Raw genomic sequence first — 72,089 nt, forward strand, 5'->3', positions numbered from 1 at the left:
ACCTCTAAGATGATCACTGCATTGCTAAAGAAGCTGAGGGTAAGAGTGATGGACTGGCCAAGCATGTCTCCAGACCTAAAACCTATTGAGCAACTGTGGGGCATCCTCAAACGAAAGGGGGAGGAGTGCAAGGTCTCTAACATCCACCAGCTCTGTGATGTCATCATGGAGGAATGGAAAAGGACCCTAGTGGTAAGCTGTGAAGCTCTGGTGAACTCCATGCCCAAGGGGCTTAAGGCAGTGCTGGAAAATAATGGTGTACACTTTGGGCCCAATTTGGACATTTTCACTTTGGGGTGTACTCACTTTTGTTACCAGCAGTTTAGACATTAATGGCGGTGTGTTGAGTTTTTTGAGGGGACAGCAAATTTACACTGTTATACAAGCTGTACAATCACTAGCTTACATTGCATTAAAGTTTAATTTCTTCAGTTTTGTCACATAAAAAGATATAATAAAATATTTACAGAAATGTGAGGGGTGTACTCACTTTTGTGAGATACTGTATGCATGCACTCGAATATACACAAACATTAAGCACAACATACTATCAGATGAATACATACATAATTAGTCTGGCAATGGGCAACCAGCTTCTCTCCACCTCTCTCGATCCCCTGACAGTCAGTGCAGCTGCTTCCTCTTCTCGCCCACACACATTCACAGCTCCTCTCCACTTTATCGGTCTGCCAGAGTGAGCAGTCATGAGAGGGCTCCAGTAGCCGGAACTAAAACCACAGCATCGGAAAATGCGGCCAGAAGAATCTGCATCCCTCCACAGAAAGAGACCAGTCCCTTATAACTAGTGCTGTTTGCATCCAGGCAATTACAAATATGTGAAGACAGGTTAAATTCTGAGACATGTTATGGATGCTAGATTCTTATTATGCTTTTAAGGGGGTGCTGGAAGACTTTTTGGGGGTGCTTCAGCATACCCAAGTATCTACCTAGCACCGCAACTGCCATCAGACCAGTCCTTAGCAACACAAACCATTTGTTTTTAACCTGCTGGGGACAGAATAGTACCTCATAAATTAAATCTCTGTACCCATTTCTCAGTTTAAATGCATGTTCAAAAAACTTCTGAATTCTATACTAAAAAGCTTAGTACCCTTCTGTGAGAGATGCAGACCATAACTTTTAAACAGCTCAATATCAGACCACCTACTAGCATCATGACTAACATAACCAAAACCTTCAGGTTTGCAACAAACTTTTAACCGAGATTTGAACACTGCTATATAAAGGATTTTTCCTTTGTGCATTATGGACAAGTAAGACCTCTGAAAACATCCTAACTGTTAAAGATTCTGGCTGAAAATCTGAAATGCACATCTTTCTGGGACAAATCGTTGGTGTCAAAGGTCCACAACACCATTGAGATTGCACTCCTTACTAGCCTTCTTGACAGTTTTTAAAATGTAACTGTTATCTTTTTCGGACAGTAGCCCCAGGTGAACACATAACTTCCTTTTGGTGCTTCCTCATGATTTCGTAAAGAAACGCCTCTTACAATTTAATCACCAACAAGAAGATGATTTCTCCTTTTAAGAGCCTTATCCACAACGTTTGCCTGGTTTGCAACATCAGATACAAAAGTTACTTTGGACTAATCTCTTTCTTTCTCTGAGACCTTACTATACAGAGAAGGGTTGCTATTCTCACAAACCGATATGTTTGCAACATTTGTATTATCTTCTAGCTCAGATAGAACACGTAGCGTAGCGCTAGTTATGTAGCGTCACTCCAAAAGCTTAATGTTTATGGTCCACAATCCTCACTATTCCAGACCCAATAGTTGTCTATACTGCTCTTCTTCTGACAGTCTTTGAGGAAGAGGTGGATTTTTGCAAGGCTGCCCAACAGAAAAAATTGGCTTGGAGAGCCTCCATGATTTCAGACTGGAGGGCACAAACATGGAATTCAAAGAAGAATTTCTCCACGTAGACTAGAAATCTGAACTAAACCAGACATGTTCAAAATATTTACATCAAATCAAAACACAAGTACTGGTCAAAGATAAGTGGCTAACTCCAAACTGCTGTTGTTTTTAAACTACTGCTGTTCAATTTTGTCCGCTGCACTTCTGTCATGATGCATTCCCAAAGAGCAAACACATGTTCACAGTGCAATACACTTTTCATCTCAAAATCATTATAATACTTGCTGTATGATGAGTGACTGCAAGAAAATGGCTTTCTAAGTTCTTCCTCCTTGGTCACCGCTCTGCCTTCCTGCCTGTATGTCCAGAAAAACACTTATGATAGTTATCCCTCTGTTCTCTCCTATTGTAAGCAAGTTTCCATTGTTAGGCTGGTAGACCATTGCACTACAGTGGACCCTTAATGACTTAAAGTAGTGGTCCCCCTGCTTACTGTGTGCAGGAGATTACGGCAAGTTAATATAAACAGAGATTCAGGCTTATTTCAGTTAAAACCTAATCAAATCATTTATTTTGTTGGGGTTTAGCTTTTAAATGAAAAGGAGGGATATGTAAAGGCAATGGCGCTACTCTGTGAGAGTGTGATTCCACAAGGTGAACTCACCCCCTGGGTGAAGGGGATAGGTAACTGTAAGTGACATAAACCTATAGCTTTATTGCACTGGTTATGTCTGTAGTCTGTCGTAAGACAATTGATTTTGGTGTTCAAATGTAGAGTTTACCCTTTCTGTTGGGTTGTCCTAAAGGAAATACCAACAGTAAGATCTCTACTTCAAAGGTCCTAGAGTTGCCACCACCAACATAGGGTCTCACAAATCCTGCCTAAAGCCCAACTCTGGACAAGTAAAAGCTCATCTCAAAATGAAGAAAAAGTGAATTCCCAAATAGGTAGTGCATTAAATATTAAAATACTTAAAAAACAAATATAATTCTACCACATGCAACTAATATGTCTGGCTAAAATTCATATGAAGATCCAGTCCAAAAAAATCAGTGTTTTAAAATGTCCATAAGTGTTCCAAAATGTGCTGTTTTCCTCTGAAAGCACCGCGTGCAAATGTGTATTACCACTCCCATGGGTCACCAAAAAATGCTTGCCCCTCATTTTAACAATCGTCAAAAAGCACTTGAGGGTATAATCACCTCTGAAGACGTCGCAGGAAGTGATGAAACGCGTAAGGCTGGACTGCACGGCGTGACGCCCGCTACGCAGGTGGAACACAAACCGGAACTCTCCGCTCGCCACTCTGCATATAGCGGTATTTGTCCCTGAGACTGTCACGGTTATTTTAAATCTTATTGTTGCATCTAACCCAAGGATGGGAAATAAACTTTTTTAAAGCAATATTACACTATCTGGAGCATTTTCTTCTTACACCCCGAGCCCTGAATCATTGAGATGGGGAAAGAGGAGGAGACACCCATACCATCCCCACTGAGGGACCACAGGGGAATCCACCTTGGCCTGGGAGCCAATAAGCACAAGTGGCCTTAGCCCTGTAAGGTACATAAGACCCACAGAGTCTGGTAAGTTACCACCTTTACCTTTTCCTGGGAAGGAATGAGAGCCACTTAAAGTCACAAATCATATGTGATAGGAACCCACATTAAACACCTGCACCTAAGTGCGCCGGAAAAGTGCACATAAGGATAACTCCACTTGAACTTTGTTGTCACTTCAGTCACCTATTTTTGGACTTGATCTAACCCTTTTTGGGACACTTGCACTATAATATTGATTTTATTTTGAATTTTTTGAATTTATTTATTTATTTTTGTAGCATTTTATCTCTCTTAATTATTGCACTGGATATGTTTGTATCAAGTGACGTTTACACTGTTTGGAATTGAATCATTGATACTTCACAAAGTACACAACTGTTTGGTATTTATAATTGATATTATTTATTGCACTAAGCACATATATCACCTATTTTATGGAAACATTAATTAGTACCATTTGAGTATAGAACACTACTTAGCAAGCGCTATAGGTAGCCCCCCATAGGCTACTTTTTGATATTTCTTACACCCTTGTACTATAGCAGCTGCTCCTATTTGCACTTATACTATCACCCATTACGTGGCACGGGGGATATACCATTAGTATATTTCTTGTAATAACAACTAATACCAAGTTCTTTGTAAATCAATTATGAATATAGACCCCTACTACAATACACTGGACACTTTAATCCCTCAAAGTACACAGCAATTACGTTGCATAACCTGTCCTTCTCCCACAGTTGCCACTCCCTCCACTGCATTTGCCAGCAATTCTTGTCAAAATGACAGCTGAAACTTGCTGTGTATTACAGCAGCAATAGATCCCCTGCTGTAAAATGGAGCTACGTATTGTTTGTAAAAAAAACTGTTTAGAAGCATGATTTAAAGATAGAATGTAATATTGTTTTGTTGTATTTACCCTTTTATTTCATTTGTAGATCAAAGGGGAAACCTTAGATCTGCATATGATATCAGTCAAAACAACCTTACAAGTAAAAAATAAATAAAATGTGTTCCCGTTTACCCTTAGTTAACCCTAATCAGGTCTAATTAAATCTAAAGTCTAATTAGCCTTTATTTACCCAATTGCTAAATAAACAGGATCATAGCAGAAATGTAAAAATTACTCTTGTCCTTGAGGGATATATACTGTAGATGTGAAAGCTGAAATAGGTATTACTAAATACTATGCAGATCTGAAAAATAACATATCTAAACCCATAGTTCTGGTCAGTCAATAGCATAGGGCAGCACATAGGTAATTTTCTCCAAAAGGTCGAACAAAAAAAATGACTCAATTCCACCATCCATACATTCGAGGATACATACATGTATTCTGACAGCAGTAAGACCTCTGGCTATAGCTGGCAGAGCTGAATAAGCAGAAATTTTTTCCAACAGGGAGGTTGTCAATCGGTCGATTGACTTCTGTACAGTCCCCCTGCCCATATATGAATCAACATTCAGCCGGTCCCTGCTGAACCTGCCGAATTTTGATCCATGTATGGCTGGCTTAAGAAGTTCTCCAACCACACATTGTGCACATCTGAATACTTAAGGTCTTAAAAGGGTATATTTTTAAAGTAGAGAATGTGTCTTTCACAAAAATTCTGGTGGAGAACTGTCCAGCGATTGATTTTCTACTAGCAAATGTTTGTTAAAGTCACATTCACTGCTTTATAAAGACCCCAAGTGTATTTGTAGTCAAAATTTAAGATCCTATATTAATCTCCTCATTGTATTTTGCTTATTTCTAAACCAAAGAATAAGTAAAGCCCTCTGGATAATGCAGATAATTCATTTATTAACAATTTATTAATAATAATAAAAAGAATGAATTGCACTCCCCAAAGCTGTCACCACAGAATTAGATTCACAGCAAGGATTAAGGTTTGCAGACTTGACTCTCCCTGTGTAAAAGCCAGCATCCAGGGAAGAGGAAAAGTGCTAACAGCCTAAATGAATACAGGCTAACGATGAACATTGCAGGGATGGAACACCTGAATCAGGTGTAAAGCATCCTGCATGCAACAGCCTCAACTCACAGATACCATCACTAACATTTTTCAAGGCTCTGCCTCTTCTTAGAAACCAGGAAAGACGTATTCACCATGCCTTGTAAATATGAACAGGCTTTGTTGCATTTTCACAGAGCCTACTCTTCCAACTACAGAGGTACTAATGTTTTTAGGGGCACAATCCATACAGGAATCACTGCTTGCAATATACCTTGGGATATGTAGTCCTTATAAATCAAAAATTAACCACAGAAATTTACAGAGGAGAAGCTGCAAAGCATGCAGGGAAGTTATGTAACAAGATGGCCAGCAGAGAGGCAGCAATCACAACATCAATGGAGATTTTTCAAGTAAACTTATATTGGAGTATAAAAAAGAACTTTTGTATTGATGTTGCAATGCTGATGTTATGAAATTAAAGTGTATGCTATGACTATAGATCAGCGATTTGCAAACTCCGGCCCTCCAGATATTGCAGAACTACAAGTCCCATGAGGCCTAGCGAGACTCTGACAGCCACAAGCATGACACACAGAGGCAGAGGCATGATGGGACTTGTAGTTTTGCAACAGCTGGATGGCCACAGTTTGCATATCCCTGCTATAGATGTCCTTTAAAGGATAAGTCCAGTCAAAAACGAATTAACGCTAACCCTGCTCTTTGCCACATTCTAAGACTATTCCATCCCTGTAAAAAATCACTGTACTTACCTCTTCTACACCCGATCTGGTCTCCAGCGATGGAAGCTCTGTGCAGGAGAGGACCGACAACGGTTTTGAAATGAATAGGAAGTGACGTCAGCCATAGACTTATTATAGGGCTTCAGTTGTCGAGTGCCTCTCCTGCACCCGCCTCAACACTGAAGCCTCCGCTGACAGCTCAGCGTGGCACTAGACCAGATTGGGTGTAGAAAAGATAGGTACAGTAATTTTTGCTTTACAGGGTTAGATAGAATAGTCTTACAATGTGGCAAGGAGCAGGTTTAGCGTTAGTTTTTGACTGGACTTATCCTTTAAGGTCTTAAGATACAGTGCCTTGAAAAAGTATTTATACCCCTTGAAATTTTCCACATTTTGTTATGTTACAACTAAAAACGTAAATGTATTTTATTGGCATTTTATGTGATAGACCAACATAAAATGGCACATAATTGTGAAGTGGAAGGAAAATGATAAATGGTTTTCAATTTTTTTTACAAATATCTGAAAAGTGTGGCATACATTTGTATTCAGCCACCTTTACTCTGATACCCCTAACTAAAATCTAGTGGAACCGATTGCCTTCAGAAGTCACCTAACTATTAAATAGAGTCCACCTGTGTGTAATTTAATTCTAGTTTAAACAGAGCTAATCTGTGAAGCCCTCAGAGGTTTGTTAGTTAACCTTAGTGAGCAAACAGCACCATGAAGGCCAAGGAACACACCAAACAGGTCAGGAATGAAGTTGTGGAGCAGTGTTAATTTCGTCGACTAAAACCGACTAAAACGTTTTCGTCGACTAACACAATTCAGATGACTAAAATACGACTAAAACTAAAATGGCATTTTAGTCTTAAGACTAAAATACGACTAAAACTAAAATGGCATTTTAGTCAAAAGACTATAACTAAAACTAAATTGAAATTTGCTGCCAAAAATTTAACACTGGTGCATGCTCAAAGCATAAATAATAACATATTAGATTTTTCACTCCAGGACCAGCAGTAGTATATAATGTTTGGAAATTGTAGAGAAATACTTAAATAATGCATTACAAATTACAATTGAACTACACCCATTTGATTATAGATGACTAAAATGAGTTTTAGTCGACTAAAATGTAGGGCGTTTTAGTCGACTAAAATATACTGGAGTTTTAGTCGACTAAATACGACTAAAACTAAAACACTTGCAGGAGACTAAAATAGGACTAAAACTAAAATGCCATTTTAGTCCTAAGACTAAGACTAAAACGAAATTGAAATTTGCTGCCAAAATTAACACTGTTGTGGAGAAATTTTAAAGCAGGGTCAGGTTATAGAAAATATCCCAAACTTTGAATGTCCTATGGAGCACTGTTCAATCCATCATCAGAAAATGGAAAGAGTATGGCACAACTGCAGACCTACCAAGACATCGGCATTCACCTTAACTGACAAGGGGAGCATTAATCAGAGAGGTAGCCAAGAGGCCCATGGTAATTCTGGAGGAGCTGCAGAGATCCACAGCTCAGGTTGGAGAATCTGTCCACAGGATAACTATTAGTTGTGCACTCCACAAATCTGGCCTTTATGGAAGAGTGGCAAGAAGAAAGCCATTGTTTAAAGAAAGCCAAAAGAAGTCCCGTTTGTAGTTTGCAAGAAGCCATGTGGGAGATACAGCAAGCATGTGGAAGAAGGTGCTCTGGTTAGATGGGACGAAAATTTAACTTTTTGGCCTAAAAGCAAAACGCTATATGTGGCGGAAAACTAACACTGCACTTCACCCTGAACACACCATCCCCACCATAAAACATAGTGGTGGCAGTATCGCGTTATGGGGATGCTTTTCTTCAGCAGGGACAGGGAAGCTGGTCAGAGTTTTTGGGAAGATGGATGGTGCCAAATACAGGGCAATCTTAGAAGAAAACATGTTAGAGTATGCAAAAGACTTGAGACTGGGGCAGAGTTTCACCTTCCAGCAGGACAACAACCCTAAACATATAGACAGAGCTAAAATGGAATGGTTTAGATTGAAGCATATTCATGTGTTAGAATGGCCTAGTCAAAGTCCAGACCTAATCCAATTGAGAATCTGTGGCAAAACTTGAAAATTGCTGTTCACAGATGCTCTTCATCCAATCTGAAGGAGCTTGAGCTGTTTTGCAAAGAAGAATGGGCAAAAATATCAATCTAGATGCACAAATCTGGTAGAGACATACCCAAAAAGACTTGCAGTGGTAATTGCAGCAAATGGTGGTTCTAAAAAGTATTGACTCAGTGGGGCTGAATACAAATGCACGCCATACTTTTCAGATATTTATTTGTAAAAATGTTTGAAAAACATTTATTATTTTCCTTCCACTTCAGAATTATGTGCCACTTTGTGATGGTCTATCACATAAAATCCCAATAAAATACATTTACATTTTTGGTTGTAACATGACAAAATGTGGAAAATTTCAAGAGGTATAAATACTTCTTCATGGCACTGTACCTGTGCTAAAGTTATACTTCTGCTTTATTACTAGTGAATTATAACATTGGAATGTTTTTTCTATGTAGATTTTTGCCACTTCCACATTTATAAATCTCAATCAACGTTCCTGATACTGAGAATACACTATATCCAACCTATGGAAATCTATCGATGCTCCCAATTTATTTGATGTTAGATTAAGACTAAATACTCAAGCAAGAATTACTCCACTAAAATTATTAAAAAAATGGCAAGTTTGGATTTCACACCCTAGGGCCTCTAAATATTTTAAAGAATGCTATGATATTATATTATGGTTTGAGAAATTAGTGCAGCATGTCTTATAAAGATCCTTCTATAATGCTTAATAATGTTATTATTATTACTTTCATTATTATTTACTCCTTGCTTACAACTTGAGTCTATTACGGGATAGGCAAGGTTTCGTTTTCCAAAGTTATGATAACCTCTGACCAGTCTGATTCCTTTGGTTTTTTTTCTCTTCTCTTTTAAATTTAATTGTCTCTGTTGTATCTCTTGCTTTAGCACTCTGTTTGTTCTCACTGTACAATTGATACCTATACTAATATTGTTTAGACATTTGTTCCATCAACAATAGTGTACAATCTTTTGTTACTTTAATAAATAAATAAAAAAAATATTATTGTTGAAAAAAAAACTGTCTAAATAAACAATTTTTGTTAATTTCCTATTATTTTGGATTCACATAGAAATAGCGTAAAGTTCAATATTTTTCCTTTGGGTTTATTAGTGTATGTAAAGACAAACATTTTACTTCAGTTACAGCTAGAGCAGGGAAGGGTTGGATCCTCTATTAGGTTTTTTTTTCACTGTCTGTGTTCCTGCTGGGGACATTGACCCCTCTGTTTGTCCTTGTAACCTTTGTCACTAAGACAGACAGTGATGAATATGATGAATGAATTCCCTGCTTATCAAGATGACTGAAGATGCCAAACCTGGAAGAAGACTGTTGGCAAAGTGGTGACGCAGAAGCTTACAGGCTTTGTGTTGAGCCAGAAATGTTGAATGGTTGTAGTCTAACATATTGATATTTGTGAAATAATTTTGTGTTTAAGGTATAAGCAAGGCTCAGCTGATGTTTTATTTTTCTTAGGAGGTTTTTTTTGTAAGGGATATTTACAAAATCTGTAATACTAATAAAGGTTCAGAAATGATATTTATATGCAGTTTAGGCTCATTAAAGGTTTGTAAGATAATTTAGGGCCAAACTGTTTCCCCATTATTATTAAAATACTTACATATCAACATATCAGTTACTGTATATAACAACATACTATTTATATATTCAGCAGGGTTTCCTGATTAATTGGCTAAATTTCATTATGTTAACATAACCATTACAAAGGAGGTCACACGCATACAGAAGCCTTGTGGTTGCAAACCTTATTTAAAATTCCTTTTATTGCAATGGCAACCCAAATGTATAAAGAACAAAATTTATGGATTAAATGTACAAACACTTCTTTGTCAGAAAGAGAAGAACATTTGGCTTGTATAACCGAAAACACAATGTCCTATAAAGACTCAAGAGCCCTTAAACTGTCCCTTTAGGTTTACTTTGAATTAAACAAAAATTAGTGTATCGGATTTTTGGAGTGTAAAAGCAAAAAAATTACAATTCAGCTTAACAGAGCAAAGATAATTTTTACACCAGAATTGTTTAACTCTTCCACAGTTATATTCCAGTATTTTTAAGATTTCATTTTTATTTTATGATTGCCAGTTTCCATTTTCAGTTGTTTTAAAAACATGATTCTCTTCTTTATAAATGTTGTTTGCCCTTCGTAAAATGTCCCCATACAACCTTAATGTTGCTTATTTCCTTAATTCTCTGAATTCATATTTATTTTATTAAATACACGTCTTTTCTCCTCTAAAACTTTCTCCTTTGGAATAAATGAGGGCAAATCTGAATCATGGCCTTTATTGGTATGCAGAATTAAACACAAAGGGTTTTTCGAAGAAGATTAATGGCTGCTAATTGCTGCTCCAAACACAACAACAAAACAAATTACAGACTTGTACGATTTAAATATACATTAGACATTTCTAGGATGCGGTTTACATTTAGCTAGCATTTAAGCTCAAGATTTATTAGAAAACTCAAGAGAGAGTGAAACTTAAAATTATTTTGTAAACGATGGCAGCCAAAAAATGACTGTAGAACTACATTTTTCAGTGATATTTTTCCAATATACAGTAGGTTTGCAGTTACCATGGACTATATACTGACAAAATCATGTAAGCCTATTCATAGGGTGACGAGAAGAGTAATTTTGGATAAATTGATTTCCCATGTTGCTTTGCAAGCCCTGTGACACTCCCAAGTCACCAGTTCTAGCCGCAGCTAAATTAGGGGGATAACAGGAGTGTGTATAGGGTACCACAGTGAATTTAAGAAGCATCACTCTTCCTGCTGATTGCACAGATTTAGCGCTAAGTCATTGGGGGCATGTCCGACAATTCAGTGGTTTTGTGTGCAGCCTCTCACCATGTCTGCAGATTTAATGCTGCAGCTGGAGCTGAATGTAATGACAAAAAGCAGTTCTGCATGCTAAACAGTAATCACTTTAAGTCAAATGTATTTTTAGCTTTTTTTTTATGCACAATTTGAATCAATGCCACTAAGAATTAAGACATTTCTGAAGGAAAAGGGGGTCAAACCTGGTACTAGCAAGGTGTACCTAATAAAGTAGCTGGTGAGTTTATATTTAAATTTGCACTAACGCTAAATGTGGGTGAAAATCCAATGTCAAAAGATTTGCACCAAGTACCGGCCTTGTCTACATTTTTCTGTGACATCCTCTGCCTGCTGCCACAGATCTGGGTTTTTTTTGTGTCCATTTGTATTTTATCATTTTGTTTTAGGCTCCCATCACACTTATAGATTATGTTTTTTATAACGAGCGGCATTTGCAATGCATTCAATCCAAATGGCACTCCAATGCCCAAATGCAATATAAAGTAATGCACCTGCCTTGAACCAAAATGCACAGATGTTGTTGCGCTCACTGGAATCGCGGTGTCTACTATGGTGATTTCCAGCTTCTTAAGAGATCCCACAGGAACGGTATAAAAATAATACACACACATAAGTACACAGGCTATAGTTGATTTCAGGAGGCAGTGATTCCAAAAATGAAATAACACCCCTGTATATGTTTTTACAGTGTTCTTTTTTGACTTCTCAACAGCATCATTTATAGCCTGCAGACGTGCATATTGAGGTCATAGATATTTCTAAACTGTTAAAAATAAATTTATTTCCCAATTTATAAATTTATAAATAATACAGATCATGCCAAAATGTTTTCTTTTTTTCATATTTGTGATCCTTCTTTCTCTCTCTGTGCCTTACCTATTTGTCTCTCGCTCTCTTTCTCTCTCTCCCCTGTCATCCTCATTCCACCTGGCAACCCACTGCAACCTTGCTAACACCCCACCCCCTGCCAACCTCATCCTCATCTTCATCACACCTGGCAACCCACTGCAATCTTGCTAACAACCCTCCCCCTGCCATCCTCAGCTTCCTCCCACCTGGCACCCCACTGCAACCTTCTTAAAACATGACCCCCTGTCACCCTTATCCTCATCACACCTGGCAACCCACTGATCCACTGATACCTTGCTAACACAACACCCCCTTGGCATCCTCATCGTTATCACACCTGTCACCCCACTGCAACCTTGCTAACACCCCACCCCCTGTCATCCTCATGTTAATCACACCTGGCACCCCACTGCAACCTTGCCAACATTCCATCCCCTGTCATTCTCATCCTCATGTTCATCACACCCGGCACCCACTTCAACCTTGCTAACATCCCACCCCCTGTCATCCTCATCACGACTGGCTCTCCACTGCAACCTTGCAAACACTCCTTGTCATCCTCATCACACCTGGCACCCCACTGCAACCTTGCTAACACTCCACCCACTGTCATCCTCATGTTCATCACACCTGGCACCCGACTGCAACCTCGCTAACAACCTCCCCCTTGTTATACTTAAGTTCATCACACCTAGCACCTCACTGCAACCTTGCTAACACCATCCCCTGTCATCCTTAGCAAGGTTGCAGTGGGGTGCCAGGTGTGATAACACCCCACCCCCTGTCATCCCTATTCCCCCTATAACCCACTGCCAGCTTCCAAACACCTACATTAAGAAAGCAGCTTATTCCAATGTTGAGAGGACAAGATTATCTTCCCCACAAATGTGTTGTGACGGGTAACGTGGTCTGTGAACGGGGGCATATTGAAATATAGAACACTATGTTAACAATAAAGATGCCAGCCCAGGTGAATGATTATGTGTTACTAAACCCACAACAGTAAAATCAGTCTGTATATGCAGTAAAGCATGCTTGTTATACCCCCTAGTGTGGTTTCTAAGGGGTTAATCCTCTGCATTGTGTAAAAAGGCTGTTCGTTCCTGTCTTCTCTGATCATCTCCTCCTTCCAAAGACTCAAAAAAAAAAATAGCCTAATATTTACAGAGTCTATAGAATCAGGCTGCTCAGTTTGGTGTATATTGCTAGAGAGTTTTTTTCTTGGGAGGGTACATGTGATCAGCACAGGCCAATCAGCATTGTCCAGACAGAGGATTAAGGGTTTTTAACCCTGGTAGGACAATCGTGGGAGAAATAAAAACTCCTCCTACAAGCTATCAGCACTCACTGATACAAGTCACAAGATTGCTCTAAATGTATTATACAGCTGATGAAAAAGGGTATTTATCAGTTTATATTTACTAAAATGATTGCATTTACACGTTCTGTGTACTGTGGGAGAGCAGATATAGTGAATGCAGGATCTGGGTTTAGTAACACTTTAAGAAATTTAAAGCTGCGCAGTTATTCTTCATAATAGGGTTGAGGGGCTGGGCAAATAAATGACATTCCAATAAATATCCTATTTCTATTAAAGTGTTACTAATCCCAGGACCCTGCATTCACTATATCTGGTCTCCCACAGTACACAGGACATGGAAATCCAATTAATTTAGTAACTATAAACTGCTAAATATCTTTTATCATCAGTAGTATATAGCAGTCTTGTGGCTTCTATTAATGTCCGGCCAAGAATTGGTTAAAGCTTGTAGGAGGTGTTTTTATTCTCTTCTGACTGTCCTCTGAGGCTGCATGACTCCTGACCCTCTGCTTGGACAGTGCTGATGGGCACCCCCCCCCCCCCCAAAAAAAAAAGAAAAAAGCTCCCCAGGCTCTGTCCTATCAGGAGATGGATTGGAGACGGTGGAAGAAGGGGAGGATCAGAAAAGAGAGGATTAAACAGCCTTTTGATAGAACGCACAGGATTAACACCTTAGGTTTAACAGTGAGTGTAACAAGCATGCTTTACTGCATCTACAGAATTAATTTACTGTTGTGGGTTTAGTAATACTTTAAGTTATAAAAGAAATGTAAAAAAAAAAAAAACATCATAAAACAACATTCTTGGTTCTTAGTCAGCGGAACTATTGCATTTAACACTTGTGAATACATGCATATTAGAAGCAGAGGAATTGTAGGCTAGCTTTAATTAAATTTTATTCAGTTTGAGTGAATGTCAGTGTAAAACTTTGCACTATAAAAGTTTTGCTGTCACAGTGACCACTAATAAGTGTCTAAAATTGTCTTGGCCATTTCCTTCAATACAGCTCTACTGAAATTTTCTGTTCTTTATAGAGAAATCAGATTTTGGCAGCTGAATTTAATTAAGTCAGTTATCTGATTAATTTAGACTTCACATAGCAAAAGTTGAGACAAAAACTTTGAATTATGTCAGCAACAGGATGGCCTTGTCAAAGGAGCTGTAAATGCTTTTCTCACCTTTGCGCTATACCTAATTCAAGGCTTCTACTTCCATTCACATTAAAACATCAATTTCAGCAGCTGTTGAAGGCAGAAAATGTTTGCTAAAAAGAAAGCAGCACGTTCCTACAAATACACATATTAGGTTCCCTGCCTGTTTTAAATGACACATTTTCTACAAGTGTCAAAAATGAGGAAACAATGAGAAATCAGAATGCATTTTGTACCAATGTCCTGTGTCAATGTTGAGAAAATGGCAAGATAATTATATGTAACTAGACATTAAGCTAGTTAAATTAACGGGCGCTTGAACATATGGCTGACTGAGCGGCTCTCGCTTATCTCTTTTTTTTTCTAACAACGCGAGAGCCGCATGACATAGCCAGCTCTGCACATAGCGTCCCTGTTGCCCTAGCAACAGAGACACGCGCAGAGCTGACCGAGCGGCTCTCGCGTGCGAGCGCGTACCCGCCACGTGCCCGCGCACACCCGCCGCTTCAAGAGTTTTGGCCGGCCGCCCGACTGGGGTGTATGTAGAATATCTATTCTATATTAATAATATGCAAGTGTCTCTGCATCCGTCCCTGTGTCTGTGGGATTGCGCTACTGCGCATATGCCCCACGGACAGCCGTTGGGACTGGGGGAGGGCACCATGTCAGGGGCCCCAGAAGTAAGTCACACTGACCTGTGTAGGATGGGGAGCTCCTCGGTGTCGGAGGCCGGGTCCCGGGTGTTGGGGGTTACCCCGATAATGGTGCTCTTCAGGGAAGTTCCTCTGAGCAGGCGGCTCCGGACCAGATCCATATTCCCCGGAGAGTCTACACTCACCCGCATGCTGAACCCGGGCAGGAGCACCCCGTCATGGGTCAGGAGAAGAGGCAGGCGCCGGGGGATCTAGATAGAGCCGCTAGAGGCCATGACCGGCCACACACACAATCCGCACACCGACCGACCAAACTCACTGACAGCTCCGAGTCCGGGCAAAAGAGCAGCAAGACTACAACTACGGAGAGCGGCCGGAGACAAATCATCTCCGCCTGAGGAAACCACCTCCATCTTGTGATATCCTACATACACCCCAATATAATCACCTCATCATATACTATACACCCCAGTATCATCACCTCATCAGATATCCTGATAATACTGGGGTGTATAGTATATGATGAGGTGATTATATTGGGGTGTATAGTATGTAGGGTATCACAATATATGATGAGGTGATTTCTGTCCTCAGCCCTGTGAGGTGAATTCCCAGTTGAAATACTCACAGTTGGCCAGTAGATGGCGGTGGTTTCCTCAGGCGGAGATGATTTGTCTCCGTAGTTGTAGTCTTGCTGCTCTTTGCCTGGACTCTGAGCTGTCAGTGAGTTCGGTCGGTCGGTTTGCGGATTGTGTGTGTGGCCAGTCATGGCCTCTAGCGGCTCTATCCAGATCCCCCCGCGCCTGCCTCTTCTCCTGACCCATAACGGGGTGCTCCTGCCCAGCTCCAGCATGCGGGTGAGTGTAGACTCTCCGGCAGGGCCGGAGAGCGACTCATTTTCAGCCCTGGAGTTTCATGCCTTAGACCGGCCCACTTTAGTTCACAACTGACTATATTAAAATAATGCAATTAAACCTCAGAATATAAGTTTGCAATGGCTGCGGGCATGGTACAGGAGAATGTGGGGCTGCGCGCATGGTACAGGGGAATGCGGGGCTGCGCGCATGGTACAGGGGAATGCGGGGCTGCGCGCATGGTACAGGGGGAATGCGGGGCTGCAAGCATGGTACAGGGGAATGCGGGGCTGCTGGCATGGTACAGGGGAATGCGGGGCTGCGGACATGATACAGGGGAATGCGGGGCTGCGGACATGGTACAGGGGAATGCGTGGCTGCGGACATGGTACAGGGGATTGCGGGGCTGTGGGCATGGTACAGGGGAATGCGGGGCTGTGGGCATACTACAGGAGATGCAGTGCTGCGGGCATGGTACAGGAGTACCATGCCTGCAGCACTGCATCTCTTGTAGTATGCCTGCAGCCCCGCATAATGGCAGGCAGTGCGGAACTCACTTACCTGTTCCTGATATGTGCTGGGGAGGATGAGGGAGCTCCTCGGTGTCGGAGGTAGGTTCCCGGGTGTTGGGGGTCACCCCGATAATGGTGCGGTGTGAGGGCCGTTGTACTGCCGATAGTTTCAGTAGCCACCGTTCTGAATTCATATGTGCTGGGAGGCGGAGTTCCGATTAGTTGCCTTAGATTTAAAAATGGCGCCAACACATCATTGTGTATGCGCCACCGCTCGGGAAAGCTCGGCTTTTACCGAGCAGCGGCGCATGCGCAGTGACATGTTGGCGCCGGGTGGCGCCATTTTTAAATCTAAGGCAACTGATCGGAACTCCGCCTCCTACCTCGCAAGCACATACGAATTCAGAACGGTGGCTACTGAAACTATCGGCAGTACAACGGCCCTCACACCGCACCATTATCGGGGGTGACCCCCAACACCCGGCCTCCGACACCGAGGAGCTCCCCCAGCCTACACAGGTCAGTGCCCACCCCCAACCCGCCCCCAGTCCCAACGGCTGTCCTGTGGCACATGCACAGTAGCGCATTTCCACGGACACAGGGAATCTGGAATGTGGACGCAGGGACACATGGGTTTTATTAATATAGATTTATCATCTACTGACGCCTTACTGCAATAATCCACATGCAGTGTCCATAAATGAGTTAAAAAAAGAAAATTTTTGTGCATGGTTTAGCTACAGCATTAGTAATTTAATTACTAATGGCGACTCCTAATTCACTGTAATCTGCATGGTTGCATAGTTACATAGTTGGTAATGCTGAATAAACACTGGTCCACTTATTTCAGCCTGAGAATGTGTATGTGTGTGTGACTACTGTTTTCCATATCCCTGTACACTGTTCAATAAGAAAGTTAAGAAAATGTTTTTGAACTTATCTACACTCACCGCTGACCCCACCAACAGGGGAAGGGAGTTCAAGTTCCTCACCGCTCAAAAAAAGTAAAGAACGCTTTACACAGTTTAAGATCCCACTATTTCACATCAAAGTTCATTGTGTGGCTGCATACCTTTCTTAAGTCGAAATTCGGCCGGGAATTTTCGTCCGACGACCGATCTGCCAATTTTCGGCTTGTTAGTATGGTGCTCTCGACAACGACTCCGACTTTTCGGCCAAAAAAATCCTGGTGTGCAGGCTATAAAATCTTTGTCCTCCATCAAAACACATCCGATTTTCGTGCAGTCAGTACAGATTTTGATGGGGAAAAATCTTATGAGCAAGACTAGGCATGCTCAGAGATGAAAAAACACAAAGCAATCCAACACATGACATCACTTCTGAAGTAGAATTCTGTCGTGCGGAGAAATTTGTGTGCAGTCTAGAGCACATTCCAAACAACAGACACCACTCTGGACAAAAGAATATTGGATGCCTAAAATAATAATAAATAGAACAATGGTACCAACTTCCAGAAAAGTGTCAATATGAGAATGGGGTGAAAGGGTAAGTGGGACCTCAAACTCCCCAATTTTGGAGGTACTCACTGGGAAGAGGGGAATGGGAAAGGAGAGTTGGCTGGATTTTTGGGTACCAATAACTTTATAATTAATATATCTTGGATAGCATTGTTAAAAGATGTAACTTTATTAAATATAAAAGAAATGACAAATACTTAATTTTTTTTTTTTTTTTTTTTCCAAAACAAATACTTAATTTACAGCAATATGACATAAATAACATACAACTGACACAATGGGTGTCAGCTAAAAATAGCTTGGGATGTGAAAAGTAGACAGAATGTCTCCACAGTTTTCTCTACATGTTTCGTGGGCTAGGCCGCTTCTTCAGGAGAATATGATATATAAGTTTCTACTAGAGTCTAGCGGGTAAGACGAGAAATAAATCAGAAACAAGAACATATATGACCAAGGCATGGGAGGTCTTTGTACTGTGTATTAGGAGAGGTATCAGCCTTACCTGTGGTCACTATAAAGCATGAAAACACCAGAAGGAAGAGCAGAATCACCAATACTCTCACCGGCGGGTATGGGAGACCTTGGTTACAATGTATAATGATGCGTGGGTTAGGAATATAAATATATCAAGTGGATATGTCGATATATATATATATATATACATATATACAGTATATAAAGAATAAACCCCAGAAAAGGGAAAGGAACGAGAAAAGAAGGAGGGGAATAGGAGGGGGGGAGGGGAAAGAAGGGGAGAGGGAGGAAGAGAAAGAGAAGTGGGGGGAGGGGGGGGAAGACAAAGCAAGGGGGGATGTGGGAAGGAGGGAAGAAAGAGGGGGGAGGTATCATGCAAGAAGGAGAAACAAGGGGAGGTAGAAAAGAAATATATATATATATATATATATATATATCTTGCAACATCACATACCAAGTAGAAGTTCAGGTAGGAAATCATATAGATGCAACAAAATCCACACAGAGAGGGCCAGAGGGTGCCGATTTTGGGAGCCTATATATAAATGGCTATTTTGTCATTTGTATTTTTCTATATGCATGCTATATATTAGTATATCATGGGCTTTCAAATACACGCTGTATGTTGATAATATTTGTTTCTTTATTCCTGTGGTTATTTAGGCATGATCATCTGAGGGTACAGACGGGTATTTGTCCCTTGTGCTGACGGATCACTTCCGTCAATCACCGCCGGATATCCGGCGGAGTGCGCCGGCGCCGTCATTGGCGCATGCGCACTAACAGCGGGACTAGGCGTGCAACGTTATACGCTGCAGCTGTGGCTGCTGACGTTTGCTACGCTTGGAGACACATAAATAGCCGGCGCTGCCAATATGGCGGCGTCGGCTATCTATGCTCCACACAGAGAGGATGCCTGTGAGGTGACCTATGAGGTAATTATTTTGACTTGGGTTCAGCAACACTCTTTATCCCTAACAGGGATCTCTAGACTTTAACTGGACTTATCCATCCATATCTTTCTTGTCTTTCAGGACCTTACCTATGTATTATATAGGAGCTTCCTCCCTGGAAACCTAGTCATTCCTTATTGTGGGATCTGTTTTACCTGCTTCCATCAGAGGCTTTTGAACAGTAATAATAGAAGTCATCTTAACTTAAGGGACTTAGACAGATGGTTTGTCTGATCTGATAGTCCCCAAACTACGTCTTTTTCCTTAAAATAGCCATTTATATATAGCCTCCACAATTGGGGAGTTTGAGGTCCCACTTACCCTTTCACTCTGGAAAAAAGATGAACGACCGGTCGGTGGAAATTCGTTGCATATGTACGAGGCTTTAGAGACCTAAGATTAAAAAGTTTCCTCCCAATGCTAGATTTACCATTCAAAGGTTTGTATATTGCTACCATATCCTTTCTTAAGGGCCACTTTTATATCAGACAGTGCTGTGCAATCTCTCAAATTTATCTGCTGTGTAATTTCTAAAATTAAAAAAAAAAAAAAAAATAAGCATTAAAAAAAAATACTACGGGAGTGAAGCTAGCCCCCGAGGATGGATGCGGCTGATTAGAGCTCCATAAAGGCCGACATCTCCGGGACTCACTGAAGCAACTAGAGATCTTTCTACTGCCAGCCCAAGCTCCTGTTCGCACAGCTGACTCTGAGGAGCGACATGGGGAATCAGAAGGTCTCCTCCGGGCCGCAGAATCTGACCGAATTCTTCCCGGCGACCGGGAGAGGCAAGCAGCAAAATGGTGCCGGAGGCTGCCACCCCCCCCCCACGTGTGAGAATGGGGAGAGAGGGGAGACAGGGAGCCGCTGGGGGGACCCACAGAAGGTCACAGCCCACTACCTATTAAAGGTCTCCAGGCTCCAGCCCGCAGAACTATAAAATAAAACCGTCTACTATAAAGCAGACAGCAGGTGAGCATGGGGCTGGTGTTAATGGATGGATGGATGATATGGAGGACCGCAGGGACATAGTGGAGAATTTGAAAGATTATCCCACACAGGGCCAGCCAATTAGCGATACAATCATGAAAGACATGCTGCTATCCTTAAAGGGCTCCTTACACATAGAAATTATTACATTTATGGCCCGCATCAATGCAGATGTCGCTGACCTAAGGGACCGGGTAGACCACGTAGAACACAAGATGGGTGAATTTGCAGGAGCGCACCATGAGCTAGTGGCCCATAATGAGCGGGAGGAGGATATCGAAGCACTTAAAGCTAAAATAGCAGATCTTGAAGATCTTTCGCATAGAAATAATGTGGTTTAGAGGGGTGTCTGAAACAGTCTTCTCATGCGATCTTCATTGCTACATACAGCAAAGGATATCCGCTCTTTTGCTGGAGACTCCAGAGCAAGAAGTGGTGGTTAACAGGGTCCATAGACTCCCTAAACCCATTCATTTGCCAGATCATGTCCCCCGCGATGTTATTGCCAGGATTCACTTTTACCATGTGAAGGATGACCTGATGCAATTCACAAGACGCAATTCCCCTTTACCGGACCTGTACACTCATCTCCAGTTATAATCAGACTTGTCGCAACATACTATCCAAGCAAGGAAAAAACTTAAGGAAAAAAGATTGGGACTTTAGATGAGGTGCGTGTGAACAACTGGCACTAAGTAAACCATACTCACCAACCAGTCTGCTAACAAACCAAATCAACCAGGCTAATAATATAGGTTAAAAACAGGGGTTTGGTTAACACACATTTGCAAACTCAGGGATGGAGATGCAGAGTTTTACCAGGCTTGTGTCTCAAAGTTCCAAAACTGCCCATACTTAACATACAATCAGGGATGGAGGTGCGTGCTTCTCAGTCGTCATTCTTGGTTTCAACCCTGTGGCTATCACATAGCCATTGGATTGTATTTAATATACATTGAAGGCCAGTCATAGATAGGGGCAAGTTGGGGGAGGCTTGGGCTACCTCCATGCCCACCTGTCCCTCATCTATCCTTTAGCTAGCATGTGCTCCCACTGTGGAGACACTTATAAATTAGTAGTGTTAGGACTGCAAGTAATACAGGGTGCCGTGAAGGGGCCTTGCAGCTTACACATGCGTTTGCAAATGTGTGTTAACCAAACTCCTGTTTTTAACCTAAATTGTTAGACAGGTTGATTTGGTTTGTTAGCAGACTGGTTGGTGAGTATGGTTTACTTAGGGCAGGTTGTTTACACGCAGCTCATATAAAGTCCCAATCTTTTTTCCTTAATTCCCATCACAGGGATGGAGGCGCAGAGTTTTACCAGACTTGACTCCATAATGAAAATGCTACGCAATCACCATATCGTATATCGATGGGGTTTCCTAGCAAAATTTACCATCACAAAAGATAAAAAAAAATTCACAGTGTCCTCTGTGGAGGTCGGCATCAAATTAGCGAGAAAATGGGGCATCCTACCCCCCTCCGACGATTACCCAGCTTCCAAGAACTCCCTGAGTCAAATAGACCCGGATTGGCAATCCACCCTGGGTTGAACCGCAGATTTGTCGTCTCTCATGTCCTGTTTAACCTCTTGCCGACCGTTCACATGGAGCGTACTGTGGCAAAGTGGCTCGTTATTGTCCAGCGACGTAGACCTACAATGCTGGACCCCCCCGTGGGCGGCGCGCGCGCGCTGCCAGAGGCTCACTCCCACTGTATTCAGACACAGCGGGAGTCGGGCCAGGGGAGGAGAGGCGGTGATCACCGCCGCTCTTCCCCGATCGTCGGGGATCGAGTGAGTAAACAAAGCGGGCGGATCTCTTATGTGACAGACAGTCACAGATTACAGGATTCAGCATAGCTGAACCTGCGATCTGTGCCTGTGTCACACAGTCCCCTCCCCCCACACACATCAATAAGCACCAGGCATACATTAACCCCTTGATCACCAATAAAGTTAACCCCTTCCCTGCCAGTGTCATTATTACAGTAACAGTGAATATTTAACGCACTGATTACTGTAGTAATGTCACTGGTACCCCCAAAAGTGTCAGTTAGGGGTCCGATCTCTCCGCCGCAATGTCGCAGTCCCGCAAAAGAAATCACAGATCGCCGCCATTGCTAGTTAAAAAAACCCAATAAAAATGACATAAATTTCCCGTAGTTAGTAGCTGCGATAACTTTTGCGCAAACCAATCAAAATACGCTTATTGCGATTTTTTTTTACCAAACATATGTAGCAGAAAACAAATTAGCCTAAAATGTTAAAAAAATTTGATTTTTAAATTTTTTTGGGGGGGGGGGATTTCATATAAAAAAATGTGAAAATTTTTATTTTTTCAAAATTGTCGCTATTTTTTTGTTTATAGCGCAAAAAGTAGAAATCGCACAGGTGATCAAATACCACCAAAAGAAAGCTCTATTTGTGGGGAAAAAAAGGACATAAATCTAATTTGGGTACAGTGTTGCAAATTTTTATTAATATCGCAAAAAATGAAAAGCGCAGAGGGTACAGCGTTGCATATTTTTATTAATATCGCAAAAAATGAAAAGTGCAAAGGTGATCAAATACCACCAAAAGAAAGCTCTGTTTGTGGGAAAGAAAGGACGTAAATTTCGTTTAGGTACGGTGTTGCATGACCGCGCAATTGTCAGTTAAATTCGCACAGTGCCAAGTTGCAAAAAGTGACCTGGACGTAAAGCAGGAAAGTCCTCCGGTCCTAAAGTGGTTAATTATACCCTCAGGTAGACAAGATTTCCTCCCGGAGGATGTTGGCATCCTTTACTTCACCTTTGCTTATGACTGGTGTGATTCTTCTTGTGACGGTACTCACTCTCACTATGAGTGAAAGACAGATAAGTAATGGTTTGGATTGCTTCAATATTTGTCAGCAAAATCTTCATATAGAATTATGAAGATTTAATACCATCTTACACAGTGTATTTCATGCTTGGCTGTGAGAGAGACACAAAGACTGTCATTCGCATACTTCCCTATTGTTTGTGTATTGGAATGGAATGTGTATTGTGTTAAAGTTTACCTGTCTGTTCCAATGTTAAATGTTAATGACCTCACATTGTTCTGTCCAGATGGCTAGATAATTAGTTTAGTTCCTGTATACACTTTCATCTGTATATGCTACTGTAATCAGCCAGAGGGGAGGGAATGTGTACACTGTATGAGAGTGTAAAACTCTGTTCCTATTGGATTGTGAATGTTACGTCCAGTCTTCAACAAGGTCCACCTGCGTGGTAACCTTGTGGGTGAAAACTGTATATAAGTCTGTTTCTTGGTTAATAAAGTTGTTCTAGAGTTACTTCACCCTCAATCTAGAGTCCAGTCTCTTATTGGGGGAATCTGCTACAAGGGATTGCTATGGTCTTCCATACTCCCTTGAATAATCACTAAGCTCTTGTAAGAGCTTGTTCTGCTGCACTCTCTGGGGAAAGAGAGGTTCAACCACGAGAACCTGGAGCCTTGTCATAAGTCCAGGGTGGGTAGAAGACGGCGAGACCCTAACCAAGCTGCGGCAGTTCATGGGGTCTGAAGTGGTTACGGTGTTTGGTGGAGTGCTTGGAGCCCTCGGGAAGCACTAGATGCATCTGTCAATGGAGGTACCCAGTCAGGGGTGTCCTGTTCCATTACATTGGTGGCAAGTGGTGGGATGGCGTCCTAGTGTGAGGAGAAGCAGCTCGGAGACACTGGTAACGTTATGGAGCGAGCTAACACCCGTGCAGCTTCCCCATATGAGGAGGAGTTTCTCTGGAGGTTGCAGCAACACTTGGTCCCACAGGATGGGCCTGTATCAGAGGAAGCCATACTGGACTTGAGAGATTTTAATCGAAAGAAAATGTGTTATAAGGCCTTAGAGAATGTGCAGTGGAGACGGAGAGAGAACCTTCCCATCGAAGAACAGCGGTTCCAGGTATACTGTGCCCTGCAGGAGAGGGACTTTGGATGTCCAGCAGAGTTTCGGCACTGGGAAATCCAGGACACCAGGGAAGCCCTACTGGATCTCCCCAGAGTGGATGACCTGGGGTCAGACCTGATTCATCTTTCCAGAATGGAGTGGGAACTGGAGCAGGACTACCAACGCCTGTTCTGCTCCATTCCACCCCAATCTACTCTGCAAGCAGAGCTGGAGTCCTGGGTGGCAGATCCAGACCCACAACCCTTCAGTTGGAGAGACAATACAGACTGGTGGTACTGTGAAGACCCACTGATGGCAGGTGGAGATGGGACCGAGGTCTCTCTACTGGCCCTACAGGGAGGCTGGGCAGCCAGCCCAGGTCCCCAGCTACAGCAGGAGTTACTGGGAATAGAGACGATCGGTTCTACTCTCCAGCAGCAGACAGGGTTACGGGGAAACCAAAGGTGACGTCCTTCCTTCCTAGCAGCAGTGTACCTTCCAGGGAGAGGAGACAACTAATCCTTCTCCCCAACCACAGGGAGACAACAGCGCTGACCCCAATGGTGCAGATGGGACCACGGTCTCTGCACCAGACCTACAGGGATGCTGGACGGCTGGCCAGATCCCCAACCTACCACGCAGGAATACCAGGAGGAGGAGGTAAGCGATCCCTCCTCTCTACAGTAGACCCCCAACCAGGTCCTGGGGGTAGTATTTGCCAACCCCCACCCGCAAAAGCTACAGTCTTCACTTGTACCCCCCAGGGATGCTGGACAGTAGGGCCAGATCCCCAACAGCCTGATGAAGTGAGCCCCACCACCCTGTCTTCTCTCCAGTGGCTGAGAGGACTCCCAGGAGAAGGGCCAGTCCACACTGTTTTCCCGACAGTTTGTTTGGGGTACTGGGTGAGTGCACACATTGGGAGGGCCCGTGGAACACAGCCTACCTTAGAGAGGTTGGAAAGTTCCTCTCTCAGCCTGCTAGGCTACTCTTATGTCTAAGTCACCCTGTGTCTTTTAGGGACACAGGGTGCCCAAGAAGCCCTGTCTGGCCTGCCCAAACCAGACTTTCACAGACTGATCGGCTAGGAGAGCTCCATGTGCCTTGCCAAGGCAAACTTACAAACTATGTGGAACTTTGTCAAGGAAGCTGCCATGAGGAAATGACTCTTTGGGACTTTCTACCTGACTAACTCAGGCACAGACCAGTTGAGGGGGCTGGTACCAGGTTCGTCTACCTTTGGGGGGAAGATATGTGATGGTACTCACTGTCACTATGAGTGAAAGACAGATAAGTAATGGTTTGGATTGCTTCAATATTTGTCAGCAAAATCTTCATATAGAAATATGAAGATTTAATACCACCTTACACAGTGTATTCCATGCTTGGCTGTGAGAGAGACACAAAGACTGTTATTCGCAGACTTCCCTATTGTTTGTGTATTGGAATGGAATGTGTATTGTGTTAAAGTTTACCTGTCTGTTCCATTGTTAAATGTTAATGACCTCACATTGTTCTGTCCAGATGGCTAGATAATTAGTTTAGTTCCTGTATACACTTTCATCTGTATATGCTACTGTAATCAACAAGAGGGGAGGGATTGTGTACACTGTATGAGAGTGTAAAACTCTGTTCCAATTGGATTGTGAATGTTACGTCCAGTCTTCAATAAGGTCCACCTGGGTGGTAACCTTGTGGGTGAAAACTGTATATAAGTCTGTTTCTTGGTTAATAAAGTTTTTCTAGAGTTACTTCACCCTCAATCTAGAGTCCTGTCTCTTATTGGGGGAATCTGCTACAAGGGATTGATATGGTCTTCCATACTCCCCTGGATAATCACTAAGCTCTTGTAAGAGCTTGTGTAAGAGCTTGTTCTGCTGCACTCTCTGGGAAAAGAGAGGTTCACCCACGAGAACCTGGAGCCTTTTCATAGGTCCAGAGTGGGTAGAAGAAGGCGAGACCCTAACCAAGCTGCGGCGGTTCATGGGGTCTGAAGTGGTTACGGTGTTTGGTGGAGTGCTTGGAGCCCTCGGGAAGCACTAGGAGCATCTGTCAACTGAGGTACCCAGTCAGGGGTGTCCTGTTCCGTTACACTTCTCTTGTTTTTTTTTGTTGTGTTCTGTTTGTTCCCCCATTCCCTCATTCCAGGAAAACGTGTGGACATCCCTATCATCACCCAGAGGGAGGGCCGGTGGCAACCTCTTTCTCTGCCTTGCATCACTTTTCATCCACTCAAAGCCAGGAGTTCACCCGACCTGCTACAACTGCGATCTTGAGACCGGTAAACCAGATCTTCCCAGCTCAACCATAAGTCTATGCTATTGCCATCTGAACCATACCATAAGCAATGACACTTAAAATACTATCGTTGAATGCTCATGGGCCTAGTAGTCCATATAAAAGGAGGGCCATGTGGTTGGAAGCTATAAAATTACGTGGAGACATTCTATGTGTCCAGGAAACTCACTTCAAAAATGATAAAGCCCCCAAATGCATCCATAGAAACTATCCTCATTTATTAACAGCAAACCCACCTGAGAAGAAAAGAGGAGTTCTTATTGCCATTGGTGACTCAGTGACGTATACCCTACATAATTCTGTGTGTGATCCACAGGGGTGCTACCTGGCAATTGTTTGCGACATCAATAGTATCACGTACACCATTATCAATGTGTATACCCCCAACACCAGCCAACTTAAGTTTCTACGAAAAGTTTGGAAACTGATTGGTGTTATGGTGTGGAGACTTCAACTCATTGATGAACCCTGTGCTGGACACTATGACTCATAAACCCAATTACCAATGTCACCTTAAATCATTTGCATCAGAAACTAGATTGTACAATGTGTGGCGATGTTTAAACTCAACTGAACGTGATAATGCCTTTTTTCAGTAGCACATAAGTCTTTCTTGAGGATTCATTATTTCCTGCCTTCCATTTACCTTTTACATAAGGTAGCAAAGGCCTCTAAATACTCTATAATGTGGCCAGACCACGCTCCTATTTCCCTTGAAAATCGGGAAAATTATAAACCTGGTCTCGAAAGCAACCTTGAGAAAGACTTACATCCCAAGTGCAGGAATACTTTAAATTTAACTCCGCACCTGTGGATGTATTTACGACCTGGTGTGCACACAAAGCAGTAGCTAGGGGGTTGCTGATCCAGCAGGCCTCTAGAGCACGGAAACAGAGGTTACAAACTGTAAATGATTTATTGCATAAAATTCAAACCTTAGAGGACATTACAAAATCGTCACTTGACCCAGTTAATCTCGAGGTCTTGACAAAAGCCAGACAGGAGCTGTCTCCTTTTATTGTCAGAACAGGAAAACGTACTAAAATCCTTGAGAGCAAAATACTACTCACAGAGCAATAGAGCAGGGAAATTCTTAGCTAGAAAACTGCGAAAGCAACAACTTAAAACCATCCTGTGCTCTATCCAAAATCCACTAGATGGCAGGGTAGTATACCATCCTACTGACATTGCTAAAGCTTTTAGGAACTTTTATCATTCATTATACAATCTTCACGAGGACCCTAATACACCCCAACCCATGGATGAATCCATCTCTTCCTATTTATCCAACATCCATATGCCTCAAGTACATCCAGATGTTATAGAAGCACTCAATGCCCCTATCTCCATAGCTGAAACAAACAAAGTTTTTACAAACCTAAAAAAAAAAAAAAAAAAAAAACAAGGCCCTGATGGCTTCTCAGCAGAGTATTATAAGGCTCTTAGTGAAATCATCACCCTCATCTAATAGCAGTATTTATTAAGGCAGCATCCTCAGGTTCCTTCCCGCGGGAAATGCTAAAGGCAATTGTGATTACATCCTAAGCCAGGAAAGGATCCTAATCACCCTAAAAACTTTAGACCCGTCTCCTTGCTGAATACGGATCTAAAGATATATGCCAAGATTTTGGCAAATAGATTGGCCACAGTGACGCCCTCCCTTGTGGGACCGGATCAGGTGGGTTTTGTGCTAGGACGACAAGCTACAGACGCCACCCGCCGCATGCTCAATCTATTAGAGATCCTGGAGAGTCACAGTGAGCCCTCAACCTTTTCAACTCTAGATGCCGAGAAGGCTTTTGATAGGGTTCACTGGGGCTTTCTACGATCAATTCTCAACAAATTTAGTCTTACAGGGCTGATTCACTCGGGGATAATGGCACTATATGCCAACCCATCATCGTGTATATTCACCTCAAACGTTATATCCAAAGAATTCACAATTACTAATGGAACCAGACCGGGGTGCCCTCTGTCACCTATTATATTCACGCTGAATATGGAACCACTAGCCACAGCAATAAGGACAAACCCCCTAATATTTGGAGTACAAGTTGGGAGTGATTCACACAAAATTGGTCTGTTTGCGAACAATGTCATGTTAACCCTGACAAAACCCCGAGTGTCACTACAGGAGGTCCAAAAAGAGATCCAGGCTTTTAGCGAAGTCTCCTACTACAAAATAAACACTACCAAACCCTCTATACTCCCGATACACTTGAATAAAACCACACTCTCTGATCTAAAAAGAAATTTTAACTACCAATGGGAATCTTACTTATTAAAGTATCTAGAAATTACCCTTTGTTACCCTTCCGCTAAAATATACGACCTTAATTATATACCCCTTTTAGAAATAGTTAAAGAGGACCTTCACTCTATATCACAGTACGAGCTGTCATGTAACTATATCTTTTAATTGCAAAGAAATAGGGAGAGGGTGCTATTAAAGTTCCTTTGTTGGGCATATAGCATCCAGGTACCACAACCTGAGTGCATATGCAAAAAGAAACCTCCTAAAACTATAATAAAGGACTTTAACTGTACCTTAAAAAGAGGCACACGAGGTGCAATATTTATTGTACAAAAATCAATTAAAAACTATCATCATAGTATGACAAACATGTATAGACAAACTATTGGATGTAACTCATCCCAGAAACAACATGTGAAAGACACCTAACCACCCTGCTGCAGACAGGTGGAGAAAATGGGAATCGTTGTGGAGTCACTTGAACGCAGTTTTGTTTCTCAGGGCAGCAGCCGGCTTCTTCAGGAAGACAATAGACAGCGAAATAATATTGAAAAATTATAAAGTGGTTCCTGCGCTATGGATTAAAATTAACCTAAAATACCCCTGCTCAAAATTTTTGGTGATTTTGTGAAGATCAGTAAAATGGTACACAGCGCAAAAAAGGTATACTGTATGAAGTGCAGAATTAAAGTGCAAATTATGCAAAATGGGTAAGTGTTTTGAATGAAAAAATGTGCAAATTGTATAAAGTTTGTATGTAGTCTAATATTGCACCATCAACCTCAGATAAATAAATCTCATTAAAGTGCAACTGTGCTAATTGTGCAAATTCAATATAAAATAAAGTGCAAAATAATTATTCATAATACATAGATGTGTATACATAAAAAACAACCGTCAATAATTAATTAGAAAAGCGCTCTTCTTCTTAAAGTCCCCAAAAAATCAGATTTTAAGCAAGTAGCCAGTGAAAGTGCAATGTGCTTTAGTGCTCCTTATTATGCAGATCGGTGCCAATCCGTGCCAAAATAAAGTGCAATCTTGTGTGGATCCACTCCATATGCATACTTCCACTTACCAGACTGCCAGGACCCCGTAGCAACACTGCATGTGGGTCAAAAATGCTCTAGTCCGGTGTGGAGTAGGGTGCTTCTTTGATCCACATATAGGTTTAGACTCTCTCCCTGGACCCGACTTGCTTCTAGAACTCGATCTCCCCCAGATGGACCAATAATGTTAGTGACCATGTGGAAGGAAGACTCTCCTAGTGTGATCCCGTTTAAATATACCATTTATTGATAAAACAAGAATAACACTCACATTTCTCCCAAAAGTATAAGGCCGTGAATAGACAAAAGAGACTTCCTGGTTGTCGGTGACCGCTCGGGCAGCGCTGGTCCCAGCTTGGGTTCCACCAGTTTAAGGCTGATCACACGTCACTTCCGGGCGTGGTGGAACGCAAGCTGGGACCAGCGAAGTCTCTTTTGTCTATTCACAGCCTTATAATTTTGGGAGAAACATCTGCACTACTCCCTGTTGATTTCCTTGAATGTGTACAAATTCTTATTTACATAAAATTCAATAACCACTAATATGGATCTGGCGCTGCAAATGGTATACGTCTCTCAAATAAGCAGATGCTGAATAAGGAGGAATAGAAAGTCTACTAGTCCAAGTAAAAGGATAATAAAAGCTAAAAGGAGACAGCCATCCTCATAGTGTGTCCAGGAACTCTGGCAAAGTAGAAAGAGCTGTGAGCTCTGAGCGCATAGCCTTTACCATTGATAGCCTCAGTCCAGACTTCCGCCCTGTTCCGTTGACGTCACTTCCACATCCGCGGTCCACGCTGGTAAGCATGGAGTCATCTGCCACCTTTGGGTGGAGAGGTGTTCCAGCTGATAAATACTGACATATTAATGCTACACTTAGATGGCGCCTCCCCCTTTCTCGTTTTCCACATGTCTTAGAGTTCCTGAATACACTCTGAGGATGGCTGCCTCCTTTAAGCTTTTATTAGTCTTTTACTTGGACTAGTAGACTTTCTATTCATCCTTACTCAGAATCTGCTTATTTAAGAGACATATACCATTTAGATCGCCAGATCCCCACCCTTGTACTCTTTATAATAACCACTAATTTGTATATCCCCCCATCTTTCTTGCAAATTTGCAAGGCGACAACAAAGCATAATGACTCCACTGAATAAAGTTAAGGATACTGGCTCAGACCCTAGCTGGAGGTCTAAGGTTAATTTACACAGAACTTTCTCTTACGACATGTTCTAACATGTCTTAGAATATTATGATAATATGTAGAACATTTGTATGAGATGAGTGTATTTCTATCGAATGCTTTCAAAGTTGCATCAATTACAAGCCATCAACAATATAAACTTATAAAAGATTTTAGTAACCATTTGTTTAACAATCACATATATTGTTAAAATGTCTTTTAAATTAAAGTTGATTCTTTACCAAGTAAGCGCTAACAACATATTTTAGAAGGTCTAATATTTATTTTTCAATCTTTTAACTGAATAAAAGTTAAGCTGGCCATAGATGAATTAAAATTATGCTGGTTCAGCAGGAGCTGGACAAATTTCGATCCCTCTATGGGTAGGCCGGTTGTACTGCAGTTAATCAATTGATCGACCTCAGTACAACCAGCCTGTTGGGTTTTTTCCAGGTGATCAAAGCTGGCAGCTATAGCCTCCAGCAGTGATCATGGTATTCTGATAACAGGGAATCCCCCTATTTTCAGAATACAATAGCAAAGTGTGAGGGATTCCCCATTAACACTGACTGTGTTGATAAAGAAATTGAGGGATTTTGAAAAAAAAATATAATTGAATAATCTATGGCCAGCCTTACAGTTTACACTGCATGAAAAGGTTAAATGTAACATTACAATATATTTCCTAATACACCGTTGTCTTCATTCTTTTACAGTGTGTTCTAGTATAAAATGCACTTAGCTGCAAATGAAACCTCCGTTACAATTAGTAGAAGTGGACCACCACTCTGAAGCCCTCTGGGAACCATATTTGGCCTTTGGGTTATAGCGTATGGCCAAATTTCACACTGTAAGTCTGAAGAGGGAAATGCATAAAAGCATTAGAGAATGAAGGAAGAGTGATATGTGCTATTCTCTTAAGGAAGTAGCAGGGAACACACCACAAAATGAACATTTTCTGAGAATCTGCATTGAGAAGTTGATGCTTTTCCCAGAAGGAGAAAGAGGGAATAAAAATAAATGTGAACATTACATTTCAGGCTTATTGTGTGAACTAGGATACAAGCCACATATCTATCTTCGGGTGAATAGGCTTAAATGAACCAGTGACAGGGCTGACTTATGTTTGCCTACTGCCTCCATGACCCCAGTAGCAGATTGCAAGAGGTGGTAATGATTATCTTCTTTTTTTTTTTTACACAAACATGACAGAGGTGTAATCTTTCTACACAAAATGACAGAAGTGCAATGTTTATAAAATAAAAAATGGATGTATGTGCTTAAAATAATTTCATTTTTTTCAATTCCCAAGAAATCCAAATCAGTGTTAGAAATTGTTGTGGAAAAAGTCATGTTGAGAAAAGCTCATAGAGAGATAAATAGAACAATTATCTTGTATTATAAATTGATATGTATCAACTCTTTCTAGCTGTGATTAATGTCCGCTTTCTAATCTAATCAATTCTATATTGTAGAGTGCCTTGCAAGACGGGCAGCTCATAACCAGAAGTAGCCAGACTGATTTTTTAGCAGAAGCTTTACGAAAAACCTGAATAAAACACAGCCCAGCACCTGTAAAAAAAAAAAAACATGGCTTTTGTTGCAATATTCAGTGATATTCAAACCAATGCTGTCTTCCTGTAATAAGAATAGGGCATGACAAGTCCTCTTTATGGAGAGATGTGGGGTCTGTAAGACCTCACATCTCTCCTCTAGGCAGGAAAGACTGAGATAAAAAAAAAAAGTTTACGGTCTTTTCAGCCGAGTCCATGGCAGTATTTTGAACTGCCAGGTCATAACTTCGGCCTCTGAGAGTCATAGAGACTGCTGGGGACCATCTGGTCCTCTGTATTCTCTATAGTGAAGTTCTGCCGCCGGCAAATTCCTTCTCCGGCTCGCCGATCGCATGGGCGAGTGAGTAGAATTAACGGAGGGCTAGTGGAGGTGCCAAGTACTTAACCCCCTCCACTACCAGAATGACTGTCACCTTTGCTATGTTACCCATCTGCTGGCTGATTGACTCTTGCATGTGGCACAGATACTATAGTCCTTAACAACAACACATTAACTTCCTCTAGATAGCACTGTGTGTTAGACCCATGTTCTGTATCTTCCTCTAACTCACTATCCTTGTGTGTGGCAAGCCCTGTTCTTTCAATACGCTGTGCGTACACTCTTTAAGAGACTTCAGGCCAGGCAAAGCAAGTGAATAAATAAATATTCTTTACTTAGCAGTGGCGGCTGGTGCTCAAAATTTTTGGGGGGGCGCAAAAAGAAAAATGTAATAGGTATTGCTTTGCGGCAAAAAACGCGGTAAAAAATTGCATGACTTTGAGGTCATGGTACAGGCATGGCACAGGTGATGGCATAGGCATGGCACATGTGATGGTATAGGCATGGCACAGGTGATGGCATAGGCATGGCACAGGTGATGGCATAGGCATGGCACAGGTGATGGCATAGGCATGGCACAGGTGATGGCACAGGTGATGGCATAGGCATGGCACAGGTGATGGCATAGGTGATGGCATAGGCATGGCACAGGTGATGGCATAGGCATGGCACAGGTGATGGCACAGGTGATGGCATAGGCATGGCACAGGTGATGGCATAGGCATGGCACAGGTGATGGCACAGGTGATGGCATAGGCATGGCACAGGTGATGGCATAGGTGATGGCATAGGCATGGCACAGGTGATGGCATAGGCATGGCACAGGTGATGGCACAGGTGATGGCATAGGCATGGCACAGGTGATGGCACAGGTGATGGCATAGGCATGGCACAGGTGATGGCATAGGTGATGGCACAGGTGATGGCACAGGTGATGGCATAGGCATGGCACAGGTGATGGCATAGGCATGGCATAGGCATGGCACAGGTGATGGCATAGACATGGCACAGGTGATGGCATAGGCATGGCACAGGTGATGGCATAGGCATGGCACAGGTGATGGCACAGGTGATGGCATAGGCATGGCACAGGTGATGGCATAGGCATGGCACAGGTGATGGTACAGGCATGACACAGGTGAGGGCACAGGTCGGCTTCAATCACTTACCTTCTGACGGCGGCGGGATGGCGGGATTCCGGGAACCGAGATGAGCAGCGCCGTGGACGTCCTCCTCTTCAGTCTTCTGTCTTCCGGTCCAGGCGGCAGGAAGGAGATCGGGCGTTACGGTGCGTGACTGACGCACGCACCGGCACCGTCCCCATTGTGAGTCAGCGATGTCCTGGATGATGATTGGTCCAGGCTGGAGACTGGACCAATCACAGCCAGGATATCACGAAGGTGGGGGTGGCTCAGCGCTTTTTCCTGCGCCCAGGTTACGCCTCCAGAAGGCAGCCAATCGGCGCCTCTTCTGGGTCGTAAACCCCACCCCCCCATATCCACTAGGCCAAACGCATAGGCCTGCAAACACAATTTTTTTTTTTCAAAACTTTATTATTTTTTTGTCATTTTTTTTATTTCTTCTATTTTTTTTTTCTTTTTTTTTTAAGGGGGGGGCGGCGCTCCGGCGCCCCCTATGCACGGGCCGCCACTGTTACTTAGGTAGTTGCTGATAACAGTACAGTTCTCAAAAGACATTCCCAACACAGTTTCTATACAAAAGCTCTTCTACTGCCACATTAAGTGTGCATACCTTAGGCAGAGGGCAAGTCCACAAAGCAATCCCTTTTAAGCCAAGAGTCCCTTTAGGCAGTAATCCACAAGAGGTAGTACAAGTTCCTTAGAGTCCATGATTGGCAGTAATCCATAAAGGCAGCAAGTCCATGATTAGCAGGTACAAGTCCATGAGGGTCACTAGATTCAAGGCCCTCACCAGGATGCCCGATTGGGCTACCATAATCCCCCAGAGGGGTGATTACTCCAGCAGAGCAGCAGGCTAAATGTTGGCAGTATTTCCTGAAGGCTTCTTCTTAGGGGCTTTGAGTCAACCCCTTTTATGTGGGGTGGACCTGTAGAAGGTGATGACCTTGCTGAAAATTATGGGAAAATGTTAGCCCTTACAGCCTGGTTACCGCCAGCTCACAGGTCAACCTAAGGACACAGTGCAACATTAAAACAGTGTAGCATTATGCACCTGGCTGTCTTGATTAACATGAGGGCACAAGCACAGACTGGAAAATTAGGAACAAATACTGGAAGACGTTAATTAACCCTCTTGTAAGCACCTACGTACAAGCTTTTTCAAAGCATTTGTAGAGCTTTTAGCAAGCTCTGTTGAAGCTTTTTAAGTACCATTCAGCTGCAGTTTGTAAATGTTGAACACAAATATTAATAGGAGTGTTGATTGCCACTTTAAATATGCTTTTTGCAGGCTTCAGCACAACTTGAAAGCCTGCTAGCAGTTGACATTGGCTGACAGCGACTACTGTTTACAGATGCACATTTACAACCGCCGGCAAGAATCTACTGATTCCTCCTGGGCTTCCCTTGGCTGCTGCATGTATGAATGTAGCCTAATAGAAAGCCTAATAAAGTAGCCTGAATGTAGCCTAGTAGGAAGTTCTTAAACAAGGGCATTTTTGGCAGGATCACAAGGTGTTATATATACAGTATATGAAAGCTGCACAATAAAAGAGACAGAAAACAACTTTTGAAAATACACTGATGTAAAACAAACAAGAAGTGTTAGTATTCAGGTTTCTCTACTTTAAGCCTTTATGCAGTAATTGACCACCCTTAGTGGCAGCGCCCTGAGTCACCTGCAGTGCCAGGCAGTGGGCATTACTGCTCTGGAGCGCCATCCTCAGGTCCTCCAGCAGTTCCCGGAGATGTCGGTTTTTGACCTCCAGCCTCTTTAGCTACTTGTCCTCCTCTGCCAGGGTCATCCTTGGGTTCCTGTTCAGCCATATCTGGCTCTCTTGGCCCCTAGGCAGGTAAAGGGCCCCAGCTTTTGAAACTGAAGCGCCAGCAGAGCCTGGCATGGAAGTGTCAGATGATGAGGTGCTCCAGCAGCCCCCCGCATTCACCCATCCTGGGTCTTAGGTCTAGGACGCTGCAGAGGGTGCAGAACTCTTCCCCAGAAATGGCGCTCCTCTCCTCTCCAGTTCAGGTAATGGCAGACCTCCTGCACATTGGTCCAGCACAATGATGTCATTGTCCGTCCCACTGTCCAGGACACTGACCAGCTTCTAAGTGTGGCAGGCCAGCTTCAGTGGGGTATGGAAGGTCCTTCCAGGCTCCTCCTGTAGCATGACAAGCCATAAGGGATAATGCGGGTGATAGTCCTGGGATATGCAGCATGGCGGCCCTGGCCCACCAAGCAAATGCCAGGGGCGCCCTATGGCCAGTACGGGGTCTGGCTCCCATTAAGATCTGTGTATAAAATTTCCAAACTGGAGCTGAAGGGTGCTTTAAATGCTTGGATAAAGCTGCTCAAAAGCTTTGCAAAAGCTTGCTGAAAGTTTTATAAAAGCTTGCTGTTCACACTGCTCTTATAGATGCTGAAGCCCATGTGAAATAGGCGTTATGTTGCAATAAATGGTGCACAGGGAACCCTCCAGCTTGTTGGAAAGTCTGTGATTGGTAGCTAAGGATTCACAATTTATTGGAGAAGAGAAATGATTTTAGCATTTTTGCACATGCATCACTGCTAGCAATAGATCACAGTAGGGCATAACATTGCAGCAAATTTTTCTGTGGATGGTCAGATCTTGGTCAACATTTTTGGGTAAATATACTGTATATGGCTACAAATATCCAAGCCTGTAGTAGAAACCTGGGTCAGTCACATGACATGATGACTGCATCCTACAATAAAGGAATATGCAATCCAGTTTTTCTTGTTCTGTGTACTGTGGGAGACCAGATATAGTAAATGCAGGGTCCTGGGTGTAGTAACACTTCAAATGAATGCAGTGATTATGATCACACAGAGGTAAAAAAAAGGCCAAGCGTTGATCTTAAAGAGAAGCCATACTATTTTAAAGGTGTTTTAACATATCCTTCTATAGTGTGTACTTGCCTCAGTCCAAAGCATATAGTGTGAGTCTTGTCCGCTGTCTCCTTTCTCTGCTATCTGCATGAGTCACTTCTGTCAGTTATTCTTGACACTATGCAATTCTGAAAATGACCCCATCCCCCTCCAGAACACAACAGGTGATTGACAATATCAGATATGTATGTGTCAAGGTATTCGCTCAAGGATGATGTTCCACACCTGACTATATACCTCATCTGATGATTTGCAGTCCTTGCCCTTGTGTTTGTGCTCCAATGTGCATCACTGCTAGCAGTCTTGTGTTCTCCGTGTTCCTCCTTGCATGACCTGGCTTGGCTGATGACTTTCCTGGCTCTCGATTCTGCATTAGCAGATGACCCCGCATCGGCAGACTATCCGGCATCGGCAGACTATTCGCTACTGGACTCGACCCATGACTTGGATGACTACCTGCTTCTAGACTCAATCCCAGTTTGGAAGATTACCCACTTCTGGACTTGACCCCGGCTGTTCCTGATTTTGCTCCTCACTCTTGCTGTGCATTTATTGTTGTTACCCTAATAAATTGCTTTTTTTTTTTACTTGTATCTTCGTGTGGTCTGGTTTCCTGGCACCCTGCCAGTATGATTCTATGAGACAATGTAGAGGGATGTGTCCAGGTGTCAATTTACACTCAGAAAGCTCAGATGTAGTCTTCGATGTGTGTACTTTGAACAGCTGTAGAGAAGAGAGGGTGCAGATAAACAGGTATAGTTTATGTAGAAAAATATGTTTAGTCTCTGTGTATCACCTGTTGATAGTCACTTCACTGGGTATGATGTAAGGGTTTACAACAACTTTAAAGAAAATACTTACAGTATACAGTACATACAATACTTTAAAAAGTATTCACCTTTTTGAAGTTTTCATGTTTTTTTGTCATAGCACATGAATCAGAGATTCAATGAAACTGAGGGAGCACAAACGTCAGGCTGACAATGCTGCTGCTAATTGTGAGGCAGTGACTTAGCATTGTCAGTCTGAAGCAAGTGCTGTTACTGGCAGGTTTATGAGCTAACAAATGTTGCAAAAGATTAACAAAAAAATTTGCTCAAAATATTGTATAAAGTAAGGCACAGTGCAAAACATTCCAAAAACAGATTTGGGTTTACATAAACTTTAATACCTTTGTTTTTTAGCTGTTCTGTATTTTTTACTTTATGCACGCAGTTATTGTTTTGCTGGAACACAAACCTTTTCTGTAGGCTCAGGTTTCCTGCAGACTGCATTACATTTTTCTCTAGGTGTCCGCGTTGCATTCTACCCTCACAAGCCTTCCAGGGTCTACTGCAGACAAACATCCACTCTACATAATGCTGCCACCACCTTTCTTCCTGGAGGGATGGTGCATTTATGATGATATGCAGTGTTTGGCTTGCAACAATGTCTTCGGACTGATGGCCAAGAAAGCCTAAAGTGATACTAAACATACAATGTTTATTTGCCATTATCCCTTCTATTTATGTATACAGATCATGACACTGTATTTAATTTAATATAACAAATCATCTCAGTACCTTATTTGATCATGGCTGTTCAGAGATTACATGACATTTCCCAGGTCTTTCCTGTTCTCAGGGAAAGTTCTGAAGGAGGAGTTTCTAGTACTCTGCGGATGTACGAATCTGTGTCTGCACAGCGTTGATTGGTGCGGTGCTGGTCACATGACATAAAAAAGGCTTTCAGAATAGAGAATTAAAATAAATAATAGCAACAAAGTGTTTTAAAACTTCATACAAATCTATATTTCAAATCAAATGTTTATTATTTGTTTGAAATAACATGGTGTAGGTGGAGTTTAAATTGACTGACAATAGCTTTTACTTTGTTCACATTGTAAAGATATCTGGAGGGGGTTCTGCCAATCGCAGGCTGTGTCATGTCCCTTCAGCCTGTGTCAATGGTGTGTATTTTCTGGGACTAACAGGGAGGTAAGTGTTTAGCAATATGAGGACATGGAGGAGGAGTGTCGGATACCACTGTGTATACATCCACTTGTGTGACTCTGTAGTCACATAGGCTGCATAGATAAGAAAAAGGAGCAAATTAACAGCTTAGAAGGGAACTGAAATGAGCATGCTCAGTAGATGTCAACAGCTGGTCTAGGCAATCTTAGGCTGCAGCGGCAACACAGACAAGGAGGGATGGACAGTGAGCAGCAGGATCAAAAAGGAATTTTGCACTCTACAGAAAACGAATGCTTTAGTGGATGAGCGAATATGAACACAATCTAATATACAGTTGTGTTAAAAAAAATAGCAGTGTGTTTAAAAAAGTGAGTAAAGCTCAAAATAGCCTTATAATAGTTTTTATTTCCATACACGCAAATGCATTGGGAACACCCCACAGTCTATTCCAAATCAAAACATGAAGAAAAAATTTTTAAATGTGTTATTACTTTACAGAAAGTGAAGAAAGGGGAGCATTAGGCTTTTCCAAAAATAGCAGTGTCCGCATTTTCCTTTACAAACTCAAACATGTACTGTATAAACTGAGAAATGCTTGAAGCTTAAATTTTCCTGTGAATCACTGAATTAATATTTAGTTGTATAACCACTGTTTCTAAAAACTGTTTTGCCTCTGTGTTTCATGGAGAACCAACTTCTGGCACCTGTAAACAGGTATTCCAGCCCAGGACAATTGCACTACATTCCACAATTCCTCTGTATTTCTTGTTTTTACCTCAGAAACAGCATTTTTGATGTCAACCTACAGGTTTTTTATTGGATTAAGGTCCGGGGATTGGACTGGCCACTCCATAATTGTAATCTTGTTGGTCTGCAACCAAGATGTTGCTCGCTTACTGGTGTGTTTGGAGTCGTTGTGTTGTTGAAACACCCATTTAAAGCGGAGTTCCACCCAAAAGTGGAACTTCCACTCATCTGCTCCCCCCCCCCTCCGGTGCCACATTTTGGCATCTTTCAGGGAGGAGGGGGGAACGGGTACCTGTTTCTGACAGGTACCTTTCCCCATTTCTGGAAGACAGTGCCATCCCCCGCCACCGAGCCAATGAGAATGGCAGTAGGGAACAGGCTGTGAAACCGAAAGGCTTCATTGCCGGTTTCCCTTAGAGTGAATGGCAGCGGCAGCATCAAGGAGCCGATCCAAAAATCGGCTGGAGTGCTGACATTGCGGGCTCCCTGGACAGGTAAGTGTATATATATATATATATATATATATATATATATATATTTCAAAGTCAGCAGCTACAGTATTTGTAGTTGCTGACTTTTAATCTTTTTTTTCCACAGCTGGTTTACGGCTTTAAGGGCATTTCCTATTCGGCATAAGGCAACATGACTTCTTCAAGTATTTTGATGTATTCAAACTGATCAATGATCCCTGGTATGCGATAATTAGGCTCAACGCCTTAGCATGAGAAACAACCCCATCATGATACTTGCACCACCATGCTTCACTATCTTCACAGTGTACTGTGGCTTGAATTCAGTGTTTGAGGTCGTCTGACAAACTGTCTGTGGCCCCTAGACCCAAAAATGTTCCATTTCTCTTTGGGCCAGTTAATGTGTTCTTTGGCAAATTGTAACCTCTTCAACACATGTCATTTTTTCAACAATGGGACTTTGCGGGGGCTTCTTGCCGATAGCTTGGCTTCACATAGGCATCTTCTAATTGTTACAGTACTCACAGGTAACTTTAGACCTTCTTTAATCAACCTAAAGGTGATCTTTGGCTGAGTCTGCCATTTTGACTATTCTTTGATTAATTTGAATGATAGTTTTCCGTTTTCATCTACATCTTTCCGGTTTTGGTTGCCATTTTAAAGCATTTGAGATCATTTTAGCTAAACAGTTTATCTGTTTCTGCACTTCTTTTTATGTTTTCCCCTCTCCAATCAACTTTTTTTTAATCAAAGTACACTGTTCTTCTGAACAATGACTGGAAAGACCCATTTTACTCAGAGAAATCCACTATACCCAGCATCAGGGCCGGAGTGGGACTCATTTTCAGCCCTGGAGTTTCATGACTTAGACCGGCCCACTTTAGTTCATGACTGACTATATTAAAATAATGTAATTAAAACCTCAGAATATAAGTTTGCAAAGGTGCACTGTTCTCTATTCTCTACAGCGTTGTAATTCATTGTATTTTTCAAAAAATATTTACAATTCAGTGCAAATTCAGTAGCCTAATGCCCCGTACACACGTGCAGATTATCTGCAGACTTTTGTCTGCAGACTTACCTTTTCTATGTAGTGCAAGGGCCTGCCGGATTGCATACAAATTGAAAGTGTTTAGGTTTGACCTCATATTATATGGTTTTGGTAAGTCTGCAGACAAAAGTCTGCAGATAATCTGCACGTGTGTACGGGGCATAAGGCCTCTTTCACACGGCCGCTCCGGTTTTTTTGTCCGCTGTGGCACTTTTTTTTTTTTTTTTACGGACACGGATGACACTTGTGTCATCCGGTCCGTATGTCTGCATATCATCCTATCCGTTTTCGGATGATATACGGACATAATGCATGTCTATGGGGTACAGGGGGAGATGGTTAGAGGCTGTGGACATGGTACAGGGAGAGATGGTTAGAGGCTGCGGGCACGGTACAAGGGGAGATGGTTAGAGGCTGCGGGCACGGTACAAGGGGAGATGGTTAGAGGCTGTGGGCATGGTACAGGGGGAGATGGTTAGAGGCTGTGGGCATGGTACAGGGGGAGATGGTTAGAGGCTGTGGGCATGGTACAGGGGGAGATGGTTAGAGGCTGTGGGCATGGTACAGGGGGAGATGGTTAGAGGCTGTGGGCATGGTACAGGGGGAGATGGTTAGAGGCTGTGGGCATGGTACAGGGGGAGATGCTTAGAGGCTGTGGGCATGGTACAGGGGGAGATGCTTAGAGGCTGTGGGCATGGTACAGGGGGAGATGGTTAGAGGCTGTGGGCATGGTACAAGGGGAGATGGTTAGAGGCTGTGGGCATGGTACAAGGGGAGATGGTTAGAGGCTGTGGGCATGGTACAAGGGGAGATGGTTAGAGGCTGTGGGCATGGTACAGGGGGAGATGGTTAGAGGCTGTGGGCATGGTACAAGGGGAGATGGTTAGAGGCTGTGGGCATGGTACAAGGGGAGATGGTCAGAGGCTGTGGGCATGGTACAGGGAGAGATGGTTAGAGGCTGTGGGCATGGTACAGGGAGAGATTGTCAGAGGCTGTGGGCATGGTACAGGGAGAGATGGTTAGAGGCTGTGGGCATAGTACAAGGGGAGATGGTTAGAGGCTGTGGGCATGGTACAGGGAGAGATGATTAGAGGGTGTGGGCATGGTACAAGGGGAGATGGTCAGAGGCTGTGGGCATGGTACAGGGAGAGATGGTTAGAGGCTGTGGGCATGGTACAAGGGGAGATGGTCAGAGGCTGTGGGCATGGTACAGGGAGAGATGGTTAGAGGCTGTGGGCATGGTACAAGGGGAGATGGTTAGAGGCTGTGGGCACGGTACAGGGAGAGATGGTCAGAGGCTGTGGGCACGGTACAGGGAGAGATGGTTAGAGGCTGTGGGCATGGTAAAAGGGGAGATGGTCAGAGGCTGTGGGCATGGTACAAGGGGAGATGGTTAGAGGCTGTGGGCATGGTACAAGGGGAGATGGTCAGAGGCTGTGGGCATGGTACAGGGAGAGATGGTTAGAGGCTGTGGGCATGGTACAAGGGGAGATGGTTAGAGGCTGTGGGCATGGTACAGGGAGAGATTGTCAGAGGCTGTGGGCATGGTACAGGGAGAGATGGTTAGAGGCTGTGGGCATGGTACAAGGGGAGATGGTTAGAGGCTGTGGGCATGGTACAGGGAGAGATGGTTAGAGGGTGTGGGCATGGTACAAGGGGAGATGGTCAGAGGCTGTGGGCATGGTACAGGGAGAGATGGTTAGAGGCTGTGGGCATGGTACAAGGGGAGATGGTCAGAGGCTGTGGGCATGGTACAGGGAGAGATGGTTAGAGGCTGTGGGCATGGTACAAGGGGAGATGGTTAGAGGCTGTGGGCACGGTACAGGGAGAGATGGTCAGAGGCTGTGGGCACGGTACAGGGAGAGATGGTTAGAGGCTGTGGGCATGGTAAAAGGGGAGATGGTCAGAGGCTGTGGGCATTGTACAGGGAGAGATGGTTAGAGGCTGTGGGCATGGTACAAGGGGAGATGGTCAGAGGCTGTGGGCATGGTACAGGGAGAGATGGTTAGAGGCTGTGGGCATGGTACAAGGGGAGATGGTTAGAGGCTGTGGGCACGGTACAGGGAGAGATGGTCAGAGGCTGTGGGCATGGTACAGGGAGAGATGGTTAGAGGCTGTGGGCATGGTACAAGGGGAGATGGTTAGAGGCTGTGGGCACGGTACAGGGAGAGATGGTCAGAGGCTGTGGGCACGGTACAAGGGGAGATGGTTAGAGGCTGTGGGCACGGTACAAGGGGAGATGGTTAGAGGCTGTGGGCATGGTACAAGGGGAGATGGTCAGAGGCTATGGGCACGGTACAAGGGGAGATGGTTAGAGGCTGTGGGCATGGTACAAGGGGAGATGGTTAGAGGCTGTGGGCACGGTACAGGGAGAGATGGTCAGAGGCTGTGGGCACGGTACAAGGGGAGATGGTTAGAGGCTGTGGGCATGGTACAGGGGGAGATGGTTAGAGGCTGTGGGCATGGTACAAGGGGAGATAGTCAGAGGCTGTGGGCACGGTACAGGGAGAGATGGTCAGAGGCTGTGGGCACGGTACAAGGGGAGATGGTCAGAGGCTGTGGGCATGGTACAGGGAGAGATGGTCAGAGGCAGTGGGCATGGTACAGGGAGAGATGGTCAGAGGCTGTGGGCATGGTACAAGGGGAGATGGTTAGAGGCTGTGGGCATAGTACAAGGGGAGATGGTCAGAGGCTGTGGGCATGGTACAAGGGGAGATGGTCAGAGGCTGTGGGCATGGTACAAGGGGAGATGGTTAGAGGCTGTGGGCATGGTACAGGGAGAGATGGTTAGAGGCTTTGGGCATGGTACAAGGGGAGATGGTCAGAGGCTGTGGGCATGGTACAAGAGGAGATGGTTAGAGGGTGTGGGCATGGTACAAGGGGAGATGGTTAGAGGCTGTGGGCATGGTACAAGGGGAGATGGTTAGAGGCTGTGGGCATGGTACAAGGGGAGATGGTTAGAGGCTGTGGGCATGGTACAGGGAGAGATGGTTAGAGGCTGTGGGCATGGTACAAGGGGAGATGGTCAGAGGCTGTGGGCATGGTACAAGGGGAGATGGTTAGAGGCTGTGGGCATGGTACAGGGAGAGATGGTCAGAGGCTGTGGGCATGGTACAGGGAGAGATGGTTAGAGGCTGTGGGCATGGTACAAGGGGAGATGGTCAGAGGCTGTGGGCATGGTACAGGGAGAGATGGTCAGAGGCTTTGGGCATGGTACAGGGAGAGATGGTTAGAGGCTGTGGGCATGGTACAAGGGGAGATGGTCAGAGGCTGTGGGCATGGTACAGGGAGAGATGGTCAGAGGCTGTGGGCACGGTACAAGGGGAGATGGTTAGAGGCTGTGGGCATGGTACAAGGGGAGATGGTCAGAGGCTGTGGGCACGGTACAAGGGGAGATGGTTAGAGGCTGTGGGCACGGTACAAGGAGAGATGGTCATAGGCTGTGGGCACGGTACAGGGAGGGATGGTTAGAGGCTGTGGGCATGGTACAAGGGGAGATGGTCAGAGGCTGTGGGCACGGTACAGGGAGAGATGGTCAGAGGCTGTGGGCACGGTACAAGGGGAGATGGTCAGAGGCTGTGGGCATGGTACAGGAAGAGATAGTCAGAGGCTGTGGGCATGGTACAGGGAGAGATGGTTAGAGGCTGTGGGCATGGTACAAGGGGAGATGGTCAGAGGCTGTGGGCACGGTACAGGGAGAGATGGTCAGAGGCTGTGGGCACGGTACAAGGGGAGATGGTCAGAGGCTGTGGGCATGGTACAGGGAGAGATGGTCAGAGGCTGTGGGCATGGTACAGGGAGAGATGGTTAGAGGCTGTGGGCATGGTACAAGGGGAGATTGTCAGAGGCTGTGGGCATGGTACAGGGAGAGATGGTCAGAGGCTGTGGGCATGGTACAGGGAGAGATGGTTAGAGGCTGTGGGCATGGTACAAGGGGAGATGGTCAGAGGCTGTGGGCATGGTACAGGGAGAGATGGTTAGAGGCTGTGGGCACGGTACAAGGGGAGATGGTCAGAGGCTGTGGGCACGGTACAAGGGGAGATGGTTAGAGGCTGTGGGCACGGTACAAGGGGAGATGGTCAGAGGCTGTGGGCACGGTACAAGGGGAGATGGTTAGAGGCTGTGGGCATGGTACAGGGAGAGATGGTCAGAGGCTGTGGGCATGGTACAAGGGGAGATGGTTAGAGGCTGTGGGCACGGTACAAGGGGAGATGGTCAGAGGCTGTGGGCACGGTACAAGGGGAGATGGTCAGAGGCTGTGGGCACAGTACAAGGGGAGATGGTTAGAGGCTGTGGGCACGGTACAAGGGGAGATGGTCAGAGGCTGTGGGCATGGTACAGGGGGAGATGGTCAGAGGCTGTGGGCATGGTACAGGGAGAGATGGTCAGAGGTTGTGGGCATGGTACAGGGAGAGATGGTCAGAGGCTGTGGTCATGGTACAGGGAGAGATGGTCAGAGGCTGTGGGCATGGTACAGGGAGAGATGGTTAGAGGCTGTGGAGGGGTCTTACCTGGCCGTGATGAGAGGCGAGCGCCACTGCTGGGCCACTGCAGTTTTTTTCTTTCGATTTAAAAATGGCGCCCCCCCCCGGCGTCATTAGGTCACTGCTGGCAGAGGAGGCGGGACAGATTACATAGCTGAGACAGGAGGCGGGGCGGAGGCGGGGCGGAGGCGGGACGAAGTGCTTAGCTGGGAGGAGGTGGGAGGGAGAGAAGACATCCTCGGGTCTGAGAGGAGGCGGGGCGGAGGCGGGACGAACTGCTTAGCTAGGAGGAGGCGGGACGGAGGTCGAGCATAATTGTAATAATGCAGAGCTTGCTGATTACATTTTTTCTCTACCTCCGTCCCGTCTCCTCCCAGCTAAGCAGTTTGTCCCGCCTCAGCCCCGCCTCCTCTCAGACCCGAGGATGTATTTTATCCGTGCCGCCTCCTCTCTGCTAAGCAACCAGTCATGCCTCCTCTCTGTCAGCTGTGTTCTAAATTTTAGAACACCGGTGTCACCGGCCCTCAACCCGTCCAGCCCACCGGGAATTCTCCCGGTTCTCCCGATTGGCCAATCCGGGCCTGCCCAGCATGTACAACAGGGCTTGGCAAACACCAGGCACCAGGTCGCATTGGCGACTAGAATTAGTGACCTGGCGCCTGGGTTACACTGCGGCAGGTGTCTTGTCGCCAGACATCCCAAAACTACTGCGAGGTGCGGGAGCCTTCCGCGTGTGGCCTGTGGCGCCCTGACACCCACAAGTGCCCTGCCCGCATGCAGGTGACTCCCGCAACTCGCAGGAGTTTTGGGATGTCTGTCAGCTGTGACAGAATGGAGCCAATGCTTCGTGTATAGTTCTGGCTCCATCCTGGCACAGGCAGAGTGATATCACATGCACTTCCGCCTGTGAGAGGAGAGATACAGGAAGCATTGGCTCTTTATACTTCCTACTGCGCCGTTCCGCACACTCTCAGCTGTCTGTCATGTGTCTCAGGTGCCAGCATTTCCCGCCAGCAGTACTCACAGCAGTGCCAGCCAACAGTACCCACATCAGTACCAGCCAAAAGTACCCACAGAAGTACCAGCCAGCAGTACCCACCAGCAGTACCAGCCAGCAGTATAAGCCAGCAGAACCCACAGCAGTACCAGCCAACAGTACCTACAGCAGTACCAGCCAGCAATACCCACAGCAGTACCTGCCAGCAGTACCAGCCAGCAGTATCCACAGAAGTACCCGCCAGCAGTACCCACAGCAGTACCAGCCAGCAGTACCCACCAGCAGTACCCACAGCAGTACCCGCCAGCAGTACCCACAGTAATCCCCACAGCAGTACCAGCCAGCAGTACCCACCAGCAGTACCCACAGCAGTACCAGCCAGCAGTACCCACAGCAGGTTCAGCCAGCAGTACCTACCAGCAGTACCCACCAGTACCAGCCAGTAGTACCAGCCAGCAGTACTAACCAGCAGTACCCGTCAGCAGTAAATCACATGTGCTAGGGGTGCAACTAGTCCCCAGCACATAATTGTAAATATCCCAGCATGTGCAGTGTTTCTGACTCCTACCACCATGAGCACTTCAGATCACTGAAGTGGTCATGGTGGTTGGAGTGTTTCTTTATTATCTCTCAGAAGAAGTAAACAAAGTACACACAGGTCTAATGTCGGGCAACATCAGCCGGTTCATTAAAATCTGGCTGCCATTGGGCCCGTGTGTATAGCAGCCGGTCCGACAGAAGCCGGCCATTCGGCATGTGCGAAAAAAAACTGTCTCCTAACTTTTTTAGCTGGCTTCTAGATTTCAAGCAAATATGTCAAGCCTTAATGTACAACATTTACTGCCTTCCTCCTTAAAAAAGGGCCACCTGTTTGACACCTGTTTTTTCACAGACTGAATGACCTCAATAATTGAACTTCACACTGCTATTATTTTGAACATGCCCCTTTCAATCATGGATTCATTTACATAGAATAAGCAGCATGCATGTCATGACTGTTGGGATTATTGTTTTTTTATTACTCTACTACACCTACTAATAAATGATTTGCTTGTAGGAATATAGTTTATACCATTCAGCTGGTTAGTGCTTTTGGACTTCTTTTATTTTGAACCCAACTGTAGCATGTTTTGACAGTTTTTAATTTTGATTTCATCAGGCCATAAGACCTTTTTCATTTTGCTGCTCTCCCACTCCTGTGGCTGGTGAAGAACATTGGCAACATTCTTTGTATGCTCAGGCACTCCAATCTGAGACACTAATGCTTGTATCTCTTGTAGAACAGTCATAGGTCTGTTGTGACCTCTTTTACTGGTCTCCTTACATGGTAACTTATGTTTTGTGTAGGTCCTATTCTATGCAGATCTATAGCCATGCCATATTTTTTCCACTCCTACAAGTGTATATGTGAGCAAAATTAAAATCCCATACCAGCTGACTGCTGTTTTTACCACTCTTCTGCTATTAGATGCCATGTAGTGGCTTCCATAGGGAGTAACAGCAGGGACTTTGTGTTCCAGCTCACAGTATTTTTTCACACAAACAGGTCATTTCATTGATTTTATTAACAGCAATACTTATTTAAAAAAGGGTTGTATCTAACATTAATATACTATATATATATTTTGTTTAAGTTTATTGCTGCAAAGAGAATGAAAAGGTTCACTTTTGTAAAAAAAGCATGGGCTGGAAAACAAAATTCCTGCTAACCCACGGCAAGCAATCAATTTTCATATATTATTAATGTGACTATAGAAAACAAAATTTTGTTGCTAAAGGTTAACACACTTTTCTTACATTTGTTGCACAATGTTATTCAGTTAGCATTACATCTACTTTAAGCCTAATAGGTTAAACCTTCACTGTCTCTGAACTAGCATACAGGCTCGGGAGTAGAAGCTCAATGATGGTGGCTAGTTCAGTGGGTGGTTTTATAAATAGGTATTTTGCTTTATGAAACACAGTAAGGAAAGAGAAGTAGGAGGCTCTTGACATGGATATACCATATAGGAGCTGTTACTATTAAAAAAAATAATGTATATATTCTTTCTTTAGTCAGCCCCTGGTCAGATACCATATCCATCAGTTCCAGTTCATAGCATTCCAAGAATGTGTATCTTGGAGTAGCACTAGACTATACTTCTGCCTGTGCAAAAAGCTGCCTCACCTATATAGCTCAATTACGTGTCTTTTTCTTCGTATTGCAAATAAAAAATGACAAAACATTTTATGTGCTTGTTTATTTCTGTACTCGGAGTATACGTTTATGTTTGAAAAGCACCTAAATCATTGTCACATTATCACCCTTCCGCAGATGTCATTTGAAGCACGTGTTCCATGATTCCTACAAATGATCACTCTGCAACAAACTGACTAGGGCCTGAAATCTAGATGACTGTGTTTACCCTGTTCCCAGGAAATAAACATACTCTCTGAAAGAAGCCTGTATAAAATTACTGCCATGTCAAATAACTAGGAATTTCTGTCTGCTTTTCAACAAAAGGAAAACAGAAAGTAAGGTACTGCAATTTTTATAATTTTCAATGCTTATATACAGTAATAATCAACTAAACACAAATATTCAAGATTATGCCCAAATAAAGTTAAAGTGCAATTCCACCCAAAAACCTTTCTATTAGTTTTGAATATAATTGGAAGGGGAAAGAACTTTTGTCACGTTATTTCTTTTATCTGTGACCATAATAGGGAGATTTCCTCTCTGTTCCTGTCCCAGTGACAATGTTGACTCGGGGACAGGAATGGAGGGGATATAACACACCCACATTATAAAAAAAACTTCACTTAGCAGAGTGGGAAAACAGTGTCCCCACTGATAATTTCAACATTGTCACAAGATCACAAATTAAGAGAAACAGTCACAGCTACATTTGTGGCTGCTAAACCACAAACGTACAATGTTAGGAAGTCATAACAAGTCCCCTTCATTGAAGGTACAACAAGTCCCCTTAATTGAAGCGACTGTTTCATTGGATAAATACGGGAGGAGTGAACCTAGAATTGAAAGTATAATTCTAGCCTGACTCTTTACCTCTGCTAAATTGGAAGTAAACCCTCTTATCATTTTCAGCCAAGGAAGCTGTGTTTAATGTACAACTGCTAATATGCTGCACATGTGATCAATTATGACACCGGCCATTGGATGGTTTGACAGTATGGTTGAGAGCACAACCAATGTGACAGTTACATTCCCGGCATGTGCCGGAATGTATGTATGGTATACTAGAGATTAAAGGTGCGGTATGAGAACTATCAGAATGTAAGATTGTATTCTCTGCAGAGGACTTTCTATACAGAGATGAACGTATGCTACCATCCTAATTGATGAAAATTTGAATATCTAGAAAACTGATGGATCGTTGGTGACAATTTATAGTAAATTTGAGATTATAGGTGTTAAGCTTAAGGATATCCAGGAAAGATAAAAGTTCTTCCCTGGTCCAGATGATGAACACATCATCTATGAATCTCCGCCAGATGAGTATCTTGTCTATACTGTCCTGTAAGTCTTCACAGGCAAAAAGTTCATGCTCCCACCCCCCAGGTATTAGTTTGCATACGACGGGGCACATTGAGTCCCCATCACAACACCCTGCACCTGGAGGTAGTGGGAGTGCGCAAACAAAAAAATCTTGCTAGTCAAAACAAATTTATGTAAGGCCCAAATCATGGGGAATAGAATTGTATAGGACCTCAACGTCAATTGCTACTAACCATGCCCTTTCAGGGACTGAGATGCCATCCAAGGCTCTCAGTAGGTCCATTGTATGCTGAATGTACTAACTGAGAGCCTCTACATGTGAACGCAAGTAGTCATCAATGACTGGCTGGTTTCATCAAACAGTCATTCCCTGATACTATAGGCCAATCTGGGGTGTGGTTTAGGTTTTTATGAATCTTTGGCAGGGCATATAGTGCTAGCATCCTTGGGGCTTTTACTGCAAGAAATTCCCAAGTTTTCTGATCAATGATTCCATCATGTAAAACCTTAGCAATCAAATTTATGTAATCAATGACTACCCGATTTGCATAGGCTTCTCATATGGGCCTCTACCAATCGTGGTTGTTGAGTATATCCATTACCATCTGTTGATATTGGGTCAAATCCATAACAACTAGATTGCCACCTTTGTCGGCTAGCTTTATACCAATTTCATGATTGTTTTTAAGAGTAGTGACTGCCCTCTGTTTGCTGGAGTCAAATTAAATGTTCTATTTTAGATCCATCTGGTATTTTAAATTTCCTTAGTAACTTGGTGGGTAAATGCCCATATATTGGGATTACCCTGTAGTATTGGGAATGAGCTAGATGTTGGTCTGTATTGTTAGGGGGGTGAAAAACAAGCCTCTGCAAGGGTGGAGCTAAAAGAAGACAGGTGGGTGCTTTCATTGCTCAAACTAAGTTTGGCTGATGGATTCCCTTCCTTCCATAGCTCCATAAGTTCATTAAGGGATTTTATGTTATTGATAGTAAGGTCTTTCCAAATTTCATTTGACAGAGATGGGGATTTAGAAGATTGGTAATTTTTGTCAAAATAGTTTTATACATTTATTTCCTACAAAAATGTGGACATCCTTGATCAACTGAAAGCGCTCCACCTGCTGAGTGAAGACTTTGATTTGTTCCTCAGATAGAGGGTAAGAACACAAGTTAATTACTTGGAATATATTTTTTTAATTTGTTTGGGGTTGGCAGGATTCATGTTGAAAATCTTTTTGGGATCTGACATTGTTTGTGTGGTGAAGATTGGTGCTGTGCGTAAATCCCCCAATTAATTTCAAGTACTAATTCGAGGGACTCTCTCTGTGTCCCCCAAATTAGTACTTGAAATGAATTGGTTTACTTTACTAGATGTGGGTAAGTTCTGTGCCTGAGAAGGAATGGAAGGTAGGGATACCATATCCCCAGTGATAGGGTTTGATAGTGAAGGAGAGGTGGTGCTACAGGATGATTGTGACACATATCGTGTGTAATCTTGTAATGTGCGTTTGGGTGCTGATGCGTGAGGGCCCTTCCCATTCATTCTTACATTTTTGGGGCCCAGTTTTATCCAAATGCCATTGTGTGTGACCTGTCTGTTAGAAAGAGAAAGAAGAAAATTATGATTCATCAGAATCTTCAGGATCATTGGTGGGATTGGTTGGTTGTGAAAATGGTCTATTCCTATGTTTCTTATTTGGTTCAGATGACCATTTATAGGCTGAATTTGAATCAAAAGCAATTTTGTATTGACGGAATGTTTTGTCCTTGGTTTTTAAAATATCTGCAACAAAGGTTTCCAGGTATTTATTTAAAGATAACTCTCTAGTAGTGATGAGCCAAAAACCCCCTGTTCGGTTCGCACCAGAACACCGCGAATGGAGGAAAAGTTTGCTCGAGCAATCAAACTCCATTGAAGTCTATGGGACTCGAACATCAAAAATCAAATGTCCTCATTTTAAAGGCTTAAATGCAGTATCTATCTATCTATCTATCTATCTATCTATCTATCTATCTATCTATCTATCTATCTATCTATCTATCTATCTATCTATCTATCTATCTATCTATCTATCTATCTATCTATCTATCTATCTATCTATCTATCTCAATCAATATATGGTTTATACTGAAATGACCAATAGATACTGAATGGCCTGATATATACTCAAGTGGCATATATATATATATATATATATATATATATATATATATATATATATATATATATATATATATGTAGCACCCTACAAGGGAGGCGCCAGTGTTGACCCTGAAGTGTAGAGGGTGTGCCAAGTGAGAGGACCCTGAAGTGTAAAGGGGGCGCCAGCGGTTGGGCCCTGAACAGGGTAAATGCAGCTGCCTACTCCCAGGTTTAGGGTGCGTGCATGTGTGCCCGGCACACCCTGTGATCCTATGGATGCTGCCCACTTAAGATACCCATGGATGGATCGCCTTTTGGGACACTTGTCTTCCTCTTTTCTACATTAACACTTTCATCTCTATCAGCCATCTACTATATGGTAAGCACTCCTTTTATCACAATTCCCTCTATACCCCCTTTTTCACTCATCAGAGGTGTTCATTCATTCCACTTTTCCACTCTATTCACGTTCCTATTTTTCCATTTGTGTACCAGCACATGTTTGGCACTAGCTTCTATGCAATTTGCATATCCACCCCATATCTCATCTTTCCTTCCAACCTTATCCTTATTATTACTTTTACTGACCAAATATTGACCATACAATTCGATTGATCACATAATTTATATTATATACTATATTACTTTTACAGTTCTATGACAGAACTGGAAGATTATCTTACTCCCTTAATTTCACTCACATTCCCACCTTCACTTATTGTTGATTAGCTCATGCCTGACACTAACCCTTATGTACTGTGCATATTCACTCTTCTTTTTCATAATTTTTTCTATTTCCATCATTTTGACTCTTGCCATCACCTTCCAATTGACCATATCATATGCCCTTCCTATATCTAACATAATACTCTATTATCTACATATGTAATAACTTTATCCAGTACCACACACTATATACTATTCTACTTTATTTACAGCTTTATGACAGATTGGGAAGGTTCATTCTCCTCCTACAACACTTATCCGTCATCCATCCACCATGGGCCTCTTGGTTGGCCTGGTCCAGCGGGACCCTTCAGCTCCCGGGTCAGGCATCTCCCACCGCCGCCTCATTCGGCCCATCATGACTCCAGATACTCTGGCCTGTGAGTATTTGGCACTCTATTTGAGTCCCTCTTATATACAGATTATTCCTTCCTATTTTGATTGATTTTTTCAAATTTATTGTTTTTTGCTGTATCTCCAATATATACATGTCTCTCTCTTTTAAGACATATTTCTTATGCACTTACTTTGAAGAAGCGAGTGTACAGCTCGCGAAACGCGTCAGTTCAAGATGCTTTATACTCATTTACTATGATATATGTATTTATGGCTATATTGGTGAGACTGTGAGATACTGTATCATTATGATGTATATATTATGTGATTTACTACCATGAATGTTATGTACTGTTTATTCAATATCAGTTGACATTTCAATGCATTCCTGATGCATTCCTGATTCCTGATTTAATTCATTGGTTTCTCTTTTTTACCTCCAGCCACATGTACTCGCCTCATATAAAGTCCCACGGGCCATTTCCCTTTTTTCCTATAAATTTTGTTTGGGTACAGCATTGTATAACCACGCAATTACCAATTAAAGTATCGTAGTGTCGAATAGCAAAAAAAAAGGCTTGGTTATGAAGGGGTAAAATCTTCCGGAGCTCAAGGGGATAAGACAACAGTTATCTTCACAGCAATAGAAATCTGACATTGTCTTGCCCAATCTACTGCAAAAGTGTTTTTATCCCAGTTGTAGACATTTTCCCTTCCTGTTTCAGTGACATGAAAGATAAAAATAAATCTCCCTAATATGGCCAAACACAGCAATAAATGTTTTTATTTATTATACCCAAAACCATATACAAAAAGTGTTGGCTGGAGTTACATTTTAGGGGGTTGCTCAAGCAATCAGTATGTTTACTTCTTTACTTCTTTAATTCTTTCACTGGAAGTTAGGTGAAACTTAACTGTGAAGCTGTTGCAGTGTTCATTTATTTGCATAATATTTCCTCAATTATTACAGAAAGATGTTGCTGTAACATCCATTATTTTGTACAACTTGCTGTATGAAGATAATAAAAACTATAACTGTGTCACTGAAAACTTTTCCTTCCCTGCACTGTAGAGAATCGTGCCTGTTGTGGCGCACACCCCTAAAGACTGCGTCTCTTTCATTCGTATCCCAGCAGGATGCTGTATTGTACCTGCAGCTATGTGTCTGAAGAGCTTCTATGTTTCCTGGAGATTGATTCAGCATTGATTTACTACAGTTCTGCACTTGGTCAGAAAAAAAAAAAGAAAAAAAAAAAACAGTCACGTTTATCAATAAAAATGTCAGTCTTATAAATGAAAATACGTCAGCTCACTGCGGGAAAGCCAATGTAAAATGTCCTCTGCTGTGTTCTTTTACTTATCAGCCCTTTGTGAAGCTGAAAAAGATGTCAATGCGAATTTACACTCACAAGCCAAACTTTGACAGCAACTGGGATAGTGGTAAAAACAAATTACTTATTTCTTTCATTCTATAATTCTTAATAGGCTTTCACTTAAAGCAGTACACCAGGTGAACAGTTAAATGTGCAGTTAAAAGACATATACATGGATGGGTTACTTGTTAAAGGATTGGTAATTCTGTTTAGCCAGTCTTGTGTTTCACGCAGACTGCACAGCAAGGTGGTAAAACGTTTATTTCTTGGTCCTTCTTTACAACTGCCCATGTCACCTCATCTCCTCCAGCCTGCTGTCTTTGGACAATGAAACAGCATCATCGCCTCTGTCCACTGTGCAGGAAGTTGGCCCTGGAAGTAGCAGAATGATATTCATATAGCTATGTAGTATATAAGGTATGTGGGAATTGTCAGATTTACAGACCAGAACTACAAAACCTTTGGCAGATAAAATAATAAATGTAACACATCAGAGATCTATTTGTGTACTATGACGTATTGGGAGACTATTTGTGTACTATGACGTATTGTGAAACTATTTTAAATCTGACCCCTATTCATTATTTATGTCCCAGGCCATTGGTAGCTTATCTGTCATCTCTTCTGTAATCTCATTTGTCAATCTTTAAGGAACACACACGTGTATTTAAAAAGTTGCTTAATACAAATGATCTTGGCAAAGCTTCTTGACATGTTTGGAATTCATTTGTCTGAATCTCTATTATCTTTTGCTTAGGGAGACATTTGGGGAGAACTCTGAATGACAAACCCTATCAATAGCTTGGCTGACATAACTGAAATGTGACCTAAACACAGTTATGGACATTTGCTTAGGTCAACAGGGAAAGAGGTTAACATCAAAATCATACATTTACTTTACACTTTGTTTTTTTTTTTGTTTTTTGTTCATCCATGCATTTTGTGTATCAATCCTGCTGATTTAAGAATCTGTCTAATTGTTATGGGGTTTCAAGGAAATTGGACAATGGAGTTAGGAGGTTTCAAGAAACTTGAAACATAGTGTTATAAGGTTTCAAGAAAATTGGACCATGGTGTTATGGGGTTTCAAGAAAATTGGACCATGGTGTTATGGGGTTTCAAGAAGATTGAACCATGGTGTTATGGGGTTTCAAGAAAATTAGACCATGGTGTTATGGGGTTTTAAGAAATTTGGATCATGCTTTGAAACTTATTTTGCCTTCCTTTAGATCACCTAATGGTCTGAGCATGCAAGCCTTTTTTAATATATACTCTTTTGTTACAATGTAACTAGAACAGAAGAATGAGGGATGGCAGTTGGCAGAAGTAAACTGTCATGTTACAGAGGCACCTTATGCAGCCATGCAGATTCTGCATGTATATTTACAAACGTCCAAAAACACTTTAGCGCTAAACTCAGAGGTACTCTTCCATCTCACTTCTTTTCAAAATGCCCGTCAAGGGTGCAGCTCTCTGACCAGGAAATCCTTGGAATCAACTGAAAAAAACACACAGGAGGGCTCAAACACAGCATGCATTAACATGGATAATTTTTCTTTAATCCACATGGATAAATGGATACTCACATGCAAGTAAAAAACATCAAGCAACACAGATCTGCACATATTTACAAATTAATGCAGCTATGATTGTTTTTTTGACGGTAGTCATGCTCCATTCAGTGCAATGTAACCGTTCTATTCGGAGTGACTCAAGGCGCTTTGACTTAGAAAAAGGTTCCTGCACTACTTGGGGGTGACTTTGGAGTGGCTTGCCTAAAGGGCTAGGACAGTAAAAAAAAACACCAAAACAACCCCTTTTTGGAAAGTGTACACAACTTTCTATATACTAAGGGGCACGGTGAGACTTCTTGGAACATATCTTTGGAAAATTATGAATTTAAATAAAAATTGAATTTTTTCACAAAGTTGTCATTTTATCAAGTTATTTCCCACACATCTGCATTTTTTGGCATTTTTTAAACTATCCCCCAAAACACATTCTGCTACTCCTCCAAAGTAGGGGATACCACATTTGTAAAAATGTTTTGCTGACTTTGTGCATACTGTAGGAGGGCTTAAAATCCAAGGTGAACCTTCAGGCTTTCAAGGGGAATAAATTATGCATCTGATTCCCTAACTCCTTTTAACAGTACATAAACTCCAACAATTACCCCTTTTTTGAAAGCAAATACCACCTTTTAGAGGCATGGTAAGTCTTTTGAATATTTACATTTTTGGCACATTTTTGGAAAATTATGAATTTAAATAAAAATAGATTTTCTTCACAAAGGTGGCATTTCATGAAGTTTATTCTTACACACAGCATGGGCACATTCTTATAACAATGCCCCAAAATGCACTTTGATACTTCTGATCCTTTATGAGGGCCAGTTCACATCAGAAGGCGGTGCGAGAAACCCACATTCTGTGTGCATTTCCTGCACCACATTCAAAATGCCATGCAGTTGCGATCTGCAGCGGGTGTCAGTTTTAAGTTAATGACACCCCAAACACTGGTCACAAACACAGTGTGTCTCCCTGCACTGAATTGCATGATACCGAAGTACCATTCAATGCGGTTGCAGTGAGTTTACAAAAGCAATGCATGCACTACTTTTAGTGCAGTGTGGTGCAATTGGGGCCTCAATGCCGTTGCAGTGAGTTTACAAAAGTAATGCATGCACTTCTTTTGGTGCAGTGTGGTGCGATTTCAGCCCATTCTAAATGAATGGGCTGAAATCGTACAGAACAGAAATGCATAGGAATATGATTCCCGGTGTGAGCCGGCCTTAAAAGTTTTACCCTTCGAGAACCGCAAGCCCACACTTAGTGCAGTTAGGGGGCTCTCTGTCCCACCTGCCACTGGCAGCTATGGTTCCCATTGATGATCAGGAATAAATTGGTAAGGTTCCGGATCATGTGATCAGTATGTCACCTTTAGGCTCAAATGCTCATCTGCAGTGCCATTCGTTTAAAGCTGTAATTATCTGATTATACAAAAAAATCCTAAAAATGAGTAATGCAAATTATTCATAGAGTTATTGCAGAGTTAACTGACACATGCTGAAACTGCTAAATTTGGCCAGTGCAGAAAAGCTCTGTTTGTGGAATACATGCATTTTTATGAATGATCTTTTGAGGGCTTTAAAAATGAAAATCATCATGTTCCTTCGATGATATTGTGATAAAGTTTTACAAATAACAGTTGCAATTCTTTTCTTTATTGTTAAACCTCAGCATGCCTTACAGTTTCTTTCTTAAACCTCAGCATCTTTGACTGTTTATGAAACCACAGCATGTCTGACAGTTTCTTTACTTACAGGCAAGGCAGACGCATGAGGCCAGAGCAGCAGTGACTCATGGCACTGTCAGACTCCAAGACTTTCTATAACTTCTGGGAAGATGGAGGGAAGTCTGTAGCTTTCTAAGACCCATGTGAGAACTAGGTACAATTCAAACCTTACCTGACCACATGGAGGCTGGAGAAAAATAGTATGCCCTGATTGGCTCAGATTAGCTCTTTTTTTTTTCTCCTTTTAATCTAATCCTACAGTATGCTGCAGTATTGTGAGTCATATCTTGTATTATAGGTTACTGTATATCATTATATGCTAGTATAAATCAATTTGACGTCATTTCGATATTGAGTGTATCAGTTCTCCATAGGGCAGGTGAGATTAAGGGGGTTGCCATCTATTTTCAGTATGCTATATGATATTAAATGTTATTATTTTCCCCCACATTTTTATTAGTGTAAAATGCAGTTTTATTGTATTTACTGTTATTATGATATCAGCGGATATTCCAGTAACAGCATTCCCATTATATCATAGATTCCATTCACCATTTTATTATATTAGCAATAACACTTGAATGTCTTGGTTGTGTTATACTGAAGAAAAAAAATTATAGTAAATGAGTTTTACTTCTAGTTTCCTCCCACATTGCAGCACTGAATCAATTGCAACATTTTTATCCAACTTAGGTGGCATGAAATACTTTTGAAGGGTGCGCTCACATTCAGACTGTTTTAAGTGAACTGTGCCTGGCAGGGCGTGGAAAAGAGGTGGGCAGGAAGGACTGCTGCCCTGGGCACAGTGGTATCATGTGAGGTGGGGGGGGGGGGGTTTGTGTTGAGATGGGGAATTTGGGGGGCTGCAGGGGGTATGAATTGTTTTAGGAGGGAAAATTTAGGGAAGTTTGCTAGAAGTGGTGATTTGGAGAGACATTTGTTGGCAGGGGGGATGGGGAAGATGATTTGTGCTAGGAAGGGGGATTTGGGGTTTTTGCTATAAGAGTAAAACAGAGAAATATTTGTTGAGGGGTATTTGTGCTAGTAGTAAGGATGATGGGGGGAAATTTGTGAGGGGTTCCTTCTAGGTTGGGGGATTGAGGAAGGGGAATTTGTGCTACAAAGGGGTATTTGGAGTGGGGGGGGGGGGGGGATTTGTACTTGGAGTGGAGATTTGAGGGGTAGAGGATTTGTGCTACGAGAGGGATATTTTTATTTTTTTGGAAGGGGGAATGTGTGCTGAGGGCATATGGGGAGAGAAAGGATTTGAGCTGGGGGAACAAAAACTAACTGGCTTAAGGAGCTCAAATGTGCTCGGAACCAGTTAAAAGTGCTAGTGCAAGTGCACCTAAATCTTGTGCTGCACATGTGTGCAGCTGCAGCTTTATTAACTCCACTATACCTAAATGTTGGGCCAATTTTAGTGGTCAAAGCTCCTAAAACTCCCTGGTAGTGCTGGGTTTTTCCTACTCCCTGTGTCAGGAAGGACATTCCTATAGACAGAATGGCTCTTCTAGACAGCTTCCTGTGCATAGGCTATGCCCATTGCTCAAGTGCGTGCACCTGTTACTTGTATTGTCATCAAGGGGGCTATTTAAACTGAGCCTGTGTTGTGCTTCAGTGCTGTCTTGTCTACAGCGTTCCTGTGTATACCTGCTACCTGTAAACCTGCATCTGATTACTGTTATTGACCCGGCTTGCCTTGACTTTTCCTGAACTCTGCCTGCATTGACCCCAGCTTGTCTTTGACCACGCTTCTGCCTGTACATCTGCACCTGATCCGTCTGCCAGTGTATGACCCGGTTTGCCTGACCCTGTTTCTGCCCATTACCCTGCTGGACTGCCTGCTGCTAGTCTCTGCCTACTTTCCACTGGTGTCCATCTAGCATTCCTGCTCCGCTGCAACCTGCTGATGGACTCAGCCTGCTCCTGTCTCTTGCTCAGTGGTGTCCATCCAGCATTCCTGCTCTGCTGCAACCTACTGACAGACTCAGCCTGCTCCTGTCTTCTGCTCAGTGGTGTCCATACAGGACTCCTGCTCCGCTGCGGTCCACCGACGGTCTTCCCCTGCTTGATCCTGACAGTTTGTCCGGCTAAACTACTATCAAGACCAATAGGCACTAGTGCCACTCTGCACTCCTGTGCTACCTGTCTGCTCTATCAGGGGCCCCGAGTCAGAGGAGTAAGAGAGGCCTTCCTCATCGTCTCAGGCTCTTCTACCAGGTACGTGACACCCTGCCACCCACATATTGTAGATTCCTATGGGTTAATCTGTATAATATGCTGCCCCTCCGCGCATGTGTGTAGGAACAGGCAAGCTTTGACATTACCAGGAAGTATTAAAGATTTGACCAATCAGAATATTGTGGCATTCAGACAGAGAAGAGGCAATGACAGCTGTATCAGGTATTACCTGCCTTTTCTAGGTGCCTGAATTTTATACTTTTCTGCAGCATTCCGTTGTTAAAGTGACATTCACTTTATGACAGCACAATTTTGAGGCATATTGAACACTCGCTCAGGCTTACAATACTCTGTTCATTGCTTCATATACAGTTAAAGGCTAACTAAACTTTCAGTTAAAATTAGCTAAATAAAATTCATGTGCCTCAAAACAAAAGGTAAGGTTGTACAGTTCGTTTCTTTATAAGACAGCCACAACCTGAGTATTAAGGTCTGTCCCCTGCCAACATGCTGCAGAGAAGGGCACCTGTTCTCTGTATGGAAACAGTGGTCTTTTAAATCAGACAAAGCATGACCACTCTGCTGAACAGAACTCACACTAATAGAAGATATCAGATGTTAGAATGGTGGTTAGTGAGACATCTGCCCATCTTGTGAATTAATTGAAGAGCAGGAAAAGCACTGGTAAAGAGCACTTCCTTTTCCTTTGTAAACAGAAAACGAGTGGATCACCTCTGTTCATAGGGAATTTTTAACAAGCAGGAAAATCTATTTCTATGATAACAAGTGCTTATTATTGCTCCTAGCTATGCTCTTTTTTCGTGTAATATCCACTTTCTCAGAATGTCAAATTGACACAGAAATGGGTGGTGTATAGCCATGCTCAGGCCTTTCTATTTTTTACAGAGTGTTGCAGATGACAGACCTTTTTTTTTTTAGCTATTGTTTGATCAGGCGTAGGGACTTATGGAGATATAAGTGGTAATTGTGTTTAAAGAAGTCAAACAACATTTTGTAACTATGTCTATCAGCCCTGCAGACAGTGAGCTAGAGGAAAGATCAAACAAATCTTGATAGGCTAATATTGGTAGCCCATGTTTGACTTTCATTCCTAAGCAATGTAGAGATGGAAGGAGATGCTGGTTACTCTCCTTTCTTCTTGTCTCTAAATTGAACTTGCATTGCTTACCATAGAGGGCAAAGCAACAGGTTTATTTTAAAGCCACCCACAGTTTATTTTTTTTTTACCTTGCTTTCACCCTTCTTTATTTGCCTACAGAAACACAGTGACATACTAATTCTTCTAAGTATGATAAAGCATGTGAATCACTTCCAAGTGACTTTATTTTTATTACTAAAACTTGAGAGTGTAAAATCTGGTGCAGCTGTGCATGGCAGACAATCAGCTTCTAACTTAGGCTTATTCAAATAAGCTTTGACAATAAAACCTGGAAGCTGATTGGTTTTTATGCAGAGCTGCACCAGATTTTGCACTCTCCAGTTTAAGTATATTAACCCCAGTGTGCCGCCTGTATTTTATTTGAATCCTTTGCTACAGGCAGGCAGATATATGAAAGAAAAGGCAAAATGTGAGTAATTTTTTTTCCCATGTAAATGTTGTGCTTAAGAGTTGGTAGACCAGTGGTCTAGCCAAGTTTACCTGGACCCCGGGACTCTTTCAAATGTCCTCCTTTTTGCTCCATCACATGGTTCGAGAGAGAGAGAGAGAGAGATCGAGAGATCGAGAGAGAGAGAGATCGAGAGAGAGAGAGATCGAGAGAGCGAGAGAGAGAGAGATCGAGAGAGAGAGAGAGAGATCGAGAGAGAGAGAGAGATCGAGAGAGATCGAGAGAGAGAGATCGAGAGAGATCGAGAGAGAGAGATCGAGAGAGAGAGAGATCGAGAGAGAGAGAGAGATCGAGAGAGAGAGAGAGAGATCGAGAGAGAGAGAGAGATCGAGAGAGAGAGATCGAGAGAGAGAGAGAGAGAGAGAGAGAGATCGAGAGAGAGAGAGAGATCGAGAGAGAGAGAGAGATCGAGAGAGAGAGAGAGAGATCGAGAGAGAGAGAGAGAGAGAGAGAGGTGGTGAAAGCGGTACCATTATTTTGCATGTAATTCTTGTGAATGAGCAGTCCAAACCAACTGTATACATTTATTATATATATATATGTATGTATACATATATTATGTATATATTATATATATACATATATATATATATATATATATATATATACATATTGTATACAGATGGTTTGGGCTGCTCATTCACAAGAATTACGTGTATATATATATATATATATATATATATGTGTGTGTGTGTGTGTGTGTGTGTGTGTGTGTGTATATATATATATATAGTATATGTGTGTGTGTGTGTATGTATATATATATATATATATATATATATATATATATATATATATATATACTGTGTATATATATATATATATATATATATGTATATACATATATTTACATAAAAAGTACAGTAAAACTGCAGGAAAGAGCACTGGGGGGCAATGTAATGTGATTTTATTTTATTTTGAATGGTATCAGTGTGTTTGGTGCATTTTACATTTGAATTTGCCGCCGTTTCCACCCCCCGGCGGATGTCACGTCGCCGGAGACGGAAGCCGGGGCTCGCAGACAATCGGGAGGAAGCTCCGCTGCCGCACCCCGCCCGCAGTCTTCGCTGGATCCCGGAGAAAAGGTAAGTAAAACCTCCTCCAGCATCCAGCGATCTTCTTAGCGCTACCCCGAGTGTGACTTGGGGTTACCGCTTTTGGCACTAAAATCTTACCCCGAGTCACACTCGGAATACCGCTAGGAAGGTTAAAACAGAGGACAGAGAGAAAGCGAAAATGCTAAATATTTTCTTCTCTTCAGTCTTCACAAAAAGAATTGGGGGGCTACGCTAACCCAGCTTCTAATGTTAAAATAAATAATACAGCTTGGAAAGCACCCTCTTGGTTAACAGAAGACAGACTCTGAACTAACATGAAAAACTTAACACAAATAAATCACCAGGACCAGATGGCTTACACCCAAGGGTCCTTAAAGAACTCAGTCAGGTGATAGCCAGACCATCGTTCTTGATCTTTATGGATAGTCTACTGACGGAAATGGTGCCAGCTGATTGGAAAAAGCCAACGTGGTACCAATATTTAAAAAAGTGCCAAGATATATCCCAGGGAACTATAGGCCGGTTAGACTAACATCAGTAGTCTGCAAGATTTTGGAGGGGATGTTAAGGGACTATATACAAGACTTTAGTAATGAAAACTGTATTATTAGTAGTAATCAGCATGAATTTATGAAAAATCGTTCTTGCCAGACCAATCTATTAACCTTCTATGAAGAAGTGAGTTAGCATCTAGATAAAGGAAGACCTATGGATGTGGTGTATCTTGACTTTGCAAAGGCATTTGACACAGTTCCCCACAAACGTTTACTGTAAAAACTTACGTAGGTATGGACCATAGGGTGAGTACCTGGATTGAAAACTGGCTCCAGGGGCGAGTTCAGAGGGTGGTGATAAATGGGGAGTACTGGGATTGGTCGGGTGTGGAAAGTGGAGTCCCCCAAGGATCTGTCCCAGGGACCAATCCTGTTTAATTTGTTCATAAACGACCTAGAGGATGGGATAACCAGCACAATCTTGGTATTTGCGGACAATACTAAGCTAAGCAGGCCAATATCTTCTATACATTACATGGTAACCTTACAAGCAGACCTGAACAAAATAATGAGGTGGGCAACTACATGGGAGATGAGGTTTAATGTTGAAAATGTAAGGTAATGCACTTGGGTGTCAGAAATGCAAATGTAAGTCACTCGCTAGGCGGTGATCCTCTGGGTGAATCTATGATGGAAAAGGACCTGGGGGTCCTAGTGGACAACAGGCTTGGCAATGGCATGCAATGCCAAGCCACTGCAAGCAAAGCTAACAGAATACTGGCATGTATAAAAAAGGGATTCTCTCCAGAGATAAAGCGATTATTCTCCCACTCTATGAGACCCTGGTCCTGCCACATCTTGAATATGCTGTCCAGTTCTTGGCACCGGTCCTCAGAAAGGATGTGTTGGAACTGGAGAAAGTCCAGAGAAGGGCAACAAAGATAATTAGGGGAATGGAGGACATCAGCTATGAGGAAAGACTACAAGCATTGAACTTATTCACTCTGGAGAAGAGGCGCTTGAGAGGGGATATGATATCAATAAAGAAATACCGTACTGGTGACCTTAGCATAGGGAAAAAACTTTTCAGGGAAAGGGAATGCAATAAGACACGGGGGCACTCACTAAAACTAGAACAAAAATGGTTTAACCTTAAGCTGCGTAAGGGGCTCTTTACTGTCAGAGCGGTAAGGATGTGGAATTCTCTTCCACAAGCAGTGGTTTCAGCAGGAAGCATCAATAGTTTAAAAAAAACTTTTAGATGGGCACCTTAAAGATCGCTACATTCAGGGGTATACAATGTATGGTTAACAGCAAACACACACACACACATCATAGGTTGAACTGGATGAACTTATGTCTTTTTTCAACCTTACTAATTATGTAACTATGTGACTTTGAAAGACAGAAGTTGTCAAACAAATCTTATTTCTTTTTCTGAGGAGGTAATTAAAACCTTGGACAGAGGGGTGGATGTGGATGTGGTATACTTGGATTTTGCAAAAGTGTTTGAAGCAGTTTGCCCACACACGGCTAATGTGTAAGGTAAAGTCTATAGGTTTGGAAAGATAAGTTTGTAAATGGATAGAAAACTGGCTAAAAGACTGAATTCAGAGAGTAGTGGTCAATAATGATTCTTACTCAACGGTCTCAACGGTCTAAGATTATCAGTGGTGTACCCAAAGGTTGAGTGTTGGGCCCCTTAGTTTTTTAATATATTTATAAATGAATTAGGGTCTATGATTAAAAGTACCATTTCGTTCCTCCTCCACCTCCTGGCTGAATTTCAAAGTTCTGTGACTTCCTGTTTCCTTCCTTTTCCAGTCCTGATACTTTGATCCCATGATCCTTCGAGGAGTTGATGTGGATGGTTCTAAGGATTCCTGTGGGTGTTTCTGGGCCTTCATGTGGGTGGTGAAAGGTGTAAATGTGTCATATTTCCTCCTTTGTCATTCCTGTCTCGCAGCATGCCAAAGAATAATGGCCTACTGCAAGACTACAGAAGGGCAATGGGCGGTTATTTTGAAGGTGTTTCCTTCATGTGTAAATAAATTGCTACATTGAGAGCAGGGCTCTGGTAGGGCGGGATCTGAGGGGGGGGGGGGGGGGGTTCACACTGGTTGGCATATTTAACTGGGCAGGATTGAATTCTAATTGTGATCCATTCAATCCTCACAGCAGCAGCACAGCTAGTTTTCAGAACAGGCTGTGTATTAAGGGGTTTCCTTAATATAATGAATAATGCTGTGATCTGTGAGGCGGGACTTGGGAGGTTTGGGCTTTCCCTGGGTGGGACTTGGTGCGACTGAATGCTAATTAGGATATATTTATGCCCACCCACCATCAGAGTGTGAAAGACTACTAAGGGAAGTATACAGACTCTAGCTTCTGCAGTAAGTTACTGTGGAAGGGACAGGGTCTATCTGCAGGATATACAGAGTATCACACGATACAAAGCCACATCTAAATCCAGAAGTTCAGGGGATCTGTGGACAACAGAGCAACATAGTACAGAGGTATGATCTATGGTGGGATTGATCATTCCATTTAGTTCTAGTGAAAAGAAAGTTGGAGTTCAGCTTTAAGGTCAACACAAAGGGGGCACTCCTAACGTCTAGAGGAAAAGATTTAGTCTCCAAATACGGAAAGGTTTCTTCACAGTAAGAGCTGTGAAAATGTGGAATAGATTCCCTAAAAAGCTGGTTCTGGCCAGCTCAGTAGATTAACAACAAAGGAAAGGGGCGCACCGACCTAGTGCATTACCAATAAAAATAATTGTTAAACTAATAAAAGATAAACATTATACTCACAAACCAGATGTGAATATTGCACATAACAACATATTCAACATAGGGTCTCCAGGGTAGCCAGGGTACTACGCGATGCTGAATGGCATGCTGTGTACCGCATGAAATTAGCTGTAGCTAGGCTGACGCGTTTCTAGGGTGAACCCCCTTCCTCAGAGCCAAGAAATGCTGCTGAACCCCATCTGGGGAAGGGGGTTTGCCCTCGAAACGCGTCAACCTAGCCACAGCTTTCTTCATGCGGTACACATCATGCTATCCAGCATCGCGCGGTACCCTGGCTACCTTGGAGACCCTATGTTGAATATGTTGTTACGTGCAATATTCACATCTGGTTTGTGAGTATAATGTTTATTTTTTCTTATATTAAAAAAATATTTTTAGTGGTAATGCACTAGGTCGGTGCGCACCTTTCTTTTGTTGTTTTCCAGTTGTTTTCGGATACCCTTGGTCCTAAGGGGGCAGCAAGACCAGTAGTCTACCCATCTAAGCCCGTTGGAAGTATCCCCACATCATTTTTTCACTCGAGCGCAGGAGGATTGTTTTGCAGCTCAGTAGATTGCTTTAAAAAAAGGCCTGGATTCATTCCTAAATGTACATAATATAATTGAATACTAACATTTATAGGTAACGTTGATTCAGGAAATATCTGGAATCAGGAAGGAATTTACTCCCCTGTTGAAGCAAATTGGATCAAGCTTTGCTGGTTTTTTGCCTTCCTCTGGATAAACTATGGGTAAAGGATTGTGTATATAGGATTGTATGATATTTTTTCCCTTTTTTTTGGTTGAACTAGATAGACTTGTGTCTCTTTTTTAAACCAGACTAACTATGTAACTATATATACAGTTGGAGGTTTTCAGTCCGTCAATGTATGTCACTGCCTGTGCGAGGGAAGCTGTTTGAAGACAGTCTTTTCATTTTATCTGCATGTTTGTCACACCCAATACTCTGCAAAGCTTCTGAGCTCCAGGACCTTGACCACCCTTTAACAAACCTTCAGAAAATTTGCCAAGCCACTTTTCTCCGCTGGAAATATATACCCTGGAGCCCTCAACTTGCATGGGTGAGAACTCTGGGTAACACCAAATCCTGTTTACACCTGCAAAATTGCAACCCAATTCACATCTTACCTTGTGGCTTGGTACAGCCCTGTCATAATACATAAACCAATTTCTATCCATACCAAAGTTGCTAATTTCAGTCACTATCTGCATGAATGAAGCAAAATTGTACTCTTTTATTTGGAAAACATATACCTTTTTATTTGGCACCCCTTTTCTGAGTTTTAGGAAAGTCAGCTTTATATGCTGGTATGAGATTGGATTTTTTTTACTTGTTAAAGAAATCGTATTAAAGGTAATTTACCCTTTTTTCAGATTCTAGAAACCTTTATGTCAAAATAGCATATGAGGTTGGTTCTGTCTGAAAGGCAAAGCTTGAATGAAGAAGTATATTGCTAAGAATCAGTAAGTAAACAGACTAACCACCAGCTGAGCACATCCGTAGCCTGGTAACATCTAAAGCTGAAGAGATCAAATAACAAATGAGCTTTGATCCACTAGCTTGCACTTGAGTACATTGAAGGGAGAGCTTGGTGGTGCTGGAGTCTCCATCTTAAATCATTTCAGATGCAACACAGTAAATGAATGCTTCTCTGTTATCTGATATAAAGTATTTTAAAAAGCAAGCATTGCAAACTAACTGCAAATGTAATTGCATGTTGTCACAGTTGTGGATCTAACCAATGTTTATGTAAGTAAAGGATGGAGATCAAGTCATAAGTAAAATAGTAATGTAGGTTGGGTATAGTTCCCTAACTTGTCGCCATAGCATGTTATGAGAGTAGGGACCCCTTTAATTAGGTAGGCAATGTAGACAGCTAACGTAAAATTGAAATTCGTCAAAAAACACACATAGTATTTTTTACTTCAAATTTCAGCAGTGCAGGGATGGTGGTAACCCCTTCCCGATAATACAATGGGTACAACTGAACTTGTACAAATAAATAAATAAAGAAAGTATATGAACTTCACAGATGAATGCATGAGATAAATGCATAAAATCAGATAAAATAAAATTCATATGAGTCCATCAAAAAGTCCATAAAATTTGCAAATGCATGGAGTAGGAGGATGAACCTTCATCCAAAAAGGAGTATTGGAAAGTGCAGGTTTACTGGGACCACCCTTGCTTGCCACCACCAATGTGGTGGGAATAGTATAGCTGAATTTCCAACTCACCAGAAATGGATGCCTCCCCACTTTCATGGAGCAGGCTTATACAGCATATCAAATATTAGTGGTAGGTCCTCTGCTCCAGATCCCCAAATGCACTAACGACAACTCCCCTCATATAGTGGATGGATGGAAAGATAAAATAGAAAGCCTCCAATAGCGTGATAACATTTCAAATAAAGAATTTATTCATAAAATAAACATATCACACTCACATTTAAGCAGATCTTATGCACATGTGAAAATACTCCAAGCATAGGAATAAGGAATCACCATGAACAGTTCAATTGTTCCATGCCAAGTAGACCGATTACTCAGGGCTCCTTACTTCCTTGTTGTCAATACACATGTCGGCGTCCACATTGTGTATTGACAACAAGGAAGTAAGGAGCCCTGAGTAATCGGTCTACTTGAGTCCCAACAAATAATAGAAGGCCCATCCATTGTGGTGAGTGTACATCCATGTGGGTCACCTGGAGCATCTGGAAGTGGCCACATGTTTATCTGTTACTAATGGCACCAGCACCTGTTCACATAACTTTTATTTTTAAGCAACTATCATTTTAATTGGATCTATTGATACAAAAAAATAAACAAATGAACAGCACCAAAAAAATACAACTTATATGTGGTAAACTGTTTAGTAATCCCGATTCACATTTTTGGCAGTGCAGTCAATATACACATTTATAGGGTTTACGAATGTGAAAGTTAGACACATTTTCAAGACTGCAGCAGCTATATTCACATTCATCTGTGTTCCCCCTTTTTTATTTTTATTTTTTTGTTTTGCCTGTGGCGCAGAGTTTTCATTGTTATTTGTAAGGATTGTCCTGTCTCCACTGAGATTACAGAAGGTTTGTTGCTCAGAAGGGTTGAGAGAGATTGATATAGCATAAATGTCCTTCCAAATAAAAACACCAGGGCCCGCTGTCAGATTGGTGTATCCAGCAAGGGCCAGTAGGGTCACGTGAGGTACCCTCACGAAGGCTTGACTTAACAAACAAGCATGTACAGAAGGTTTCAATCACCTACTGGAATAATAGGTATAAGATTTCTATGCTGTCTACGTGGTGACTTGGACCATTCTCATTGACCCTCTATGTTGTAAGACCAACGTATGTCTCAGGGTGTGTGTTTAAACCAAATAAATCACAAATACCTTACATCTTTACCTTTTTTTTAAATAATGAAAATGAATGTATTCAATGCCTCCTAGCACACGTTAAAATGTCGAAGCTGATTCTACTAATGTGCTCATATGTTTGTGCTGAAGAAAGTACACAACAGGCCTTCAGGATCTGAAGGATGGCCCGTACCACCCTCTACTTTAACATAAATAAATATATCTGACACGGGGTCTCTTTAAAGTTGCGGTCTACCTTTGTCACTACATTTTCATATTTGCTTTAGTGGGGGGGTTGCAAAGTTGCTTTTCTCTCTAATACAGGAAAATACCAATATATAGTCATTAAAACATGACAGTTTGTTTCTCTGCTGTTTTTGTATATGCAGTAATTTGATTGCACCCTGAAGATAGCTCAATAGCCAGAGGAGAAATTAAAATCTTGTCTTTGCCAATTATTGTTTTGAAGCCTCCTTTCAAAATCCTGTGCTTGCCCTGACCCCCATGAAAGGTGGAGATGCATTTTCTTGTGTATAATTTCAGGCAGCTTTTTGTTCTTTTACCACACAGAAAGAAATCTATCAGAGCGATGTAACAAAACGTACTGTTTCTGACGTGAGAAAAATGATTTGATTGGAAAATGTCAAATTTGCATGTGACCTTTATCTGTACCCTTATTACTGTGATGAAGTATTTTTCATACCATTTACAAACACTTCTAGAGAGAATATTAGCTATAAACCTGTAATAAATCTAGCTCTTCATTTTATCTCCCTTCTCTTCTGTCATTTCACCTTCTCTTAATCCACCCAAAATCCTGGGCACAGCAAATTACAAACTATCATACGTACACATTCTAACACATTTGTTGTGTATTGTAAGTTAATCTTTCATGGTTCAAATAATTGATTGAAGGGAGTTATACTGGTTTTGTATTAGTTTTATTTTACCTGTTTATACATGAACTTATATCCATATATTTTTTTTTAACTACCTGTCACATACTATGCATGGCACAGGATTCCCAAAGCACTTTGTGTTAGCTAAAGAGACAGTACAGCAGTATTCACCTCTTTTCAGGCAGGCTGGCTTTCACTAAAACCTCAGGAAAACCTGTAGAATAAGGGTCACAATTTCATGTGTCTAAAATTTAGCTTGAGTTATTGAGCCTGTACACAGGCTTATTTAAACAAATGTTTAATTTTTTTAAATTTACAAAAAAAAGCAAATACATGTTGCATTGTAATGTGACATAGCATAGAATAGTTAGATTACATGTCTGGAAGAATGCCTCCTAAACAAACAGAAAAGAGGAGCTTCAGATCAACAATAGTAGTGCAAGGTAATGGAGGTTGAATACATAAACATAACAGGACAAAGTATGCAAACTATTGTTTATCTTATTGTTTGGATGGGATAGGTAGCATTAGATGTCCCAGTATGCCACCCAGTATTCCCTCTGCCTACCATTTATATATTGGAAGGGTTTGACTATGGTGAAAATTTCTTGATCAGTATACATATGTAATATAAAGGTTTCCATTTGGTAAAGCTTTTTTGCTTGTCCCCTTCAATGTGTGTTTTGAGGTTGAAACGTAGGAAAGATGGGATTTTAACGGTGCAAAGAGACCTAAAGTTATAAAAAAGTACAACAAAATTTTATTGAGACTTTTCTCTTTAAAAATGTACATATAATAAAAACATGGCACAATAGTCATACAATTAGTATATGTATTCAGTGACTCCCGCTCTACATATTTCACCAATCATTGGCTTCTTCAGGAGACTTTAATGAGTCCGGCATACAAAAACGCTATGAAATTGAAAAACAACATATTAATCACAATCAATACAGGTACATTTTTACAATTTTGCAAATCTATATTTTCTCAAACATGCATATGATTCAATAGTCAATATTGTGTAGCCTTCTTACCTAACTGTGCAAAAAATCACATGCTGCATATTAGGAGAGTGGTCAGGAGGAGGTATCAGTGAAACCGCAGGGAGGGATATGGAATCCCCATAGAAGTCTGTATACAGCAAGGGAAGAATTGTATCGCAAATAAAAAAGGTAGAGGGAAAAAAAAAATAAAAAAATATATATATATATATATATATATATATATATACAGGATATCACAAAAGTGAGTACACCCCTCACATTTTTGTAAATATTTTATTATATCTTTTCATGTGACAAAACTGAAAATTACACTTTGCTACAATGTAGAGTAGTGAGTGTACAGCTTTATAACAGTGTAAATTAGCTGTCCCCTCAAAATAACTCAAAACACAGCCATCAATGTCTAAACCGCTGGCAACAAAAGTAAGTACACCCCTAAGTTAAAATGTCGAAATTGGGCCTAAAGTGTAAATATTTTGCGTGGCCACCATTATTTTTCAGCACTGCCTTAACGCTCTTGAGCATGGAGTTCACCAGAGCTTCACTGGTTGCCATTGGAG

This window comes from Pelophylax lessonae (assembly GCF_965119305.1).
Source record: "Pelophylax lessonae genome assembly, chromosome: 5".
Taxonomy (NCBI): Eukaryota; Metazoa; Chordata; class Amphibia; order Anura; family Ranidae; genus Pelophylax; species Pelophylax lessonae.